The following is a 72,089-nucleotide window of genomic DNA, read 5'->3' as shown; positions in this document are numbered from 1 at the left end:
AAACATAAGATAAATAACTATTAAGATCATAAGACCAATCAAATTAATAAAGGTGGCTGCTCATTCATATACTCAGCCTCAGGTGCCTCCTCATAAACCTCATCCTCAATAAATGGCTCCCCGATAACTATAAAATCTGAAGGATGAATGGTAGGGTGAATAACGTGAGTTACCCGACAATAAATCTATCGTTCTAACAATTAATTACTACATACAACACATAATCATTCTGAAGTTTAAATCATGCGCATTTTTATATAATATAGCATTTGAATAAATACTAAGTAAAATAAGAATAATAAAATAGATATAATAAGTAACCATTTATCAACCAAATTATTTAATAAAGTAACCATTTCATCATATTTTCAAAGTAAAATTCCCATCCATCGACATACAATAAAGAAATACATAATACATACATAGTAATGTAATTAATAAGAGTGTTGAGAAACACGAGATATAACCACCTCAACTATGGCAAATCAATATTCTAATACTTAACCTCTAATGTGGAATCCCACCATTTTTATCTGATATTATGCTTGGTCTAACATACCACGGGTAGGTGACAATTTATCCAGCTTAGACTGGTTGTTGACAAAGACCAATACTGAATTTAACTAACGGTAAGGTCGACTGTTTAACAACTTCAAACTCTTAATAATCACTAACTAGCCTAAGATAAACTATTCGCATCTAAGTCTATCAAGAGATAATACATGTGAACTTCAGACTATTTTTACACTATACAAAAATTATTTTTGCAGACAAATGTTTTTTGGGAAAGAAGATGAGAAATTACTGGATTTCACGAGTTGTACCACTCTCTAAGGTATCTCATATTACATAAGAGGATAGAACATCAATTGTTATCATAAATTGACATGCCACTTTCAGAAGTCTAGCAACACGTCACTCTTTTTAAGTTTTTTACGATATTTTCTAGTAAACAAAAATAGTTTTATTTTTATATATTTATATATATAATTGCTTTATATCAAAAATACAAATAAAATATAGTAGTGCCCTCCAATGACATCCATCAATCATATCTCACATAGTCGTGGGAACATGAGATATCCATCCATCTATCACATCTCATGTGATCGCGAGAACGTGAGATATCCATCCATTTATCTATCTTTAATCCATCATATGACATAACTACTACATAAGTATAGAGGCACTGTCCCATCAATCAGTTGAGAATATAGGTCCTCTCTATCCATCTATCAATCCATTGATGAACATCTATTTTTCTACATATCTGTCAAAGTATATATTTTCTAGAAAGTGTTTATGATTTCAAAGCATCAATCAAGTTCATACGATGGTCTTAGTTGAGTAAAAAAATTCGAAAATACGATAAAAACATAAATAGTTAAAATTATGAAAATATGTGAAAATTTGGCTAAGTGTTAAAAAAATGATTTTTTAAGTTTTTTAAATGTAAAATTGGATTTTTAAAATGAAAGTCTTAAATAAATATATTGACATCATTTAATTTTTTTAGCTTAAATCAAAGTAATGTAAAAGATAACGAGATTTGAAAATATGACAAAAACGTCATAAACTACATTTTGATATATAGGTATTTGGATTTTTAAATCATTCCCATTGTTTCCAAATTTGAGGAGGGAGGGGTAAATTTCTTAATTTAATTAAAGAACTTAAAATACATGACATATACTTAAATATTTTTAATAAAAATAACGTGTTAGGAATAGTACATTCTGGTGTGAAAAATTTGTATTGAAATTAAGTTGAATTGAGCATTTCAACATAAAGTTGATCAATTGAACCCAAGAGTTGTTGGGATGATAGCTCGGGTGATCGAGGTCAGTCGACCAAACTTTTTTTGCGTCGACCAAACCCGAGAGGAATACATTCTACAATCCTTCATGAGAAGATGGGTGGGTCAATCGAGCATTGTTAGGTCGACTGAGCATAATAGTTTTTCATCTTCTTTTTCGATTTCTCTCAAAATTCGTCCACAATCATTTTTAAAATTTTCTCCATTGATAATGATCATAAAACTAAAATATCTATTATTTTTTAACTTTTAACACAATATTTACAATTTAAAAAAAATAAGATCAAGAATTGAAATTATCTAATCATGCATAGTTCTTTAAAAAATGTACCTCATAAATTGAAACCCAAATCAAATTCTTGGATTTAAAATAATTTTCTACTAAAACCTTATCTACTAAAGGGTAGAGGGAAGAGTTCCTATCTGTTTAGCGTCTTTTATGATGCAATGACTTTAAAATCAACTGTCAATATTCTTTTTTATTCACTTTCGTTTTTCTTCTCCAACAAAAACACGATCTCCTTGGATCCACACAAAGCCATTGATGAGAAGAAACATTTATTCTCTTCCATCGAGTATTGAATCTCGTTCTATTGCCTTCGAATCAATTCTTCTATCTTTAGGGAGGCTAGGGTTAGGATTTGTCTTTGAGGAAGAGAATGAAAATCTATAAATCTCTAATAAGTTTGGTATTTATAGAAACTTAAAGATGTAAAGGTCATTTTCGAATTTATTTTCATTTTTATTTAAAAGGCCTATGTATTAGCTTTCGATATTTGTAGATTTATAGTATATTTTGGATAATTTTTCTATACAAACCTAATGATACTCTTGGATTTTCAAAAATCATTATCTAAAAATAAATTATTTCTAAGTTCTCAAACTTAACCATCAATTAGAATCCCTCAAGATACGTAATGGATTTCTAAAACATTACAACCACCTTATGGTCATTCATAATAAAAAAGAAATTGAATTATTTTAAAGAGTGTTATACAAGAAGTTAGACCTACCACTTAAGCCACAATATAAGCTTTTTTGTTTGGGAATTAAATATCAGGTTGGATGATTAGAGTTTAATAAGCATATAAATAATTAAAAAAAGAGAATCATTACTTATGGTCACGTCAAACGATCAGTCTGAACTGCATAAATGGTCAATCAAGCGTGGTAAGTGCAACGATCGACCACAAAATCAGGAACTAAAAGTTAGAGAAGAATTGTAACATCATGTCCTGACTGTGAGCGATCTAGTCGTGAATCCTAACTCTCTAATTCCAATACTCCACCATAGTGTATTATGTATCTGTTGCTTTACTTTGACATATAAAATGAAATGTATGTTTAATGTTTCTATTTAGTTAATTAGATTTGTATATAAAGAAAATGTTATAGTGAGTACTGTTGATTGATGTAATGTCAGTTTAAAATGTTTAGTTGCTCATCCCTGGTAATCTGTACCAGTTAATTGTAGTTTCTTCTATAAAATTTTGTATATTTTAAAATGATTTAGTATGTTTATTCGTTCATTTTAGGATGAGATATTAGTAAAAATTGTTTGTTTCTTTACTGGGTAACCATTGATACTAACTTGTTTCTTCCTTTTTTTTTTAGCTTCAGAGCCTGCAGTTGGCGAGGCAGGCGTAGAACCAACGAGTGAGGACTATCTGGTGGGTCAGATAGATGACCAGAGTCTATTACTTGGTGAGTTCTAGGGTTATTACCCTTAATGGTGTCGATTCGTCCAATAGTAATATAGATTTTGATTTTGAGCGTTAAGAATTTTGTTAGAGTGAGGAATTTCTATATAATCGTGTATATAAATTTCTTCTTCCGTACTCTGATTTTCGTATGTTATTAGATGTATATAGACTTCTGTTAATATTATATTTTGTCTGTATGTATACAAAATTGTATGTCGTTTATCAGGTGCAGGTTGAACGCCTTAGAATGCTAACATAAACAGAGTAGACCATGCCGGAATTTCGAGGTACCACCTAGTACCTCGAGATCTGACATAGGGATTTGTGTTAGCATTTGGCTAGGAGCCACAGATGGTATCAGAGCATAGCATTAGATCCATATGGGATACAGATCTACTGTGTTTCATAGAAGTTGGCTAATATCACAGATATTAGAACGATAATCATATAGTGTCATTAGAAATCTTATATTCGAGCTCATTAGTTGTTCCGTATTGGAATTACAAGCTCTTTTGTGTCTAGAAGTCCTTAAAACCTAGTAAATATAGGATAAAGATTCTAGGTTCATTATATTAGTAATGAAAATAGTATTTATTATTAGGTTTCTTATTATACTAGTAGTTAATGCTTCCATTAGAATGATGTTGGCGTGGCTCTGAGAAGTGTCTTGCTTCTAATAAATTGAAGAGTACTGAACTTGCAAATTAGGAAATATGCAAGGAAATATAGGTGCAACTAGATTCGTGACAATGAGTTAAACTAGTAGGGAAGATCTACATGGATCTAGTAAACTCAATAAGATTGAACGATTGATAGAAGTAGTCTCTAAGTTATTTTAAAGTTAAGTGCGTATGGAAAGAAGACAATCGGAGATGTTTGAAGTACAAATGATCATGGTGGGTCAATTAACAAAAAAATTAGAAAGGATAAAAAAAGGCTCGACCACTATTTTAAGGATAAACCCCAAAAGGATTAAGGAGTAATTGGGGTGTAATAAGTAAAAGTTGAAGTAACAATAACATCTCTATTGATTAAATGGCCTATTTGGTTATAATAAAAATTATTTTACATATCCTGAATTTATTTTTCCTTGATTTTGTGATAGAAACATTTAGTCAAATTAACCTTAATATTGTTTGTCTGAGAAAACGGTCGGAAAAAAGTGGTCAGAAAAGGTCGAAGAAGATTAGAGGTTAGACGAAGAAGATCGAAAGTTTGTCGGAGAAAGTCGAAGGTTAGTCAAAGAAGGTCGGAGGTTAATCAGAGAAGGTGGTCAGAGAAAGTGTTTATTTTCAAATGCCTTCTCAAATGAAAGACCATGGGTTTTTATAGAAGTTTCAGAAGGGTGTAGAAGGGATAGGTGTTTGGTTGATGTTTGGGAAGGATCGAGAATGGACACGTATTCAGTTAGGATTTTGTCGACATTTTTTGAGGTGTGAAGACACGCGAAGTGTACACGTGGCAATTTATTATTTGACCGACAGTGCCACAATTGTGGTGGCACATGTAGCTACTACAGTGAGTGTTTACGATTTTAGCGATTTTTTACGGCTTAACGACTAAACACTATTTGATGAATAGTAAATTGTTCTGTTTGACTTTTGCTACGCGTTTTTAAATAATATTTTACTATTATTTTAGTCACGACTTTTTGACAAATCAAACTTTTGCATAATAAACTTATATAAACTCTTTTAGATTTATAGACTTATAGACTCTTTTACATATTTATACAGACTTATATTTACAGACCTTCATATAATTTTAGAATAAAAACTATTCTTCTTCGTCGTTATCTGAAATATTTTGAAGAATGTTTGATGAGATTGATTTTGCGGCGACAGACTTTTAAGTTGATGTTATATTTTTGAGACTTTTGAGTTCTTTGAATATCTTTTGTATTTGTTCAATGGTTAATACAAAGTATTGGACACAAATTTTTACAGGAGATGTTATAAGTGTAGCTGTTGTTGAAGCAACTGCTTGAGCATGAGATTTTGCTGAGACTTTTAATAATTTTGAAAAATTGTCAAGAGACAAAGTCTTTTGAGATATTTCAGGTGTCACTTTTGTGTGATCATATTTATCCCACCGTTTAACATAGGTATGTTTGAAAAAAATGGGAAAGCTATCTAATAATTCTTTTAAGTGATTCTACTTAAATATTTAAGGGTAACTTGAGTGGGAAAAAAACAACATATTTTGATAATTTAAATCATCAATTTTAAATTTATTGTTAACAAACTCCTTAAAAAGATAAATTTATTCACAAGGGAGAATTGGAGGGATAAAACTATAATTTTACCACCATTGGTTGAAGAACCAATAAGGAATTTGATTATTAAACATTTTGCATAATTGGATAAACCATGGATGAGACCCTTTTGTATTTTGAATTAAGATAACGTATTCCAATGCATTTTGATAGTCCCAATAAGTATATAAAATTTGTTGATCGGTTGGAGATGTGATATATTTTGAGGTCTAGAAAAACGAATCCCATTATTGACAAAGAATGATTATTTGGATTTTTAATTTGGAATATGCTATTTCTTTATTTTAATCAAGATTATGAGAAATAATTGTACTTTGAGATTGAGATATAATTTATTCATAATATTAAAAGGATACATTGAGTTGTTTGGGATTGAAAAGATTATTATTAGGGAATAATTACTTTTGAATTTGAAGAATCGTTAAAGATTCGAATTGCTTTAAGGATAACGAAAATAGGACCTGACTTATTTTATGGAGGTATTTAGATTTTGGGATTATTGGAGAAAAACGTGAAGGAGAAATTTAAATATTGACAAGAATTTTCTCATTTGCTTTTGACTTTTGCTGACTTTTGGATGAGTTCATTGTGACTTTTAAAGAATTTTTATAGTTAAAAAAATCAGGGAGACTATTTTGAGAACTAAGAATAAATTCAATATCTAACTCAAAAATAAAAAGTAAAACTTATCATCTAACAAAAATTTATTTTGATCAAAGATTTTTTACATCCTGTTCAAAATTTTTTTTTGTAGATTTGCAATCAATTTTTAATAAAAACTTTTGATTTAGAATATCACATTGAAATTTTAGAATTGTTGAAACAATTGCTAAAATTTCTTTTTTGATTGTTGAGTAATTTTGTTGATAGGGATTCTAAATTCCTGTTATATATCTTATTATTTATTCTTTATTTAATGATTTTTACAATAATATTTCTTCGTATCCTATTTTTAAGGCGTCTGTTTGGATTATTTTTAGAAGTTCTGAATTTTGAATATGTAGGCAAGGTAAGACTTTGACAGTTTGTATGATTTTTTGAATAGTTTGAGTATGATTTTAAGTTCATGTCTTTTTAGCTTCATTTTTCTTAGATTTTTTAAGGAAATCAAAAAGAATTTTTCGTTATTCTTTAAGATTTTTTTATAAAGTTGATAACATAATTAAAACATCCTAAGAATCTTTGTAATTAATTTTTATCTCTGATTTCGTCAGAAAATTTATCAGTAAATTGTATAACACGATTTATTGGTGTATATGTTTTATTTTCTAAAGAAAATCCTAAAATTTAGATTTTTATTTTAAATAATTTAATTTTTCTTTTAGACAAAACTAGTCCATTTTGTAATATTGCCTTTTTGAATATATACAAATATTTTCAATGGGAATCTATGTTTTGTGAGAATATTATTATATCTATCGTCTATATAAACTAAGATGAATTTTGAGTAATTTGAAAATATATCGTTCATCATACTTTGAAATTCACTTGGAGTATTTTTTAGTCTAAAAGACATTACATTCCCCTTGTAATGTCCAAATGGGACTAGGAATGCAGTTTTATATTGATCAGCTTTTTAAATTTAAATTTGTTAGAATCTTGATTTTAAATCTCAATTTGAAAATACATTTGTTCTTATAAGTCGATCAATAAGGTCTTGTTTGTTTGGAATAAGGTATCTTATGGATTATAAATCTTTATTAAGAAGTTTATAATTTATTACAAGTATAGGAGTTCCTCTTTCTAATTCTACTGCGTTTTTTACATAGAAAGCGGCACAACTCCAAGGTGATTTTGCTTTTCTAATTAATTTTTTATCGAGGAGATCATTAATTTCTTTTACACTAGAATATGAAATATAAGAAAAACAACTTGACGAGATTTTTTATGCTAAAAGGCATTAGGAACATCTGAACAACAATTTTTTACAAATGCTTCCTCGAATTTTTTTATTTTTGTTTGTAGTTTCGGGTTATTATTATCTTATTTTATTTTTTAAAATTATTTTTCTTGATTTACAAAATCAAGTTGTTTTTCTTTAGATTGAATCAGATTTATTAGTAATTCGACTTGTCCAAACGTGGGAGGTGATATGAAATTAAAGAGTATTTTAGTATCTCCTATTTTGTAGAAGATTCCTTCTAGAGTCATTATGAATGGTTGTATTTGATTTAGGAAATGATTTCTCAAGATTGCTTCTTGTTGAATATTAGGTACAACAAGGAAGGAAACATGAATACATATTTTTTGTTTACAAATAAAAATGTCTGTTAATTTGTATTTAATGTACATACTTTTTTCATTTGTTATCATTAGAGAAGTTTGAGTTGGGTCAGAACAAGATATAGGAATTAATCCTTCTTGTATACAATTTAGATTCGCGCCTGAATCTACTAAGGTTATAAATTGTTTAGAGATTTTTTTTTTTTTTTTTATAGTTATTGTAGTATACCACTTTTGATACTTATAATGAGTAATTGCATTAAAGAATTGATTAGTTTGTTTTTCCGTGTTATAAATTTTTTTTGATTTTTGTGGAAGATTTGAAGACATTTGTAACTCAGATATTTGTTCTTTTAATTCTTTAATTTCTTATTTTAATTGATTAATTTGTTATTATAAACTTGAAAGGATTATTGAGGAAGTAGATTCTTTTGAGAAAATCTTATTTACTCTTTAATAAACATCTTTTAAGGAATATAACTGAGTTGATGTTGACAAATTTTGAACTTTCTCTTTTTCAGATTTATGATTTTGGTCTTGATTCTTTATGTTTTGCTAAAAACTCAAAATGATAACAAACTTTCTATAAACATGATAAAACAAAAGATACAAACTTGGGAAACCTTAAAAAACGAAAAAATACAATCAATATTTCCTCCATTCAGGTCTATAAAGACTATGGGATCTGTTGCGACCCCCCTAAAATCGGAAGCTCAATTTCAAAAAGAAAATCAGAGTACTCAAAAAGACTTATCTCACATAATAAAACAAAATAATTATATAAATACCTATCTTAATCAATTGGGCCAATACTTCGAAAATATTAATAATAATAACGATAATAAAAAACTAAGACCAACACTTTTAGGACAAACATCAAAAATATTAAACAAAAACCCAGAAAAGTCTACAAAAATAAAAAATCCATTTCACCTGCAAGAGGGCTTAACACCAATTGACACTTCTGCCTCCTTTATTGATGAAATAACAAAAAGAATCCAAGGAAATTTAAAAATAAATGTTTTAACAGAAAATAAAAGCAATATTTCAGAAACTCCTTCACAAAATGATGATAATTCTTCAGAATCTGAGTCACCACAATTTAGCAACGAGAATGAAGAACCCATTCAAATAAATTAATTAAAGAGATACAAAAATCCCAGAACTTCCTATTCCAGACCAACTTATTATAATAAAAACAAAAATTACTATAGGAGGCCAACACCTGTTGATCTCCAATTTGAAGAAAAAATAAACTTTACAAAACATTATAATGGAAATGAAATATATGAATGGAACATAGATGGCCAAACAGATTATCAGATAATGAACACTATATCACAAATGATCGTTTTTGGAAATGCTTGCCACAGATACAACTTATCTGTGGAACATATGACTCTTGCTGTTGCAGGAGGTTTTACAGGCCAGCTGTATGGATGGTGACATAATATGTTAAGTCAATCTGAACGAGATGAAATAATAAAACATGTAAAACTCAATGAAAATGGAGAGCCAGAATTAGATGACAAAGGAAAACCACAACCTGATGGATTTTTAACCCTAATATCTACCATATTTTTACATTTTAATGGTAGAATAGACGAAATGGGCCAAAAGGATAGAGAAATATTAATGAGTCTAAAATGCCCAACCTTAACAGACTTTAGATGGTATAAAGATGTTTATTTATCTAAACTATATTCTCTAAATTCCGGTTGCGATGATGTATTCTGTAAAAGAAAAATTTATATCTAGATTACCCAAATTATTCGCAGAAAAAGTTCGAAAAAGTCTAAAAAACAATGATACAGACACCATAGACTATAAATTATATTCTTTTGGAATGTTGATTCAAAGAGTCAATATGGTTGGACTCAAGTTATGCTCAGAACTCAAACTCAAGAAACAAATAGAAAAACAAAAGTCTCGCAGAGAATTAAGAGATTTCTACTACCAATTTGGAAAAGAAATGTTTAGAGCCCCATCACAAAAAACTAGCAGAAAACCCCTGAAATCCACTCGATTTAAGAAAAGCTTAACAAAAGATACCCCAACCTTCTATAAAAAATTCTCAAAAAAGAGAGAAAAAACAGAGAAAAATGTTGACACCAAACCCATTATCTGTTATAAATGTGGAAAACCTGGTCACAAAGCTAATAAGTGTCATTTAAAAAATTTTAAGAAAAAAATTAGTGAAATAAAAATACCCACGTCTTCCTCAGAAGATGGAAAAAACTCATCATCCACAGAAGATGACTGTAAGTGTCCATGGCATTTAGATACGGTCTCTTCAAGTTCATCCTCTATAAACATGCTTCAACTTAATGTTTTAACAGAAAACGAAAAATTAATGTTAAAAATACTGGATGAAATTCCTAATCAAACACAAAGAACTCAACACTTGATTCAAATAATGGAAAATATAAAAAATCAAGACTCAAAAGAAAAAGGCGCAAAACAAAATAACCCTACCTCATTTCAAGCATACTCGTTAAAAGACATCTATTCTAGAGTAAATAAAATTGGACCAAAAGAATCTACTTCTAATATTACATTATCCGGCTTACAACATCAAATTAATCAACTAAAAGAAGAAATTAGCTTCTTAAAAGAACAAATATCTGAATTACAGGTATCTTCAAACATTCAGATAGAACCTGAAAAATTATCTGACACTGAAATATTAGACACAGAAATACAAACAAATGATTTCCTCAACACAATTACCCATTACAAATATCAAAAATGGTATACTACTATAACCATAAAAAATAAAAAAATTTCGAAAAAATTTATAGCTCTAATAGATTCAGGAGCAGACTTAAACTGCATACAAGAAGGAATAATCCCTATATCCTTCTACGAACCCACCAATACTTCCTTAATAACAGCTAATGGAAAACAAATGAATATTAAATACAAAATCACAGATTCCTATATTTGTAAAAACAAAACTTGTATCCCAGTCCCCTTTTTAATCGTTCCAAATCTACAACAAGAAGCTATACTAAGAAATCCTTTTCTAAATCAAATACAGCCATTTGTAATGACTCAAGAGGGAATCCTTTGCAAAATAGAAGATACAGAATTACTCTTTGACTTCATAACACCCCCTACATACGGCCAAGTTGACGTATTAATAAACCTGATCAAATCTAAAGAAAAACAGCTTAATTTAGTAAATCAAGAAAAGGAATTTCAAAAGATAAAACAAGATATCTCTAACAATAAATTACAAAACAAAATAAAACATTTTGAACAAACTCTAATAAAAAATTGTTGCTCTGAGATACCCAATGCCTTTTGGCACAGAAAAACCCATCAAGTAAAATTACCATATGTCTCGGATTTCAAAGAAAAAGATATTCCCACAAAAGCTAGACCTATTCAAATGAATCCTCGATTTTTAGAATTATGCAAAAAAGAAATACAAGATCTGCTTGACAAAAGGTTAATTAGACAATCTAAGTCACCGTGGAGCTGCGCTGCCTTTTATGTTGAAAACGCAGCAGAATTAGAAAGAGGAGCTCCTAGACTCGTAATAAACTATAAACCCCTTAACAAAGTATTGCAATCTATAAGATATCCGGTACCAAATAAACAAGATCTTATTGACCGCTTAATAGAAGCAAATATCTTTTCAAAATTTGACTTGAAATCAGGATTCTGGCAAATACAAATAAAAAATGAAGATAGATACAAAACGGCATTCACTGTTCCTTTTGGACATTATGAATGGAATGTCATGCCCTTTGGGTTAAAAAACGCTCCCAGCGAATTTCAAAATATGATGAACGATATATTTGCAAAATATTCAAAATTCATATTAGTCTATATAGATGATATATTAATATTTTCTCAAAATATAGACTCTCATTGGAAACATCTATATATATTTAAAAAGACAATCATACAAAATGGTTTAGTACTCTCTCAAAGAAAAATCAATCTTTTCCAAACAAAAATCCAATTCTTAGGATTTTCCTTAGAAAATAAAACCTATACTCCTGTAAATCGTGTCATTCAATTTGCTGACAAATTTCCTGACGAGATAACGGATAAAAAACAACTACAGAGGTTTCTAGGATGCCTCAATTATGTCCTTAGCTTCATTAAAAACCTAAAACCACAACGCAAAATTCTTTTTGACTTTCTAAAAAACCTAAAGAAAAATAATCCTAAAAAGACTTGGACTACAGATCATACTCGTGCAGTTCAAAAGATAAAACAAACTGTTAAGGTACTACCTTGCCTACACATTCATAATCCTAATCTACCAAAAATAATACAAACAGACGCATCCGAAGTAAGATATGGAGGAATATTGCTACAAAAAACAGAAAAAGAAGAACAAATAGTAAGGTATACTACTGGAATTTGGAATCCCTGTCAACAAAATTACTCTACAATAAAAAAGGAAATATTAGCCATTGTTCTAACTGTTTTGAAATTTCAAAGTGACATATTAAATCAAAAGTTTTTGTTAAAAATTGATTGTAAATCTGCTAAAGAAGTTTTAGAAAAAGATGTCAAAAATCTTGCTTCAAAACAAATTTTCGCCAGATGGCAAGCTTTACTTTCAATTTTTGAATTTGGTATTGAATTTATCCCTGGTTCTCAAAACTGCCTTCCTGATTTTTTAACCAGAGAATTCCTTCAAAAGCCACAACAATGAGCACTTCCAAAAGTCATCAAAAGACCAAAGGAAAAGACAAGATACCCATTGAAATCTCCCCTTCCAAATTCTCTCCAATATCCCCAAAGTCTGAATATCTCCATAAAATGAGTCAAGCTTTATTTTCTCTAGCTCAAAAGCAATATGAGTCTTTTTCAATATCTCAAATCTAAAAGCAATTGTTCCCTACCAACAATCTGTTTAATCCCAAATAATCCAACCTATCTTCAAAATTCTATGAAGCCATTCTTTCCCAAACACAAAGTGCGATTGTATCTCACAACCTCGATCAAGATGGCCAAATAGCTTATTCAAAAATAAAAATTCAAAAAATAATCTCTGAACAAGACTGAGGAAGTTCCTTTTGGACTTCCAAATACGTCAAATCCCCTTCCAACCAACAAATTCCTTTTACATACTGGGACTATCAAAACGCTTGGAAATACGTTCTACTCATTCAAAATACAAAAGAATCTCATTCCTGGTTCATCCAATTTTGCCAAAACTTCAATAAACAAATTCCTTATTGGTTCTTTACCCAGTGGTGGCAAATTTATGGCTCAACCTCCGAAATTCTTCCCTTTGAGCAAGTTACCCTCTTTGAAGAATTTATCAACAATAATAAATTCAATATCGAAGACTTAAATTATCAAAATATGCTGTTCTTTGCCCACACTAAATACCCATGGATTCTTAGGTGGAATCATTCAAAAGAAATCCTAGATAGTTTTCCCACATTTTTCAAGAATACCTACGTTAAATGGTGGGATAAATTTGATCAGACTAAAGTTGCTGAATCTCCTTCAGTGAGAAACTCACCGTTAAAGTTTTCCCCATCGAACTTTCCAAATTTACCAAAATCATCAAAAACTTATGTCAAAGTTGCTGCCTCATCTACTGCGACTCCTACGACATCCCCAGCAAAAGTCTCTGCTCAAAATTTCTTGACAGCCATTGAACAAATGCAAAAGATCTCCAAAGAACTCAAAAGCCTCAAAGATACAATGTCCAGCCGTGGATCTATTACTACCAAATCCTCTTCTTCAAATAGTCCCTTTGAAAACGACGATGACGAAGATGCTGAGCAGTTTTCATTTTAAATACGTACAAAAGTCAAAATGTATAATACAGGTACATTACGTGAAGAACAGGTACCTCCAGCAAAAGAAGAAGTCAACAAGTCAAAAGCAGAAGCAATAATTGTAACTACTATATTGCTCGTGTCAATATTCTCTAATTATGATATGTCGGTGCGCATGCTCTAAAAGTTCTTTGTCTGTATAGTGTTAAATTGCGCATGCACTTAAAGTCCTTTGTCTGTATATGGTCAGTGCTCTCTTTATCTTTAATTATGCTTTTTAATTTTGGGTCAGTGCGTCTGTCAATAATTTGGCTCAAATCTTATCCCTTGGGGAGGACTGTGAAAGGGTCTATATAAGGAGAACCTCTTCCTCTTCTTAAGACCAAGTTGGAAAAAATCTCAGACCATCATTTTCCGATCACATCTCCAACCATCATCTCCGAACAACCTCCGACTTCTCAGACCCATCATCAAATCTCCGACCATCATCATCTCCGACCAATCTCCGACCAACCTCCGACTTCTCAGACCCATCATCAAATCTCCGACCATCATCATCTCCGACCAATCTCCGACTTCTCAGACCCATCATCAAATCTCCGACCATCATCTCCGACCAATCTCCGACCAACCTCCGACTTCTCAGACCCATCATTTCCGATCATATCTCCGACCATTATTTCCGACCAACATATAATCCTCAAATAAATTTCTATCTTTCAGAATAAGATCCAAAAAGCCAAAGCCAAAGTGGTATCAGAGCCAAGTACTAAAGAGTCTATCAAAAGTATTTGTAATTTTCATTTTCAAACGAGGTATTATATTCTACTATCTTCTTTTTTATTCTTGTTTTATTTTAAGTTCAGAATTATTCCATATTTCCATCTATCTCAAATATTTTAAAGAAAATATTTTTAGGTTCGAGGCTTCCTGGTCAGGTAGTAAATCTCGTGATTTGTGTTTTGTTTTCGAGTAATAAATCCTTGACTAGCCACTAAAAATAGAGTATTTAAAATCTTTGACCATAGTTGATAATGGAAATAATTTTGAAACCTTTTAAGAAAAAACTACATATAGGCAGTACTTCCTCTCAATCTGAGAATATAAAATCTATGTCAATTAAACAAAATGATGAAATATCATATGAGAACATAGAACAGTCAATAAAAAATTGGACGATTCCAAAAGTTCCAACAAAAGAAATTTATAAAGATAAATCAAAAACAAAAAATGATTATATCATAAATACTATAGAACAATCATTACCAATATCTACAAAAGTTGAAAATATATCATTATTACCCTCTAATTTACTAGAAAAACTTCAAAACAAAAAGTATAATTATATTCATTTTGGCCTAATACAAGTTGCCATTGTTCCTTTAACTAGGACAGGTCTTAACACATCTACCTTAGCCCATGTTAGAGATAGAAGACATCTCAAATTTTCTGATCAACTAATAGGTATGATCCAAGCCCTTTTGAATGAGGGACCAGTTTTCTTCAACTGTTTCCCAAACTTTTCTGTCTCTCTAACAGACCCAACCATAACCAAATCATTAACCTTAGGAGTACAAACAAAAGGATTCAATATGCCAAACTCTGAAAATATTTCTATAATTTATAAAATCTATTATAAATCAATGATGTCATTAATACCAAATGTTGCCTATCAAAGCCAGACAAAAGGATTAACAACTCTGTTTCTAACAAATTTTAGAAACACAGTAATAACACCAAAACAAATAGAATGGGATAGTATAGATCTAAACAGCTCTTGGAAGATTGAAGAAGCACAAGAGCCAACCCCTAAAGAAGAAGATCAAATAGAAAGCATAACAGAACATCCTGATAGAACTATAGAAATAAACTTTGAAAATATCAGTAAAAAGAACTACATGATTTCTAGACCTTCTACCAGTTCTTCGCGCCAATCCTTTGATCAAGCTACCAATAAAACATATAACACTGTTCCTACTCATATATCATATCCAATATATACTAAACAAAAGGAACCAACAGAATCTGATTACAACCCAACAGAATCAGACTTTGGAAGTCCTCCAAGACAAATAAACATGATAACTATAAAAGATAACTTTATAATAAATAAAGAGTTATTAAAAGAACAAATAATGAAAAATCCTTTAAATAAATGGTTTTTTAAAAACTTTTCAAAAACAGAACAGAAAATTATTAAAGAAAAATCCTTTAAATTATTTTTTATTTTATTATAATAATTTAGTCTTGAATAATTTATTTTTGGATATTTAGATCTTTTACTTTTATTTATTTGATGATTTTTTTTATTTAAAAATTGAGATTCTATGTTTTCTATCGAACTATTTGAAGATATTTCAGAAAATTCTTCTTCTTTTTTCAACTCTTTCTTCTATGTTTTTCATATTTGAATTTTCCGTTAAGACATTTATTTTTAGATTTCCTTAGTCTTTTTGTTATTTCTTTTAAGAATGAAAATGTTGTTTCTACAGGTGGTAATCTGTTTTGTAAATGAAAATGATTATTTATTGTCATAATAAATATTTTTCATAATTTTAAAAGTAATAAACACCCTTAATAAAAATTGATTGATCTATATTTTAAAATATTAATGAATATATATATATATATATATATTAGGTTCTTGATTTTTGGAGAAACTTGTAGTGTTCTCAATCAATAGAAAAATCTTGAATACCTTGAGATCATGAGGTACACTTGCATTAGATAGGACATGGTGAGAACTGTCTTTTCACCTAGTAAAATAAAGAGTCTAACTAATTTAGTAAGATTTTAGATCTTTATAAGGATTGTGAGCTCACATCGTGACATTAAAAAATATGATCTAACACCAATAAATCGTAGATGAAGAAATTTGAATTAAAAAAAAAAATTTATTTTTACTATGAAATTTTATTTTTAAACTTAGAACCTTGGTAACCATCTCTTTTTCCTTTGATGATTGCTCAAAATGTTATTATTATTATCATTATTTTGAATATAAGTTTTTTATGATATCTTAAAGATTGTAGTGTTGCATTACCAATTTAATAAGCTATGTAGGGCAACATGCCCTAATAAGATTTGAAATATTATTAAGTTTGTTAGGGAAGTATTTTTCAAGAGTTAATGGTATAATGATAGACATGAGAGAGAAGAGGGATCTCTGAGTTTTCTTAACTATATAATTCATACTAAATTAATTAAATAATAATTATATGTGACAAACATACAATATTATTTGAAATATTTAATTATATGTGACAAACATACAATATTATTTGAAAACTAACCGACGTGTTAATAGGATCGTGGTTTTGCAATTTTCTTGATTGTTGACCAAAAATGGTGAGTCCAAATTTCGGTGTCGTCGCTTCCCTAATCTCAAGTTCGTAAAATCTGTATCTCAATTCTCAACGCTTATTCCTTATCTCGCCCAAGGCTTACCAACCAGACACTAACGATCTTCTCAGGCGTGAATCTGGTAAGTAACCTCTCTCTATCTCTGCGAAAAACCCTAGATCTCTTAATATCCATCATGATTTTTTTGGATTCTGATTCGGATATATATGAATTCGATCCGAAAGATACCTAGTTGACAGCTCTAGAACTCACAGACAATATAATAATGGTAAAAGAAGCACAAGAACGAGGAGAAATTTCTGGGGAGGGATCCGAGAGGGGAAGAAATGAAATTGAAATTGTAGAAGAAAACAGAGAATCTGGGGAAGATGAGATCGAGATCGAAATTAAAAAAAATGGGGACTTGCAAGGGCTGAGTTCTGTAAATTCGATTGCGGAGGGATCACAAGATGTAGATGTAGATGTAGAAGAGAAATTTGAGGCGGTATCTTTAACAGATCAAGAGAGAAATAACGTACTGGAATCTCTGGGCAATGTGGATTCAATCCCATCATCATCTACTTCGGATATCGTGACTCTCGAGGAGATCCCATCGGAATATTCTATTAGTAAAGCTGCGACAGAAATGGATAGTGTTGCTTTAGCTGACGATCCAGAGATGCTCGGTACAAGCCCTAGTTCTGAGAGACAATTGGGTTGGGATAATATCAAAGAGTCTCCTTCTTCGGGTAGTTTTGAATCTTTGTCGAGTTTCTACGGAGGAGATTACTCTTCTCCTCCTCCTTCTCAAATTTTCAGTTCACCATCCTCGAAACCCAAGCTCAAACCACCTACTATGCCCAATGTGTCTCCAGAGCTCTTACATTTGGTGGATTCTGCAATAATGGGCAAACTTGAAGGCTTGGAAAAGCTGAAACGTGTTGTATCTGGTGAGGAAACTTTTGGTAGAGAAGATGAAATAGATTCCACTCCTGTGTTGGTAGTTGATGCTCTTCTTGCCACAATGGGTGGTGTCGAATGCTTTGAAGAAGACGGAGAAGATAATAATCCACCTAGTGTGATGTTGAATTCTCGAGCTGCCATTGTCGCGGGTGAGCTCATCCCTTCGCTTCCTTGTCAAGGGGATGATTACGATCATGGTCACATCATGTCACCGAGGACACGGATGGTTAGAGGATTGCTTGCAATATTGAAGGCTTGCACAAGAAACCGATCAATGTGTTCCATAGCCGGTCTACTTGGAGTTCTTTTAGGGTCGGCCGAGAAGATTTTTGTTCAGGAAATACAAATAGGTTCAAATTCTCATTGGGATGGTGCACCTTTGTTTTATTGCATCCAATACTTGGCGGCACATTCACTTAGTGTAATTGATTTACATAGGTGGCTTCAAGTTATCACGAAAACACTTACAACAGTCTGGGCCAACCATTTGATGCTAGCATTAGAAAAGGCCATGAGTGGGAAGGAAACTAGGGGTCCGGCATGTACATTCGAGTTTGACGGTGAAAGCTCGGGTTTACTTGGTCCGGGTGAGAGTCGTTGGCCGTTCACTAATGGTTACGCATTCGCTACATGGATTTATATTGAATCATTTGCCGACACTCTAAATACGGCCACAGCCGCTGCAGCAATTGCCGCGGCTGCTGCAGCCAGGTCTGGAAAATCCTCGGCTATGTCGGCTGCAGCTGCGGCAAGTGCACTCGCGGGCGAAGGTACGGCACACATGCCGAGATTGTTCAGTTTCTTATCTGCTGATAATCAGGGAATAGAAGCTTATTTCCATGCACAGTTTTTGGTAGTTGAAAGTGGTAGTGGAAAGGGAAAGAAAGCGTCCTTGCATTTCACACATGCATTCAAGCCACAACATTGGTATTTTATCGGTCTCGAACATACTTGCAAGCAGGGTTTACTTGGTAAAGCAGAGAGTGAACTGAGATTGTTTATTGATGGTTCTTTATACGAAAGCCGTCCATTTGAGTTCCCACGAATCTCAAAGCCTTTAGCTTTTTGTTGTATCGGGACTAACCCTCCTCCAACGATGGCTGGATTGCAACGACGTCGGCGTCAATGTCCATTATTTGCTGAAATGGGTCCGATTTATATATTTAGGGAGACAATTGGGCCAGAGAGGATGGCTCGGTTAGCTTCTAGGGGAGGAGATGTGCTACCTTGTTTTGGTAGTGGAGCTGGCTTACCATGGCTAGCAACTAATGATCATGTGCAGAGTTTGGCTGAAGAAAGTTCACTCTTGGATGCAGAGATCGGAGGAAGCCTTCACCTTCTCTATCACCCTAAGTTGCTTAGTGGGCGCTTCTGTCCAGATGCTTCCCCTTCCGGTGCTGCAGGTTGGCCAGATTGTTTCTACTTTCATTTTTACTAATGCACTATTTGACTGTACTTTCTATTAAAAAAGGCATTTTAATTGAATTTGAATGGAGGAACGTATTTGTTAAGCTGACCCAAGTTTTTTGGTATAAAGCTTTGATTACAATGATGATGATATAACGAGTTGCACATGTTTAGGCCATGTGATTATACGAAAACTGAAATTGTCCCTTTTTGTGTGTACGTCACTTTTCATCTAAATCTAGATCCAAATATTCTCATTTGAAATATTTAACGCAATTGTTTATTGATATGTTTTTTTTTTTTTTTTGTTTTGATAAGTATATACAAGGCTGTTGAGATGTCCGACCTAAAAGAGAAGGAAAACAAAAACAAGAGAAGAGCTACCTGGAACACATAGCCAGACCTAAAAGTAAATTCTTCAAAAAATACACATTTGAACTCAACAAAAAGTTTGCACTGAAAAAAAGCAGCAACCTAAGAACTGACAATCTAATATCCTGAGAAGAGGCCTCCACTCCTTGAAAGCATCTCCTTTTCCATTCTAGCCACAATGCCCAGCACATTGCAAATGGAAGCAACTTCCACAAAATTTTCTGCAATGACATTCTTTCCCACACTAAATATGCATTTTGGCTTAAGCCTGTTTTTGACTTCTAAGAAATACCAATTTTATGATAAAAGAATTGGCAACCTAATTTCCTCAAAAGAGTAATCATAACTTATCAAAGAAAATAATCAGCCATTAAAGTTTACTACTGTCTCGGAATGTTATGGCCAAGAAATTTCATTTTCAGTCAAGACTGTAAGGAGGCATTTAACCTGAAACATGTTTTTTTTTGGTAGGTAAAGATGAATTATATTAAAAAGGGTGGTCGAGGTGACCAGACCAAGAGAGTACAAACAAGCAAAACAACCAAGAACAAAAACCCAACATTTAGCAACTACCTTTCCCCAAGATTACATACCCTGTCCCATCTTACAAGAAAATCTTCAAAAAAGATGCCTTTAAATTCTTCGTAAAGTTTACACCAAAAGAACAACAAAGCCAATGCAGACTATACGACCTCTTGAAACATTGAATTTTTCAGATTGTCTCGATCCAGATAGTCGGTTTTTCTCACATCCGAGGCATTGCATTGAGAAAACCTCGGGTAAGAGTTCCATTGATTTCATGAGGGAAGAGCATGGTTCAAATTTTGTATTGCCTTATGTCTTGGCCTAGATGACTTGTTCTTTGATGATGATCGGAACTGGCCTATGGAAGAGTATCTCTGGTTTGTCTTGGCATGTTTTGTAATGCATCATTTGAGACCAATCTTGTCCTCTGACCGATATAATGCCTCTAGACGAGATTTAAACCATGGTCATGACTATTGTTTTCCATGAGATTTTGCTTCCATTTTGAGCTTTCTTCTTATTGGTCATGTCCCAGATGCTCAAGGAACTACCTTGTAATTTGTTAATAATTTTTTATATACATCCTAAAACATAAAATCGCAAAATATATCTTTTTAAATCAAATACTATTATGCACGATAATTGATGTGAGTGAGTTAAGATAAAATTTGTAGCTTTTTTTAAAAGTTTTGGTCTGTTGCAAACCTCTCCTATGTCGTAAAGTTCTGTTAAATTACTAGCAAATTTCTAATATTCTCCCTTGTTGATATATTTAGCTATGATTCTTGGGGAATGTGTGTATTTTTTTATCATTATTGAAAATTTTGTCATTTATCAGGAACGCATCGAAGACCTGCTGAGGTTCTTGGGCAAGTTCACATTGCTAGTCGAATGCGCCCAGCTGAGGCTTTATGGGCCTTGGCCTATGGTGGACCCATGTCTTTGCTTCCACTGGCAGTAAGCAATGTGCAAAAAGATAGCTTGGAACCACTGCATGGGACTTCTCCATTATCTTTAGCCACAGCTTCCCTTTCCGCTTCAATATTCAGAATTATCTCCATGACCATACAACATCCTGGAAATAACGAAGAGTTGCGTCGCACAAGTGGTCCTGAGGTCTTGTCAAGAATATTAAACTACCTCCTTCAAACTTTGTCTTCACTTGATCTTGGAAAGCAAAATGGGCTTGGAGATGAAGAACTTGTTGCAGCTGTTGTGTCTCTATGCCAATCCCAGAAAAGCAATCATTCACTCAAAGTGCAACTTTTTAGTACTTTGTTGTTGGATCTGAAAATGTGGAGCTTATGCAACTATGGACTTCAGAAGAAGCTTCTATCTTCTCTTGCGGACATGGTTTTCACCGAGTCATTAGCAATGCGAGATGCTAATGCCGTTCAGATTCTTCTTGATAGCTGTCGGAGATGCTATTGGGTTATTCGTGAAAAGGACTCCTTGGACACTTTTTCACTCCTTGAGGCTCCACGACGAGTTGGTGAAGTAAATGCGTTGGTTGACGAGCTCTTAGTGGTTATTGAACTCCTAGTGGGAGGGGCAGCGCCTTCAATGGCTTTTGATGATGTCCGTTGTTTGATTGGGTTTGTAGTTGACTGCCCTCAACCTAATCAGGTAGGATATGTGATAAATTTACTGAGAGTGTTTTTTTTTTTGATAGGTTATAAATATATTTTTGGTAAACTTATGTGTTTTAGAATCTCCTTTCCTATCTGTTTTCATTATTCTTTGTTACACTTAAATATTATATGTTAGTCTCTCGTGTAATTGATGTTAAGTAAACCAAGGTATTTTAGAGTTTGATTTGAGTTCAATGGTTTAGTTGATAACTGCAAATATATATGACTCATGAAGAATGACTTGTGAGAAAACGCATGATCTTGATCGCATAAACATGAAATCCAATGGTCAAGATCTATGGTGTATCCCAATAACACACATCTTGGGAATACCCATCTCGAGGATAAATGTCAACCTTTGTGTTTTGTGTTTAAATGGTTTGGATCATGTGTTTTTGTCATGAGTTATTCTTCACGAGTCACTGGAATCTAACTTATATATATATATGTATGTATGTATGTAAGCAAAAACATGTGTATGTATGTATTTCTTGAATATGTCGCGTGTGCGTGAAGGTGCCAGTTCAGTAAGTTGGTATGGCTTTGTGGTTGATACCACGATCTGGGTTCAAACTCCCCGTCACTCACTAATTACTATATATAAACATACATATTGACCTTATATTCGATTTTGTCTGATAATCAGAGATGTTAAAAAATCCTCATTTTCTACAGTTTTCTGTTCTGGAATATATCTTCACAAAATTCCGTACTTGTTTAAGAAGTGATTCTTGCTTTTTTGCTTATACTCCTTCAAAATTTATTTATTTTTTAACCTTGATGTCATATCTCTTTTGTGCATGTGTTGTTTTGGGATCATCTAAATGCTGAATTCTCATGTTTGCAGTTCTGCTATTTCTGGAAATGTCTTCACAAATTAAAAATCTAGCATAAACTCTATGTCAATTCTTGTATGATCGTTTTATTTGGACTACACTTCTATTGATGTGCCTTTCGCAGGTTGCTAGAGTGTTGCACCTAATCTATAGGCTGGTGGTACAGCCAAATACATCTAGAGCGCAAAAATTTGCAGACTCATTTATGTCTTGTGGAGGAATAGAAACACTTCTCGTCCTACTACAACGTGAAGCAAAAGCTGGTGACCATATCACTTCAGAAAAATCTAGCATAAACGATGATGAAGATTTTTCAGCTCTGGAAGATACTAGTAGTGTTCATGAAAGAAGTCAGGATGAAGCTTTAGTATCTCATGAGGGAGAGGAATCTGTTTCCCTTGAAGAGGGTTATTCTAAATCACAGTCCTTTGGTAGTAGTGGTGGCAGTTCCATTGCTGTTTTCATGGGCACCAATATTGAAAGAATGACATCTGTCTCAGAGAATCTACTTGTAAAGAATTTGGGTGGTATTAGTTTTAAAATAAGTGCCGACAGTGCTAGGAATAATGTCTATAATATTGACAATGGTGATGGTATTGTTGTTCGGATCATCAGCTTGTTAGGTGCATTAGTGACATCAGGACATCTGAAATTTGCTACACATACTCCTCAAAATTTGTCAAGTAACATTTTGGGTAATGGGTTGCACGACGGAGGTGGCACTATGTTTGATGATAAAGTTTCTCTACTACTTTTTGCTTTACAAAAAGCTTTTCAAGCTGCACCACAGAGGCTTATGACTAGCAACGTTTACATGTCTTTGCTGGGAGCATCGGTATGACTAGTGTTGGTTCTATATTCTATTGGTCCTTTTGGCATCATTTTCATTGATATAAATATGCAGTACAGACTAAATATGCAAAGTTTTCTCTAATTGCTGTCATTTCAGTGAAATGTATCTGACTTCAAATTGAGACTTGCCACCAATCCAAAATAAAAGATAAAAAACTTGGAGAGCTTCTATTGCCACACCAACTTTTGCTTATGCCAACCCAAGATGTGTGCTAATTCTTTGGTGATTTACATATGAATTGGGGTGGCGTTAGCAAAAGTTGGTGTGGTAATAGAATCTCTCAAAACTTATTTTTTGAGCTGCTTCTAAATAAACTGTACTATGTGGTATTCGGAATAATTAACCAATATTTTTGTGTGTCAGTTAACCTAAAAATCATGTCCATGTGTCTCTCCACTGACCATCTTTTTTGGTTGTTCCATTTCACCTTTATTTGTTGGAGCATTCTTGGCCATGGATTGATGTCTTTTTCAGAAATTCATGGTTTATGCATGGTTCGTGTTGCTATTTGTTTGAATATGTGTTTCTGCATCACAATGATTTGATCTTTAGTTACGGGAGGATTGTTCTTCGTTGCCATTTCTCATGATATGAACACTACCAATAATAACATCCGCTATTATCCAATGAAGTAATATCTACCCATCCCAGAAATAGTTGCTTCTCAAGTTTTGATAATTACTATAATGGGTGATATAATATTAATTGATGAGATTTGAAAGGGAGTCAACATAGAACTATAATTATGGAGAGAGGTGTTGGGAGTGTAAGGGCTTTAGAATAAGTAGAACTAAGGTTGAGTATGAGGATTGTAAATTTAGTTTTGGCACCCATTAGGTGTGTCCAGTAAAAAATGAGCTCTAGACATACCCTGAAGCAACCATTTCTATTATCTTGGGTATAATATATATGGGGGTAAAGAGATAAATGAAGATATTGTAATGCGGAACGCAACCGATGATGAGAATTACCACAATTTTATTTTACCAGTGGCGAAATCTTTCAGTCGAGGTGAATGATGGGGACGTCAAATCTTGAAGTGTAGATTTTAGTTTTTATTTAGATTTATGTTTTAAGGTTTTAATTTTATGTTTTTTTGACCTTATTTTGATGTTTTATTGGCCCATGATCTCAGTATAATACTTAGGGGCAGTTTAGTAATTTTACTTTATTTTTTATTTAAGTTTATTAGGATTTGAAAATTAGGAGAGAGAAAGTTACGAAAATTAGCTTTATTTATTTGGTATTTTAGTTTGACTAGAATTCTTGATTTTTTTTTTTTTTATATAGATTGTATTAGGGTTTTTTTTTATTATTTTAATTAATGAACAATGGATGAAGTATATGATGACTAAAAAGAGAGCTTGAGCTTGATCTTCCCAACAATAGGTGTGGTGTGAGACTATTTTGGAGTGAGTTCAATATAACATTTTTTTCTTCTAATATTTTTATTATTTTGTTTTTCTTGATTTTCTTGAAATTTTGAATTCTTGAATCCATCAAGAATCATCTTTTCTTGGTTTTCTTTTAATCATTTGTTTTTGATTTTCTTGATTATTTAAACTTACAAACCACATTTTATTGTGCCCTTAATCCTTTCCCCATTTTCTTTAACCCTTATTTCATTTATCTCTTTTCCAAATCTTTAACCCTTTATCCTTTCTCTTAACCTTTAACCATTCTTTGACCCTTTTCATCCATCCTACTGAAATCGTTGTAAATATGAAAAAAAATATATTTTACTTTTGGGTTTATCCTATCTTAACCCAAATCGTAAACCCAATCTCAAATCCTTAATCCTTAACCAATCCTAAATGAGATTCCCTAAACCCCTCTATTTTCTTATCTCCCCTCATCGTCGTGCATCATATTGCCTATAAAATCGGAATTAGGTGGTTGAAAGTGGAGATGCGCTTCTAGAGTGTTATATGACAAACGTTTACCTATCAAATTAAAAGGCAAAGTTTGTTATTTTTTTCTTTGACACGTAAGAAGGGAAAATTTATTAGGTAGCAATAAGACCAGTTATGCTTTATGGAGTTGAATGTTGGATTGTCAAGAAGTATTATGTAATAAATTAAGTCGAATAGAGACAAGGATGTTTTGATAGATGAGTGGAAAGAGTGGGAAAGATAAAATTAGAAACAAAATCGTTTGGAAAATGTAAAAGTAGCTTCAATAGGCAATAAACTAGAGAAAGTTGACTGAGATGGTTTGGGCATGTTACAACTGCAGTTTTTCTACAAGATGATGTGTTTTGTCCTTCAGAAGATGAACTTGCAATCTTCATGAAGTATTGAGAAAGTGCTTGTTGAGTAAGGGAGGACTAGAGGGCCTCCACAGAGAGCAAGGTACGCAAACCAAGGAAACCAAAAAACAAACATAAACTACAAAGAGCAAAGCTTGACCCATCTACACACAAACTTCGTGAACAGCACCCCTTCGAGGTCCTTAATCAGCTTGCACCACAAGAAAATTAAGCCCAGAATCTCCAAGATCACTTCTTGAGACGCCTTCTCTATTCCCGGGAAGACCCTTATGTTCCTTTCCTTCCAAAGACACCAACAAATGGCATAGGGCAGGATGGTCCAAAGATACCTCTTCCGGCTAGAGAAAACACTGTGATTCCATTCAATGAAATGGGATAGAACAAACTTTGAAAAGACCTGGTTTATTATATTTACTTTATGCATATTACTTTTACATATACCATGGATGGTTTTTCTTTTCATTTTTTTGTTGTTGTGACATTAGATTTTTTTTAAGTTGCTACGTGGGCATGCTTCTATTTTATCGATGTTGGTTATGTCTTCTAGAGATTTCACAACTTTAACGTAGATCCATGATACTTGACTTGCTTTTCCTCCTTGATTTTACATGTCTTCATCTAAATATTTTGTTTCTCATGAGCCTTAGCCACTTGAGTATGAGAATCTTAAGCCACATACTTTTTCTTTTTCCAGATAAATGCTTCTTCAACAGATGATGGACTAAACCTTTATGATTATGGTCACCGGTTTGAGCATGTTCAGCTGTTGTTGGTTCTTCTTCGTTCACTTCCATATGCATCTAGGACATTCCAAGTTCGAGCCATACAGGTATCTCCACAGCATCTTCTTTGGGGTAATTCTGTGACAGTTGTTGAGTACTTTGTCTTGACTTGCATTTTATAAATGGACTTACTGTGATTAGTTGTTACTTGCATGATTATGGACATGTATCACTTTTGGAACCTATATGAGTTGGTTATGGGGGTTCCTTGGTCGATTTCAAACAACAAATCTTCATCGAATTTTGTTTATTTCTTTTTTGATTTATTTTAAAATTGCAAGAATATTATAGTAAAGTCTTAATTGCCAGGTTTAAAATCTCATCTTGGGGTTGTCTTGGTCAAGTGAAAACTGAGACAAACCCTGAGACTAAATGAAACATTCACAATATAGTGGGAAAAAGGTTGAGACAATCAGAAACATTCTTAGATAAACCCGAAACAATGCATTTGATGCGTAAATATGCTTAAAATAGATGTTTGAAGTGATTAACATCCCCTTAGAACCATTTGTAAATAGTACATTTTTCCACTATTATAACAATGGTATAGTGATATGTGGTTATACTAAGCTTAGATTGCTGTAAAAAATGTTTAATGCTTTGAAAAGCTATGGATAAGGCATCTTAACCAATCCCCAATTTTGAGATAAGGCTTCGATGATATAAACAAATTGTTTATATCAATTGTGTAACACTTATTGGGCTGTGGGATGAGTGTTGGACTACTCTTTCAATGGCCTTGTTTTTTTTCCTCTGGGCTGGAGGCCTTCAACAGTGCAGCTATTGCAGCTTTGATACTAGTAATATCCAATTCCATCAACCTAAGAATCTTTCATCCAAAACTTGAAACCATTTTCATGGAAGTATTAAAATACATACATACATACATACATATATATATATATATATATATATATATATATATGTTTCATTATAATTTTTTTTTTTTTTACATAAGGAAGGCTGTAAAACTCCTTTTTTTCATAGAAAAACTAGTAGGTGGCATGTGCAAACGCACCTGTATTACAAAAAAATGGATTATGTAAAATTAATTTTGTTTAACAATTAATTCGAATTATTATTTTAGAAAATTTAAATTGATAATGTAATTTTAAAAGGGTATATTTATAATTTCAACGAATTAATTTTGCAATCGGCCCTTGTCTCATTATAATGTTGAAGATTAAAAGGACAATCTTGTAATTTCAACAAATTTATTATGGGGGAATTTTTGGTGTCCACTCTCAACCAACCCTCTGCTCCGTCTACTCTCATTATAATAGTAAAGATTTAAATAATTATTGTAGAAGTTTCAAATAAATAATCTAATTTTACAAAAGTTTATTTTTGTAATTTCAACAAAATTAATTTTGCAGTAGACTTTATCTCATTTTGAAGATTTACAGGATTTTTGTGTAATTTCAACAAATTAACTAACATTGTTATGGGAGTTCTGCTTTTGCAGTTTTATTCCCTCTGAACAAAAAGACCCTAATAATTAGTAAGTTTAAATGTATTGTGGGGGCATTTTTGGTTGAAAATTTTGGTGTAACAACCTCTACTTTTTCTTCTTTCATTATACAATAGTTACAATCTATAGTGAAAGATAGTATGGAATAGAAGGGAATTGTACAAGATCCCAAACTTAAAATAAAATAAAATAAAAGCACTAGCAAGAGAGTGGCCTCATAAGTTCAATACAAAAAGAAGCATGCATTAACTTGAGTTAATGCCTTAAGTCAAATCCTCCAAATAATTTGCGACGTCCACGAAACACATACCAATAACCTTTTTCAAAATTTTAGCTCAATATGCGATCGTGGTTTATATCTTGACCAACATTTTCTGATAATATATGTCTTAGACTATGTAACAATGACTCAACATATCTAGGGTTTTTGGTTGTGTTGACATGTGTCTGACATAGAGATGTGTGTCAATAAGGCCATGCACAATTAAACCGATGGATCTGTCATTTTGAAGATATGCATTGTAGGTTGGTTGTTTGCCTTATTTTCAGAATTATGTAACTTATGGTTTTCTTCTCATCTCTTTGAGAATGCTATCCCAGTATCCAATGATTGGTTTCATCTTTTTGACTCACGCTTCTTCGGTTATATTTTTCTTTGACATGTAACAACTGCACGACATATCAAAGGATTTTGATCGCGACAACATTCATCTGACAAAGATGTGCATATCAATATGGCCATAAACATAATGAAAAACTTACGGCTCTATCATTCTGTAGATATTCATTGAAGGGATGGTTGTTTTGTTTCATTGTTGGAATCATGCAAAATCTTCTAGTTTTCTTCTCATGTTGAGCATGTCTCCTCTCTTTAGTGAAAATCCCTTTTTTCAACACATCCTAAAATCAGTCCTTGCAATTCTTTCTTGTTGTACTCCTTAATGCCCCTCCACAGGTTTGAAATGATATCATATCTTTCAAATGAATTGTGAGAACCATCGAATGCAACAACAACAACAAAGCCTTATCCCTATTATTTGGGGTCGGCTATTGAATCTTTTTCCTCCATTCCATTTTTTCTAGAGCCAAGTATTTTGTTATTGAAAGCGAGTACATATTTGCTTCACTATCTTCATCTACCTTCATTTTTTTTGGTCTTCTCGCTTTTGTTATGACCTACTTGAATAGTTCTTGTAATTGGGCTATAATTGGGTTTTGTTGAAAATACCCAAACCATTTTAGTGGACTTTCCTGAGTTTATCTACTATATTGGAATTACTACATTTTCTCAAATGCACTTGTTTCTATCTTTTATAGTCTTTCCACTCACCCATCTCAACATTTTCATCTTAGCTATTCGTTGTTTATTTTCATGATGCTTCTTAACTGCTCAACATTTTGTTCTATTTCCATAAAGCATAGCCAGTCTTAGTACCATCTTATAAAATTTTCTTTTAATTTGATTGGTATGTTTCTGATGGGGACATCAAAACTTAAAGAGTACATTTTAGTTTTTATTTAGATTTCTGTTTTAGAGCTTTAATTTTATGTTTTTTGAGCTTATTTTGATGTTTTATTGGCCCATGGTCTATAATACTTAGGGCTAGTTTAGTAACTTTAGTTTGTCTTTTATTTAAGTTTATTAGGGTTGGAAAATTAGGAGAGTGAAAGTTATGAAAATTAGATTATTTATCTGGTATTTTAGTTTGATTAGGATTTTGGATTTATTTTCTTTATATATAGATTGTATTAGGATTTTTTTTTAACGAAAAATGATGAATAAAAAGAAAGCTTGAGCTTGATCTTCCCAACAATGGGTGTGGTGTGAGGTCATTTTGGAGTGAGTTTAATATAACATTCTTTTCTTCTAATCTTTAATTTATTTATTTATTATTTTCTCTTAACTTCCTTAAATTCTTGATTCTTGAAACCCATAAACTTCAACCCTTGATCATTTTCCCTTTCCTTTAAGCTTTATCCAACTCCAACTAAAATATCGTAATTGTGAAATTTTGCATTTTTTTTTTTTGCCATTGGGATTGTGGTCATAATTGTAAAACATCAAAATTAAAACTTACGACCCAAATTCTTTTGGGTTTACCCTATCGTAGCCCAAATATTAACCCAATCTCGAACCAAATTCCCTAACCCCCCCTATTATCATCTTCTTCCCTCATCAGTTTCTGTCATATAACACTCTTGAAGCACACCTACGTTAACCATTTAGCTTTGATTTTGTCAGCAATATCTTCCTCAAATTCTGCATACCTATGTATAATATATCGGGAGATAACGAAAGCAGGAAGTTTACAAGGTCTTTTTAGACTATTGATTTTATTGGATATTTCACCTCATGGGTTTCAATACTAAGTTTATACTCTACATACTTGGTCTTGGTTCTACTTATTTTAAATTCCCTTGGAGTTCATGATCTCTATCCATAATTCTAATTTTGTGTTGACTCCCTCCCTTGTTTTATCAACTAATACTACATCTGCAAATGACCTGCACATGGATAGATGCTCTTGAATATGAGCAGTTACTTCATTTATGACTAGAGAACTCATAGTCGATCTCTAATGTACACCGATTGTAACTGGGAATGCGAGAACCATCAAATGGTCTAGAATTAAAAGGTCGACAACTCTATTAGCACAATTAAAAGTTGGTTTCCTATATCTTGTTATTCTTCCATTAGTTGGGTTATCACAAAATTTCATCACTTCTTGACCTACTTTCTACCTTAGGAAAGCACACACCCATTCTACGTCATAATTTTAGTTTGCATTAAAGCAACCAACAAAGTAATTTGTTCAAATACAATGGTCATATATTGATGTTTTACTATAGCTATGAAAACTTTGAGGTTTAAAGAAAAATCGATGAAGAAAAAAACGGAAGTGGGAAAGCAATTGAAATGAGGGAACTCTAACGTGCAATTGCGCTAATGATCAGAAGAAAAGAGTGCAACTAGTGGCCATCGTAGGAGTGGTGGTCCTAGGTTCATGTAAATAGCTGTAGTCATTTTATTCACTCAATTTAATTAATAAAAATATTTTAATATTCCTTAACAAAGAAATAAAAATAATTTTATTGTACAGACATATCTAATGGGATTTTGGAGTTTTGTGTGGCATGGTCTGACATCTTGAGTGTGTTGGACACATACACTCACGTTCCTTGCTACATAGGTCTTTGAAGATATGCTTGTTCCTTTCCTTCCAAACACATGAACCCATCAAATGCAATTATCCTCCAAACTATCTTCCTCTTAACATCCAAGTCATCCAAAAACCACCTTTGCATTTAGCAAGTAATAATGGAATATTCCTCTCTAAATGCTAGAGATAACTTACAATGAATGAAAAGGTGATTTGCTGATCCTCCAGAGGCCTTGTGTAAACATTTGCATAATTTCTTACATGCTTTTTGTTCATGGTGAGGGAGATTAGTAAAAATCCTTTCTCATTAACAACTTGGTTTAAACCTTTCTGATTTATTCGAACCATTCTCTCTCCACAAAACATTGCCTTATCTATAGTGTGAATTTGATGTTTGGACATTTTGCTGAATATGTCAAATTCAAGGACATTGTCTTCTCTAAATTTTTGGATATTTTACATGGATTATTCGGCTATAAATAACTTGATTCACAGCATGCCATTTATTTAAATAATTTCTTTCTTTCTTTCTTTTCCTCACGAAGAGCCTTGTTGAAATTCTGATTAGGCATTAATTTCTTAACTATTCTTTTCTATATGATTTCAGGATCTTCTGTTTTTGGCTTGCAGTCATCCAGAAAATAGAGGCAGCCTTACCAGCATGGCAGAATGGCCTGAGTGGATTTTGGAGGTTCTAATTTCTAATTATGAGGTATATGTGTGATATGGCCCTCAGATCTCAAATAATTTTTTTGATAAATTTCTTGCTATTCTTTTAATATGTATTTACTTCGCAGTCACTGCTGCTTGATCATGTTTACTTTTATAAAATCTCCCTCGTGAAACAATTTTTAATTATATTAGTGAAAAGCTGTTCTTTTCTGTTATAAGCGTGCAGTTAGCTCTAAACTTCAACTTCACCATAAAAGGCTGTTCTTTACAAGTTTCATCTTTTGATTTTTGTTTTCTTCTATTTTCTCTGCTCTATATACTCTCTTTCTGTGTTGGTCCATCGACCACCTGTTTTACTATTAAAATAAATTGTCTATTTATCTAAAAAAAATACTGGGGATAATATTGTTATGAATTACAAGATCAAGATATGCAACTAGGGAGAGATTTTGATTTCCAGATATGCAATTTGTTTTTGATTTGAGATCCATTAATGAATTGTTTCTCAGTTAACACCCCCCTCCTCCCCCAAACCCACGAAAAAGGCAAGCAAATGTTAAAAAAAATGTTGACAGAAACACTTTTAAACGCTTCTTGTTGTTTTAATGTTTTGTTCATGAATATTGAAACCCTTGAAAGATTACAGGAACTCCAATTTGCTATGTCATAAATCAACAATAGCTCAATTCGCCAAAACTTCAACCACTTTTTATACCATGATTTCTGTATCCGCACATTATATCCTTGTGCTATATTTTCTAATTGAATTATTTGGTCCTACAGAAAGCTTCACGTAAATATACAAATGGTGCGAGCCTTGCAGACATCGAAGATCTCATACATAACTTTTTGATTATCATGTTAGAGCATTCAATGCGACAAAAGGATGGATGGAAGGTTGGCTTTCTGTTTATTTAGGCCTTCACAGTTTTTTTTTTTTCCTTTTTTTTGGTCAACAATTCTACAAGTCTTAAAGTGCTTTCAAATTTTCCCCCTTCATATATTCTTGTTTGGATTTTAATACTTGCTACCTGGTATAACTTATGTTCTTGCATGTTCTATTTTCTTTCCGATCTTTTTTTTTCCCTGATTTTTTCCAATTTTACCAAAGTTTTTGAATTTTTCCCTTGCCAACTTATTTAAAATCCCAACTTGGTGACTATGTTCGGTACCTGCTTTTGCAAATCACTGGGTTAAGCTATCTTTTGCATTGTTTTGTTTGCATCGACTAGGTACACTAGTGAAAGAATTGGGGTCCTGTTGGCCTAAAGAAGATGCATTTTTTTTATGTTTGATTTCTTGGTAATCTTGGAACTACTGGTGAAAGTGATCCTCTTAAGAGAAGATGCATTCCTTTTCATTTTTGACTTGTTTGCATTCTTGAAACTTCTATAAAAGCCGTTCTCCCCTTCTCCATTCTATACTTAAAAATTATTTTTCATGTTTATTGAATACTGGTGTCTCCTGCAAATATTCTAGTTCTTATTTTCTATTTATCAATTTTATTCATACTGCTTTGCTTGGTCATTGCTTTTTTTTTGTTCGCAGGATATTGAAGCTACGATTCATTGTGCAGAATGGCTGTCTATGGTTGGTGGGTCTAGTACTGGAGATCAACGCATCAGGTACTTCTAAATGGAATTAGGATGTGCTGTAACTCATGAAAGTGTGGATTATATATGTGGCCATTTTCATAAAAAAGGGGTACTCATTAGGGTTTATAGTTACAACCATGTAACAGTAATCGGTCTCCAATACTGAACTGTAGGACACCGTGGCCCGTTGAACAACCAGACACACTCCTGCAGTTTATCTTATATGTTGAGAGAGATTTTTTTTTTTCTTTTCAAATACTTCATATTAAATCTACTATGTATAAGCACTGTTAATATACTTCATATTACCTTATTTTTGGCAATTCTATTTATAATTGAAGACGTGAAGAATCATTGCCCGTATTCAAGCGGAGGCTCTTGGGTGGCTTGCTGGACTTTGCTGCTAGAGAACTGCAGGTCCAGGTAGCTTCCATCTCTTTAAGCTCTAATGTTTGTTAGTTAGGCACAATTGCATATGGTTGGTCTGCTTTGGAATCGTGATTCACTACCATATCCTGATGTTAGTATTTGTAGATTCCTCTATTATTATTATTATTTTTTTTTATTTTTATTTTTAAACTTAATGTTAACTGACCGAAATTTCTTTAGTTATGTGGATTCTTATCTTGTCATCAGTATCTATGCCTTATCCCAAACATTAGGTTAGCCACATGTGCTCTAGTTTGCCATTGAACTCAATCTTAGGCCATATCTTCAGTCAAGGCATGTGTCTTCATATCTTTATTTACTACATCCTTCCATCTTATTTTCAGCCTTACTCTTACACCTGCTCTCTAAAATAATTCAAACAAAACTAGTTTGTTACAGTCGCTTACTCCTGGACCTGCTTTCGGTTCATGTACATGACTTAGCAAGCTGGCATATTCATATGGGACCCTTTCTTTTATGTTAGTGGGGATCTGAAAAAATAATAATAATAAAAAAGCTGAGATGGTGACAATTTCATTCTAAAACCTAGATGGAGCTTTTCACAATCAAAGGCATATATCATTAAATGGAATCGAGGTATGCTAAGCATTAATAGTCTCGATGGTGAAATGGAAGATTTCCTTGGATGTCGGACTTTGTTACACTGTTTCTTTGGTGTTGAATGGATGTCTATAGGTAGTTTACATTTATGAAATCCCCTGACAGTGTGTGGTGATGGCATAGTTGTTTGGATGATCACTTCATTCTCGCCATTCATTTAGTTTTGAAATTTGCAATATTAGTTGGGGATATTGTCTTTATGTTTCTTTATATAAATTTGTCTTTGCATACTTGACATTACGGGCTGCATTTTCTTCTTCTAGTTCTATATCAGTGCAAAGCAAATTTATCTGAAATGAGACTGTTGAGTTTAGGAAGGAAGTCACAATGGGACTTTATCATTGAAAATCATTGCACCCTGTGTAAATCTAATGGGGAATACGTGAATCACCTTCTTCTTCACTACGCCATCTCTTGTGAAATTTGAGTTCATTTTCTTACGATTTTCAACATTTTTTCATGTTTTCTACCCTCTATTTATGCTCTGTTTGAGGGGTGGCTTTATTTAGATTTCTCATTTTATGTCATCGAAAAGGATTCTGTGGGCCATTTTCCCCTTCGTTGTTTCCTGGGGGATTTGGACGGAGAGAAATGATCAGATTTTCGAGGGTCGAGAACACTCACTTTATTAGATTATTATCTCTAACCCGGTTTTTGAAGGTGTTTTCTTTGAAGATTTTATTTTTAGATGAGAGTCAATCTGTAACGTTAGGATTCGTTATAGGTGTGGGGTCTTTTGGTTCCCCCGCCACCCCCCCTTGTTTTTTTGAGACGAAGCTTTGATGATTATATTTTATTAGAGTGGTTATAGATCTCTGCTTTACTTTTCTTGTTTCTAGTCAACTAAAGGAACATTCAGTACCTTCTGTTATATGCACCCAAAAGAACTACAATAATGGCTAAATCCAGCTTTTCTTTCACAGCAGACTCAAGTCATTGCAGCAGCTGCTGCTGGTGTTGCTGCTGAGGGTTTGTCACCGAAAGATGCCAAGGCTGAAGCAGAGATTGCTGCTCAGCTTTCTGTGGCTTTGGCAGAAAATGCAATTGTAATCCTAATGCTTGTCGAAGATCATCTACGATTGCAAAGCCACCTATTTATTGCTTCACACTCGATTGATGGTCTTGGTTCTCCCAATTCATTTGATTCTCCCAGTGGTAGCCGCTTAAATTCGCTAAGTAGAAATGCTGGAGAATCTTTGGAAGCCGCAGGCACACACAAATCACTTTCAAGTGATTCTGGAGGACTCTCTCTTGATGTATGTGTAGCCTTTATCTGCATATATTTTACTGTGGCTTGCGTTTGGACATTTAGAGTTATTTTTACGTTTTATTCTGGTTTTTCCCTTCATATAGTTGCTAACTTGCTATAAATCTTAAATCCATTCATGGCTTATTATAATGCCTTTGTTCATAATATATTTGTTAACCAACCAACTACTCCAAAAGACCAATCTGTTGAGGGCTTAACTGGTGTCACAGGGCATAATATAATGCCTTTGTTCATAATATATTTGTCACAGGGCATAATTGGTGTGTAACACACCTGAGAGTGGAGCGAAATATACACGTAACACTCCCCCTCACCCATAAGGGTGGAAAGAATTGAATAACAATATGAACCTAGTGCTCTGATACCATGTTAACCAACCAACTACTCCAAAAGACCGATCTGTTGGAGAGTGGGGAGAACTATGTATATAAGAGGGTCATGGGGCTTACCTGGGGTATGATACTCTCGAGAGTTGACTTAGTAGAAGTATGTGAATCAATAGATTTAATTGAACGCTCAAAATTATTTTGAATCAATAGATTCAATTGATAAACAAGCAATAGCTTGAAAGAAAATAAAGCATAAAGTTAAAAAGTAATTAAGAGAGAAAATATAATTGAATTGATTGATTATTTCTTGTTAATTGATGGATTTGGAGCTCCTTATATAGATAACTCCATCATAACAATTTAGAATCCTACTAAAATACTAAAAATTAACATTCCTAACCTATGTATAACATAATACTAATTTTCTAATCCTATTAGAACTCAAATTAGACACTTCTAATTATGGCCTAAATAATAAAAATTAATTTGAAATAAATTAGAAACTAATAAGAATAGTACTACTAAAGTAACTAAAAAATAGAAATCCTAATAGAACTAGAAAATAGAAACAAATTCTAATAGAATTATGAAACTACTTAGAATTGTAGATGTCCTAGATCAAAAGTGGAGGAAGATATACACTCAACAATTTTATTTTTTATTTTTTTGCTAATATGAGTATTTTAGTGAATTTTGGTGTGACTCCCATACATGCTCATTTTCAGTATGTTTGTTCTATGGCTTATCTCAAAACAGTAGCTCAATTAATACCTTATCATCATCGTCACTATTATCAAAGCATTATCCAAAGTTATTTCCTTTTGAATAACTAATTTCCCCATCAGATTAAGAGCTCGTGAATTTTGAGCATTCGTTGCTTGCATTTTCACCTTCCCAATCATCTGCTTGTTTTGTGAAGTGCTCCTACACTTGTGGGGGGAAAGCATTTAGTTATTTTGTTGACATGAAAGGGCACGATGCAAAAATTGTTTTTCCACAAATCATATGCCATGATGTGTGCATGATCTTTTACTGCTTATGACTTGGTACACTGTTGAAGAGATTCGAAATAGCAATGTCATTGACATGATTCAGAGGGAACTATGGTTAAGATCAACAAATGCTTGTGTTGGTTTTCACGGGATACATTATTTGAGCAATAGAATCCTTATGTACTTGGATGTCTAGCTGTGCATAATTGATTTGCATTAAGCTATCTTGGTTATGTTAATGATGTAGCCAGCTTGAAGAATAGTAGGCCAAGTGAGAGAAAACTTTGATAACCGTTGACTGCAAGATTTCTTTTGAGGGAAATATTGGAAAAACCTCCTGTGGGCCCTAATCCAAACAATCTCTGAAGTTCACAAAGTAGTAAACAAAACTCTAAAGGCATATTCATTAAATAACCCAAGTCTCCTTTTACAATGTTCTCATAAATCTATTTATAAGAAAATAACCTTGAAAGCCTCACTTAAAGACTAAATAACAAATCTCAACCATTTGTCTAAGCTAAAATAATCATATTTTAACAAAATGGTAAACTATTTCTAAATCTAGTCACTCCAATTTTATTGCTCGGTTTTGATACCTAGAACATCAAAATTTTGAGGAAAGTCATGATGTAGTTATTGTGTATCTTGAAGTGAGCTTTCTAATGCCTATAATGACTTCTTTTATTGGATGCCTGAGCGGAAAGTTATGCTTCTCACAGAGTGTCTCTCTGGTGTGCTATGTGACTGATGCATACCAATTAAATTTAAAGGAGATTTTTATGTGATGATAGTGGGACTAGTTGTGCTTTATGGAGCTGGATGTTGGTTGGTCAAGAATCATCATGTTTAATATATTGAGCACATAAAAGATGCAAATGTTGAGTGGATAGACTAGGAAAGGTAAAATAAAAAATGAACGCATTTGACAAGATATAGGAATAGCTTCAATAGGCGATAAAATAAGAGAAAATTGATTTAGATGGTTGGGGTACATCCAACAAATATTGATTACAACCCTAATTATAGAAGAATTGAAGAATAATTGTCAATCTCATAATGAGAGCTTGCCAGATATATATATTAATAAAAGAGTGAATAGACGTAAACGCCCTTACATAGAAGTAATAGAAGATAAAAAACAGAAAAACATTGAACATAAACATTATTCCTAATACTCCCTTTCAAGCTAGGGCAAATATATCAACTAAGCCCTGCATGACAAAATGAGATTCAGTGACAAAAGGATCAACAGACTTCGTAAGCATTTCGGCAAACTGATCTGAAGAAGTTACAAAGACTGTCTGAAGAACACCCATTCGAACTTTCTCCCTGAGAAGGTGAATATCAACCACTATATATGCTTGGTCCTTTCATGAAGGACTAAGTTAGAGGCAAACATGATGGTAGATTTGTTATCACAAAATAAAATGGAAGAGCCAGAGATAGGAAACCCCAGTTCCGTCAGTAAAGATCTAAAGCCAAATAAGCTCACAATTGCCAAGGGCCATAGCCCTCGATACTCAACTTTAGTAGAAGAACGGAAAATTACACCCTGTTTCTTACTTTTCCATGAGATCAAGTAACTAACATGGAAAGTACAGAAATCAGAGGTAGATCTCCTATCTGTAAGAGAACTGACATAATCAACATTAGTGAAACATGATAATTGTGGCTAAGCACTAGATGAGTAGAAAATCCCAAGATCGGGACGAGACTTCAAGTAGTGAAGAATATGATAAATGACATCAAAATGAGAGGAGCACGAAGCATGCATGAATTAACTGACTACACTAACTGTAAAGGTCAAATTCGGTCTAGTATTGGCCAGATAAATCAGATGGCCTACGAGTCTCTGATAAGAAGAATGATCAGATAAAAAATCACCAGATTCGGCATGAAGACGATGATTTTAATCCATAGGGGAGGAGGAAGGACGACAACCAAGCATCCCAGTGTCCTGAAGAAGATCCAAAGTATATTTGTGTTGAGATAGAGAAATACCACGGTGTCAACAGGCCACTTCTATCCCCAAGAAGTACTTAAGGGGACCTAAGCCTTTAACCTTAATAGTACGACCCAATAATCTCTTTACTCTGTCAATTCATTGTGCATCATCTTTAGTCACAATAATATCATCCACATAAACCAAAACAATGGTGCAACGACCATCTACTACTCGGCTAATAAAGCAAGTATGATTTGAGTTACATCTGGATGGAAAACTCCATAGATAAAATAACTTTAGAGAAATGCTGAAACCAGGCTTAGGACTGTTTCATATCATACAAAGATTTGAAAAGATGACAGACCTTCCTTGAATACTCGCCCTGAAGATGAAAAAACCCAGGAGGGGGTTCATATAAATAACTTTAGTCAGATCGCCATTCAGAAATGCATTCTTTACATCGAGTTGGTGAAGGGGCCACGAGTGACATGCAATTAAAGAAATTAGAAGGCGAATAATGGAGAGTATGGCTACAGGAACAAATGTAGTACCAAAATCTTTGCCTAGAGTTTACGTAAATCCCTTAACAACGAGGCGTGTCTTTTCCCGATCAACAGTGCCATCCAAGATATATTTAACATTGAAAACCCATTTACAACCAATAGTTCGCTCCCTAGAAGGGAGGGGAACAAGTTCCTATGTGTGATTTTTCTGCAAAGCATCCATCTCAGCAGTCATGGCTGCAGTCTACTTAGGATCTCGCAACACTTCTGATACAGACAGAAGAAATCGAATAGAGTCAATGGTGATAAGGTAGGCTTGATAAGAGGGAGAGAGTCCTTGATAGGAAACAAACTGGGCAATCAGATGATCAATAACACACTCCCGCTTACCTTTGCGAAGCGCAATAGGCAAATGAGAGTCAGAAATAAAAAGAATATGAGTGAGAGTAGAAGAGGGTATACTTGAGTCCAAAGAGGAGGTTGGCAAGGTTGGAGACGGGGGAGGACGACGAGAGTAAACCTTAAGTGTCGGCGAAGATGAAGAGAAAATTGAAGATGGCAACACTATATGAAAGGGATCCTGTAAAGGAAAAGAATCCTGCAAAGAAGATGTAGTACAAAAGTAGGGAACATTTTAAAAAAATGTGACATCCAAAGAATGAATTACACAATGAGTAATAAGACCATAACAACGATACCCTTTTGACATAGACGAACAACCCAAGAAAACTTACTGAATGGCTTTGTCATCTAATTTGGTGCGATGAGGGGTCCTATCCTGAATAGAATAAGTGCACCCAAAGACTTCAAGAGTAATGGGGAAGAGAGGGAAGAGAGTGCTATCAGGTCGAAGAACAGGAAGAGGCACATGTTTCCCTAAGGTGCGACTTGGAACGCTGTTAAGGAGAAAATCCGTAGTGAGGAATGTCATATTCTATTATAACTTGGGAACATGCATCCTTCGAAGAAGACAACGGGCAATGTTTATTAGGTGGAATTCATGCGTTCTGCCACCTCATTATGTTTACGAGTATAGGGACAAGTCAACTGAAGAAGCATACCATGCTTATGAAGATGAGATCGAATCCCATCAGAAATAACAGTGACGTTGCATACCTTAGAGACTTAGCAGTGACGTTGTACTGAGTTTGAATTATTTTGAGAAAATTAACAAAAATAGGAAGCACCTCAGAACAAAAATGCATCAAATAAACCCAAGTACAACAAGAATAGTCGTCAATAAATGTAACATAATATCTATGACCATTAAAAGCAGTAACATGGGAAGGCCCCCACACATCAGAATGAAGTAAATCAAATATTGCATTAACTCGATGCATGTGAGGAATATACGTGCGTGTGTTTAGAAAGCTCACACACAGAGCACTGAAACTTGTGTTCACTATAAGAAGTTTTTAAAGCAGGAAATAAAGAACATAAGTGCTGAAAATTGGCATGTCCTAAGTGAGCATGCCATAAATCTAAAGTTTGCGTAGAAAAAATATGGCTCCCAGAGAGTGGAAGCACAGAAGTCGGAAAAACAGTTGGTTGAGATCCAAACTAATACAACCCATCCTTTTCATATATAGGAAATACTGTAGTTTTTTGTAGTAGTTTCTTTAGTAGTTGCTTATGTTAATTCTGTAAGGACATTTATGTCTATTCACTTTTTAGGTTACACATATATATATATATATATATATATATATAGATCAAGCTCTCAGTTTTGAGGACTTGAGAATTACTATTCTATAATTCTTCTTGGTATCAGAGCCAAGGAATCCGATTTATTTGTTTTTCACGTTTCCATCGAAGAACACAGAAGTTGCTGACGTCATCTGCTGACATCATCAGGGTTTGGACGAAAATTTCATGGTTTGAATCGCAATGATTTATAGTGTTTTTTGGTATTTTTTGCCAGAATTTTAGATGAGTTCTTGATCGAATTTGTGAAGGTTTTTTAGAAAAATTAAAAAAAAAATCAGATTCTCGAAGTTTTGTTCGTCTGATTTCGTGGGGGGTTTTCGCAAAGGTTTTCTTGATGGATCTGGTCCATATGAAAATTCTCTACACATTGGAAGTGGTTTCACTCGATTCCGTGATGATTTGAAAACTCGGTGAAGACAATAGCCCAATATTTTTGCCGCCCAGCCTAGTTGCTGCTGTGTAATTTTATAATAATTATTTTTTTTGCAGTTTTTTGCTGCGAATGCTGTTTGGGAAAATTTTGTCTTTGAAGACTACGTGCAGTTCCACGACAGTAGCAATCAGATTTGTGTTGCTGTCATTCTCTACTTTGTTACAACCCTATGATAGCACCTAGGATCATTCTTTGAGACTTGCGGCAGCAGTTAGGCTGATTTTTTTTGTGGTTCGTTTGACTTGCGACTGCAACACTTGTTGCTTGGTGATTTTTTTTTCTTTGATTGAGAATGGCATCGTATCAAAAGACCAAAGACTCCAACACTGTTCTTGGAGCAAATTTCTCAGCACAACGAATCTCCAATGCCTTATTAGATGGTCAAAATTTTCAATCATGGGCTTGATCTGTTCGGCTCTATTTGGGAAGTAGAGGGAAATCTGGATGGCTTTCAGGCATCATTAATAAATCACCCCTTATTGATCCCAAAATTGAGCAATGGGAGGTCGATAATTGTACCATTCTTGGATGGCTTTTTAACTCCATGGAGCAACGCATCTATACCATGTTCATGTATCATGAGACTGTCTCCTTTTTATGGACAACTCTCACTCAAACATACGCGCATGCTAGGAACGACTCGAGGATTTATGAACTTTATCGAGACATTGCCCAAGCTAACTAAGGGACTCAGAGCGTCGCTGATTATTTTGGATTCCTCCAGTCTCGTTGGGAGGAGCTTTCTCACTATGAGTCTATGGCCGAACTGTCTGCAGAGGCAACTAAGTATGTGGTTACAAGGATTGCTCGACATCAGACATATCAGTTTCTTATGGGTTTACGTCCTGAGTATGAGGCACTTCGGACCCAGATCATTAACACCACTCCTTTACCTTCATTATTTGAGATATTTGTGACCATTGATAGTGATGAGCGTCGTCACCGTGTCGTTCCCTCTCAGACTCCAACCCCTGGCATCTCTCTGCTCCAGTTACGTATCAGATGGCTTTAACAGTCAATTCGGGTTTCTTTGACTCTCGCACTTAGGGATCTAGGAGTCGAGGTCATGGAGGTGGTAAAGGGAATGGTATTACTTGCAGTCATTGTGGGAAGATTGGACATGAGAAGTCTCTTTGCTTTCAGCTCTATCCCCATCTGTTGCGATCCTCTACCACCCCTTCTTTGGGACAACCTTCTCCTCGTGCTGCTACTGTAAAGTTGTCATCAGTTCCTTCTACTGATATGCCTGCCTCCCTTGACACTAGTGACAACAACTTCAGACTCAAATTGCTGCTATTGTACGAGATCAGATTCATGCTCATACTCACTCATCCTCAATTGCACCATCAGTTACTATGCCCCCAGGTACATCTTCTGCATTCCATGTTACTCAGTCTGGCTTTACTCCTTTGACTTGGGTAATTGATTCTGGTGCCTTTGATCATATGACCGGTGAGTCTAACCATTTTACTTCTTCTATTTTTCCTGTTACCCATAAAGAGGTTCGCCTTGCTGATGGGTCACTTACTTCTATCCACAGTAAGTGTACCATCCCCTTATCTTCTGTGTTTTCTCTTAACTCTGTGTTTCACGTTACTAATCTATCTCTTGACCTTTTATCTGTGAGTAGTATTACCAAATCTCTAAACTGCTCCGTAACCTTTTTTCCTACTCATTGTATTTTTCAGGACCTGACTTCGAGGAAGATTTTTGGCAAGGGATATGAGAGAGATGGGCTATACTTGTTTGGATCTCAACCTACTGCGGCTTCGGCATCCGTGCTTCCACTCTCCGGGAATCATATTTTTTCTTCTCAGACTTTAGATTTATGGCATGTTCGCTTAGGACATGCTAATTTTCAGCATTTATGTTCTTTATTTTCTACTTTAAAAACATCTTGTAGTGGACATAAGTTTCAGGGCTCTGTGTGAGCTTTTTAAACATACACGCACCTCTTATATTCCTCGCATGCATCGATTTAATAAAATGTTTGATTTAGTTCATTCTGATGTGTGGGGACCTTCCCCAGTTACTGCTTTTAATGGTCATAGATATTATGTTACATTTATTGATGACTATTCTCGTTGTACTTGGGTTTATTTGATGCGTTCTCGTTCTGAAGTGTTTCACATTTTTGTTAATTTTCTTAAAATTATTCAGACCCAATACAACATCACAGTTAAATCTCTTAGGTCTGATAATGGTGGGGAAGACATTTTTGATGGGGTTCGATCTCACTTTCATGAGCATGGTATACTTCATCAGTTGACTTGTCCCTACACTCCTGAACAGAATGGGGTGGCAGAACGCAAGAATCGTCACCTCATGAACACTGTTCGTTGTCTTCTTCGAGGTATGCATGTTCCCAAGTTATATTGGAATATGGCAGTCCTCAGTGCGGCCTTTCTCCTTAACCACGTTCCGAGTCACACCTTAGGGGGACAAGTGCCTCTTCGTGTTCTTTGATCTGATAGCACTCTCTTCCCCATTACACCCAGAGTTTTTGGATGTACTTGTTTTGTTCAAGACAGGACTCCTCATCGTATTAAATTAGATGACAAAGCCATTCGTTGTGTTTTCTTGGGTTACTCATCTATGTCAAAGGGTTATCGCTGTTATGATCCTCTTTCTCATCGGTAATTTTCTCTTTAGATGTTACTTTTTTTTTAAATGTTCCTTTTTTTCGTACTACATCGTCTTTGCAGGATTCTTCTTCTGTAGTGCTACTCTCTCCAATTTTTTCTCCACCTTCATCTTCTTTGCAGGATTCATCTTTTTTTCCGCCTTTTCAGGTCTATTCTCGTCGTCCTCACCTTCTCCGGACTTGCCAACCTCCTCATTGGACTCAGGTATACCTTCTTCTACTTTTACACCTATTCCTTCTATTTCTGACTCTCACTTACCTATTGCACTTCGCAAAGGTAAGCGAGGGTGTGTTACTGATCATCCTATTGCCCAGTTTGTTTCCTATCAAGGACTTTCTTCTTCTTATCAAGCCTACATTGCTGCTACTGATTCTATTGGAGTTCCCCGATCTGTATCAGAGGCTTTACGTGATCCTAAGTGGACTGGAGCCATGACGGCTGAGATGGATACTTTGTAGAAAAATCACACCTGGGAACTTGTTCCTCTTCCTTCTGGGGAACGGGCTGTTGGCTGTAAATGGGTTTTCACTGTCAACTATCTCGCAGATGGCACTGTTGATCGATACAAGGCCCGCTTAGTTGCTAAGGGATTTACGTAGACTCCAGGAAAGGATTTTGGTGATACATTTGCTCCTGTAGCTAAACTCTCTATAGTCCGCCTCCTCATATCTTTAGCTGCTTGTCATTCCTGGCCTCTTCACCAGTTGGATGTGAAGAATGCCTTTCTGAATGGGGATCTGACTGAGGTTATCTATATGGATCCCCCTTCCGGGTTTCGTCTTCAGGGGGAGTATTCTGGGAAAGTTTGTCGCCTCCTCAAATCCCTTTATGGTCTCAACGTTTTTCTGAGGTCATTTTATCTATGGAGTTCTCTAGATGCCACTCAGATCATACCTGTTTTGTTCGTCAAGGAGTGGATGGCCGTTGTACTATTGTATTGGTCAATGTGGATGATATTATAGTAACTGGAGATGATGCACAATGGATTGATAGGGTTAAGATGTTATTAGGTCGTGTGTTTGAGGTTAAGGATTTAGGTTCCCTCAAATACTTCTTAGGGATATAAGTGGCCCGCTCTCGCCGTGGTATTTCGCTATCTCAGCGCAAATACACATTTGATCTCCTTCAGGACACTGGTATGCTTAGTTGTCGTCCTGCCTCTTCCCCTATGGATCAGAATCATCGTCTTCATGCCAAAGCTGGTAATTTATTATCTGATCCTTCTTCTTATCAAAGACTTGTAGGCCGCCTGATTTATTTGACTAACACAAGACCAGATTTGACCTTTGCGGTTAGTGTGGTCAGTCAGTTCATGCATGTCCCACGCACTTCTCATCTTGATGCAGTTTATCGTATTCTTCGCTACTTGAAGTTTCGTCCTGACCTTGGACTCTTCTACTCCTCCACTACTCAACCACATTTGTCTTGTTTCACTGATGCCGATTACGTTGGTTCTCTAACCGATAGGAGATCTACCTCTGGGTTATGTACTTTTCATGGTAGTAACTTGATCTCATGGAAAAGTAAGAAACAAGGTGTGGTTTTCCGCTCTTCTGCTGAAGCTGAGTATCGTGCTATGGCCCTTGGCACTTGCGAGCTTACTTGGATTAGATCTTTACTTATGGAGTTAGGTTTTCCGGTCTCTAGCCTTTCTACTTTGTTTTGCGATAACAAGTCTGCCATCATGCTTGCTTCTGACTCAGTCCTTCATGAGAGAACCAAGCATATAGATGTTGATGTTCACTTTCTTTGGGAGAAAGTTCGTTTTGGTGCTCTACAGACAGCCTTTGTATCTTCTTCAGAACAACTTGCTGATATGCTTACGAAGCCTGTTGGTCCTTCTGTCACTAACTCTCATCTTATCAAGCTGGGCTTAGTTAATATATTTGCATCAGCTTGAGGGGGAGTATTGGAAATACTATAATTTTTTTGTAGTAGTTTCTTTAGTAGTTGCTTATGTTAATTCTGTAAGGACATTTATGTTTATTCACTTTTTAGGTTACACAAATATATATATATATATATATATATATATATATATATATATATATATATATATATATATATATAGATCAAGTTCTCAGTTTTGAGACTTGAGAATTACTATTCTATAATTCTTCTTCATACCCTTTGTCAAAATCCTCTTCGAAGTTGGGTCTTGAAAAATATAGTGAGTAGGAAAAAATGTTACGGAGCAATTTAGAGATTTAATAATATTACTCATAGACAAAAGGTTAAGAAATAGGTTAGGAACATGAAGAATAGATTCAAGAGAAAAACTAGAGGATAAGGGGATGATACCCTTTTTGTGGATAGGGGTAATGGACCTATCAGCAAGGCGGACCACCTTATGAGTAGAAGGAAAATTAGAAGAAGTAAAATGACTAGACTCGTCGGTTATGTGATCAGATGCACCAAAATCAATTACCCAAGTCAGAGGAGCAAAGCCAGATTGTGTGACATGAAATGAAGAAGATGTATCTGGGGGCGTGGTAACTAAGGCCACAGTTTAAGATAAGTGAGTATGACCATGGATCTGATCCCGTACAATAGTGGCAATCTGAGTCTGAAATTGTTGCAAATCAATAATGCTCAGAGAAGACGGAAGATCAATTGGTGATGACTCCACAGTGGCAACATGAGGAGCAAAATGCTCCAAAGTAGGAGTGGCAGGAGATCACAGTAGATGGGGATAGAGCTGAAAACATCGGACCTTCTTATGGCCAGTCTTCCCACAATGATTGCAAGTAAGACCACTTCCTTTAACAAGTTCACGGCCTCGCCTCCACGTCCACGACTTCCAGATCCCTAGGCACGAGAGTTAGAGAAACCTGAATTAACTGCTAGAACCATTTGATTTGTAGTTGGAGCAGAAAGAATGCCAGAGGCCTGAGTCTGAGATAATACTACACGACGACGACGCTCATTACTATCAATCGTCGCAAATGCTTCAAATAAGGAAGGCAAATGAGGGGTTTAGGATTTGGGTCCGTAGTTCCTCAAACTCATATCATAGGCCCATGAGAAATTGGTATGCTTGATGCCAAGAAATCTTCTTAACTACATACCCGGCTGCCTCTGTAGACAATTCAGCCATAGACTCGTAATGAGAGAGCTCCTCTCAACGAGATTGAAGAAAACCAAAATAATCAACTACACTCTGAGTAGCCTGTGCAATGTCGTGATATAGCTCGTAAATCCTCGAATCATTCCGAGCATGCAGTTGTCGATCCCCTATTGTTCAAATTTGTGATCGGTGGTGAGTGGCTTAGTAATGGTGCCCAAATGCCATCCAGATTTACCTCGACTATCTAAATAGAGTCTCACTGACCGAGACCAAGACTGAAAATTCCCACCATCTAATAAGGTAGTGGTAATACGTTGGGTTAAGGAATTTGCCCCATGACTAGTATTAGATACCTCGATCTCTTGATTCGATGTCATATCGCACAAAGAACAAGAGGAGTCTGAAGAGCAAGGTTGTAATTTGGAAATTTTTGGCTTGAAGGGAGTTTTCTCGCAACCTCAAACCAATGTGCGAACGGCCCCAAAAAAAAAAAAACAGCAATAACAAAGGAAGATGGGGTGGTGAACCTCGATCACACACCAAAAATCAGCAATAACAGGAGAAGGTGGGGGTGGACCTCTATCATAGCCCAGCCAAAAAAAGGAAAACTATCGAAGGGCTTTAAACCTTATCGTAGGGCAGCAAAGAGGCACAAGAGTACATAAGAAACTTCATCGCCTGTGTAAATCTGCAGTGATGCACCCAGCAAATCAGGCAACATGTGCTGATCTACAGTGATACTCCCAGCAACCCCACAGAACAACCTCACACATCAACAGCCTCACAACAACATACCTTAATTGCAGAACAATCCAACCAACAACATGGATCAAATCAAACAAGGAACTGCACTAGTGCAGTCTATCGCATGGTGTGATTGGGGTAAAAGAGAAAGTGAAGAACCCCCTAAGGGGAGACCCTTCAACAAAGACTCCTTGCTTAGGTTTGGTCCTTACGAATCATATGGGTTGTTGGGAAGATAGTAGAAGAGAGGGAGGTGTCGACTGTGTAGCTCCAAGGGATCTAGGAGTCGAAGGAGAGACACAATCAATGGATTCCCTATAGGCTCTGATACCAAGAAGAATTGGAGAATAATTTTCAATCTCATAATGAGAGCTTGACACAATAATAGAAATAATAGAAGATAAAAAACAGAAAAACATTATTCCCAATAATTATAAGGAATATGCAAGTTGAAGGTACTAAAAATTGAGAGGAAGATCCCAAAATACGTTGATTGAGATTGTGAACACAAATATAACACACTTTGAATAACATATGACTTGGCTCTGGGTAAAATTAAATGGAGGGACAAGATTTGTTTAGCCGACTCAAATCTTTGGGACAAGGCTTTGGGAGTAATAAAAAGTATAGACCTCCTGGATAGAAGATATTCCAAAAAAGCCCACAAGAATGGATTAGTGTAATACGATTGAAATGTTGGTATGTTGTCTACCAATTAATTCATCTTTTCAACTTCTATCAATTGATCGAATATACCATCAAATCTGATTTCTTTTGATTATTTCATCGAGTCAGGAATTTAATCACCTGTTTTTTTTTTCCTGAGATGTCTATTTTGCTCGACCTGGAAATGGGAGTATTTTGACAAGTGTGGAAGTCAATACAATCTTCGAGGAAATGATCATCAACAACTTTCTGCTACACATTTTTAGCATTAGTATTTGAGAGTCCAACTGCTAAAGTAATTCTATTCTTCATGGGAATGTTGCCTTACTATGTAAAACACTTTCTTAAATGAGGAGACTATAAAGTATTTTTTTTATAAGTAAATTTTTCTTAAAATGAGAAAAATGGTGGTCGAGGAAACCAACCCTAAAACAAACAACAGAAAGAAAACCCTCTACGGCATTGAAATATTACGAACCCTCCCCCACCTCACTAAGGAAGCCTCTAAAAACACCCCTTCTAACTCCTTAACGAATTCTGGCCCCAAAAAATAAAATAATAAAAGAACCAATATTGAAATGATTATGCCTTTCACCGAGTGCTGCTTATTCTTGAAAATGTGGTTGTTTCTCTCCTTCTAGTAACACACAATGAACAAAGTAATTGATATGGGACACATCAGTAATACTTCAGAGAAACCTTTTTGTAGTCTTAAAGGAGAACCCACAATACAACCATGAATGGAGCAAGGAACTAATAGAGAAGGGAAAACACCCAACTACTCTGAATAAGGATAAAAAATGCGATCAAATGGAACTACTGGGCAATGAATACGAATGTGATCGGCAGATTCCTCGTTCTTTTTGCATAAGCTACAAAAAGATGGCATGGAATAGCCCCTTGTAATAATTTGATCCAAAATAACAATCTTGCTTAGCACCATTGACCAAATGAAGAATAGAACCTTAGATGGAACTTTTATGTCCCAAATAGTTGTTGTCGGAAAAAAAAATGGTAGGAGAAGAAACGAGTAGGCTATAGAAGGAAGCAACTGAGAAGACTCCATCCCACATCCCAGCCCAAGTCCTGCAGTTCCCCACCATCTCCCCAATTGGTTCCCCTCTCCATGAGGCTGATCAAGTTCCCAACATTGTCCATCTCCCAGTCATTGAAAGACCTCCTAAATCCAAAATCCCATGATACCGATGAACCCTCCCGAACCAAGAAAGAAGAAATAGGATACCCTTTTTTATGAGATAAATAAACCAAGATGGAAATTCCCTCAAAGGCAAGTCCACACACTAACAAACTTCCCAAAAATGTATCTTGTTATCTTTACCAACTTTGAAGTGCACTTTCTTTCAAAACAATACAAGGTCTTTAACCAATCCTTTTCAAACCCACAACCATAAGACCCTCGAGCTTTCCCACTTTCCCAACCCTTTCCGTTTACCCCAAAATTCTCAAGGTAGCACTTCCCCACATGCTAGTTTCCTCATACCTAGACCTCCAAAGCCACTTCACTAGAAGGCCCATATTCATCTTTCTCAATCTTTTAAATCTGAGGCCACCTTGCTTCCGTGAACAAATCCGGTTCCATCCAACCGGATGGAAGTTCTTACCCTCCTTATTATGCCAAAGAAAGTCTCGGAACAGCTCATCAAGCCTTACTTTCATACTACGAGGAATTGAAAACAGAGAAATGAAATATACCAGGATAATTGCCTAACTACTCTTAATTTAAGTCATTCTACGCCACTTAGAAAGGTACATAGCTTTCCACGTGCATAGCTTCCTTCCCACCCGTTCGATAACTGGGTCCCAAATAGCTCGATTATTGTATGCTTTCCACAATGACAGACCTAGGTAGGATGACGTGAAGGAGCCTATTAGACAACCAATTGAAGTAGTCAACAATTCCGCACTAGGAATATCACCAACTACATATACGTTGCTTTTATTTAGATTGACAGAAAGGCCAGACACTGCTTTGAAACAACCCAATACCCCACTCAAATATCTAAGTCGCTCTGAAGAAGAATCCAAAAACAGCAACATATAGTCCGCAAACTATAAATGTATTTCATTGGGTCGTTTTGCCCCACTGAGAAGCCGAAAAGAACACCATTCGCCACTGCCCTCGATAACAGTCCAGTCTGCCTAAAGCTTTAGCAACTATGATTGTGTCCCCGTTCCTTATGATATTGTAGTCGAGGCTTTAGGTAAAATGGATTTTGAACAGAATTGTAATTTGACTTGGTTTGTGGCCAATGTAGGAGGTCCAATGGTGTTCCACCTCGAGTTCATAGATGATAAGCTGGTTTCTTGAATGGCTATTAGATAGGATTCCTCATAGGAGGGTTTTTTTGTTTGTGGTTTAGCAACTAATCTCTCTAAGAGCAAGGCTTTTGGGGTTGGGCCATCTTCCAATCGTGATTTTCTTGGTTCTGCCTTGGGTTGTGAAGTCTGGTGTTTCTGGTTAGTTAGTGAAGCCTATTAGGAATGCTTATAGGAGTAAATCATTTGAGATCCAATAATTGAAAAGTGGGTAAGCACTTAGGTTTTTAGGATTTCACCCAAAGGTGGGAAAATGACCTTAATCAAAGTACCCTAACCAGCATCTCTCTTTACTTCTCTCCTTATTTATCATTTCTAGGAGCAAAATGCAATGGGGTACTTTGTTTCATGATTTCTTGTGGAACGGTAAGGATGGGTCTCATAATTCCACCTAGTTAATTCATTTGGGAAATTTTAATACCAGTTTTTGGTGTTTCTGTTCGGGATTTTTATTTGCAGTGCAATACTAAAAAGCCCTACTGACAGAATTAATTTATACTATTTTAGTAATGAAAAATAGCAGTTATTGGTAAATCCTTGTCTTTTACTTTGATGCTCTGAACATTTTCAGATAATTGTTGGTTGTCTTCATCTACTTCTAATCATCTTCATGTTGAGATATATCTTTGCTTTCAAGAGTATCATTGCTTTGGGTCATGAAATGGATTATTTAATTTTTTTTTTTGGTCCTAAATTCAAGTTAGATATTATTAAGCTAAGTTGTTTATTCTGATTTACCAGTTCCCCATTTATATTTGATCTTTTTCCTTATTGCACTTTCTACTATTTATCTTTCAATCAGGTTCTTGCTTCTATGGCCGATGCGAAGGGCCAAATTTCTGCAGCAGTGATGGAACGTCTTACCGCTGCAGCCGCAGCAGAGCCTTATGATTCTGTTCGGTGTGCTTTTGTTTCATATGGTAGCTGTGCTTTAGACTTAGCAGAGGGTTGGAAGTACAGGAGTCGGATGTGGTATGGAGTAGGCCTTTCGTCAAAAACTAGTGTCTTTGGTGGTGGCGGTAGAGGTTGGGAGTCTTGGAAGTCTTCCCTTGAAAAGGATACTACTGGAAATTGGATCGAACTTCCTTTGGTAAAAAAATCAGTTACTATGCTCCAGGCATTGTTGTTAGATGAGTGTGGACTTGGTGGTGGTCTTGGAATTGGAGGAGGTTCTGGTACTGGAATGGGAGGAATGGCGGCACTCTACCAATTATTAGATAGTGACCAACCTTTCTTATGTATGCTCCGTATGGTACTTGTTTCAATGAGGGAGGATGATAATGGTGAAGACAGTATGTTTACGAGGAGTGTAAGCGTCAAGGATGACATATCAGAAGAATTACATTGGCAAACAAGCAACACAGTGGCATTATATAGTGATACTCGATTGTCAACAAGGAAACCACGATCGGCATTGCTTTGGAGGTAAGAAATGAGGTAAACCAGAATTTATTTATTTATTTTTCTTTGGGAGGCTCTCCATTTCTTCTTATAGTGCCCTTTGGAAGTAAGATCGAGCAAGGTTTCCATCCAATGCCACCCAAGGTCCAAGTTATTTAAAGTACTGAAAATCAATAAAAATACCCCAAGAGTCTCCATATTGTAATTAATTGACATAAATACAAGGTGTCTTAGTAGCCTTCTGATCAGCACCATTTACCATATTCCAATTTTCATTTCCCAGTATACTTAAAATACCTGTCTGGGAATGAAAAAATTGTGATTTATTAATGTTGACTTTTGATATTAATCCTTGACTTCGGCTGGGCTTGCTCATTGATCTCGTCTGTCACTAACTCACTAATGCCTGAACAATAGTTTTTTTTTTTTTTGCTTCTTGTGGGTATCCCCACTCTTCGGGTAGACTAATCCCATGGTCACGTGCACCGCTCCCTCGGAAAGTCCTACGTGCAACTAGTCGAGTCGAGGGTCAACCCCCCAAGGAATTTATTGCTTCGTGGGGTTTTGAATGCTTGACCTTCCCTTCCCATCCCGAGGAGCTTATCTAGGCTCGATTTGCCACTAGGACACCCCTTGGGGTTAATGCCCGAACAATAGTTAAATTTAGTTTTTATCCCTTCAAAACGTGGATTCCATTAATTGGGAGTGAATTCAGGCAGATAAATAATATAGCTTCTAAAAGTGTTGCATGTGTCCTTCACTCTTAGCTAATAAAGTGCTTAAAATTGGAGGATCTTCTTGGGGGTGGAGAGTTCTATGCACGAGTTATTGTTGATGGTTTTAGGCTTTCTATATTTTTTCAATGTGAGTTGGATGTAGCTTTTAAAGGGGTTTTCTTTGAGGAGTTTGCATTTAAGTGTGACTCCTTGTGTTCCCTGTAAGTTTTTTTGGGTCTTTTGGCTCCCTTTGTAACTGTGGTTGGTCATCTCCACCTCTGTTTTTAGTAATATATTTCTTTTACCTATAAAAAAAAAAATACTTAATATTTTACCAAATATGACATTGCATTTGAAGCATTACATATTGTAGTGAAGCTTTACCTGCCGTTGGATGTAAACACTCTATAAACATTTAACCTCATTAGCCTATTTCCGCAGTTGTTATAGATAAAATCATTGCATGTATTTGTAAATAATTCTCAAATCCCTGATGAGGCTGCTTTTGTTAACTGTTCCAGGTCCACACTATGGTTAGTCATCAAGTTGGATACCCATTCGCCCATGGAATCCCTATTTCTGAGAGATTCTATTGCCACACCAAATTTTTCTAAGGACACCCCAATTCATGTGAAACCACCTAAGAATTATCACACATCTTGGGATGCTCTTAGCAAAAGTTGGTGTGGCAATAGAAGTTTTAATTTTTCTCTTCCTTTTCTAATTTTTCCATTTCAATGGACCAGAAATAGAGTTGCAAAATGCACCCCTGGAATTGTGTAGTAGTGTATTCGTGTTTAGAAGAATCTTAAGGGCTACTTAGCTACTGTTTTAGCATGGTTTCCATACTTCTTACTGTACCGTGCTATCACTTGTGACTCATGTAGCTTCATACTTCAATTTATATTGACGATTCGATCTAATTTAAGTGTATATTGATGATTTATCGTCGAACTAATTTTAGCATATATTGATGATTTGTACTGATTTAAGCTTTATGATATACAGTGTGCTTGCACCTGTTCTGAACATGCCACTTTCCGAGTCCAAGAGACAGAGGGTGCTGGTTGCATCCTGTGTTCTTTATTCTGAGGTCAGTTTAAAACAAACTGAACTTATTCCAATTTATTCACTTAAATTATTTACACCCTTGCCTAGTTGTTTACTAGGGTTATCTTTGTGTGGTCCCAAATATTTTTTGTCATAGCTGAATTTGCTTTACTTCTATATGTTCCATGCAAGATGGGTTTTATGATTGTTCTGCAATTGTCTTTTATTTAATTTGTGTAACCAACCAACTATTCTAAAAGACTGATCTGTTGGAGAGGGAGAACTATGAATATAGGAGGCTCACGGGCTTACCTGGGGTATGACTCACATGAGAGTGGAGGAAAATGTATACTCAACACTCCCCCTCGCCCATAAGGGTGGAAAGAATTGAATCTGTGACCTAAATGAACCTAGCGCTCTGATACCATGTTAACCAACAAACTATTTCAAAAGACTGATCTGTTGGAGAGGGAGAGAAGAACAATCACGGGGCTTAACTGGGGTATGACACACCCGAAAGTGGAGGAAAAGATACACTCAACAATTTGCTATGACTTGTTTGTGCAGGTGTGGCATGCAGTTGACCGGGAAGGAAAGCCTCTTCGTAAACAGTACCTAGAGGCCATTTTACCACCATTTGTAGCCATTCTTCGGCGATGGAGACCACTTTTAGCTGGTATTCATGAACTTACTTCATCAGATGGTGTCAACCCCCTCATTGTTGAAGATCGTGCTTTAGCAGCGGATGCACTTCCTCTAGAGGTGATTGAACTTTCAATCTCCCTTAATCAAATCTCATTGCAGGAAAAATTTGTGGTTGTATGTATTCATTTCTCCAGAATTTTTTTTTCATACTCGGAGGATTTCCTTTTCATTAGAAAATATCGGTGTTGTGATACCTTTTTAGGAATTCAACAGGACAGTGTTGTATTCATTTTTTTTTTAATCATATTAACTAGAGTGCAAAGAAGCTCTTTGCATCAAAAGATTGTGTGATAAAGGCACTGTTCCTTCCACATCTTTTCAGAGGTAGCAGAATATATTAAGTGCACCTCCGACAATGTAATTTTAGCTAGCGAAACACTCGTTGCTGCCCACCTGTCCAAAAATGCACCTCACTTAAAAAAAGATGCCCATGTTCCCCCCTTCCCCAAGCACTCCCCTTTCTTCTTCTTCATCACCTCCACCACCAGGGTTCATTGGTTTTAGGGTCTCTCTCCGAACATCAGCCCCTATATCCTGAACCCTGGCAGTGAAGGAGTTTTTATATATATGTATATATATGGAGGGACACATTTGTCATTTCTTTCTCTCTCTCTCTCTCTCTCTCTTATAGCTATTTGTTCAGTGTTTTGTTTAAATTGGTTTCTGCTTCATTAGCAAGCTATGTTGTTTCTTGTGTTCATTAACTATAGTGTCCTTTTCTTTATTGCATCATTTGATTCCTATTCTCATTTTCAGGCCGCTCTTGCGATGGTATCTCCAGGATGGGCTGCCGCTTTTGCATCTCCTCCTGCTGCAATGGCTCTTGCCATGATTGCTGCTGGTGCCGCCGGTGGTGAAACAGTAACACCTGTAACAACTGCTCCTCTAAGGCGTGACTCGTCAATGTTCGAGCGGAAACCAACTAGACTTACCACTTTCTCAAGCTTTCAAAAGCCTTTAGAGTCACCTAACAAATCACCTGCTGTTCCAAAGGACAAAGCTGCTGCAAGGGCTGCTGCCTTAGCTGCTGCACGTGATCTTGAACGTAATGCTAAGATCGGTTCGGGAAGAGGTCTCAGTGCCGTAGCAATGGCCACGTCTGCACAACGGAGAAGTGTAAGTGATATGGAACGTGTGCAAAGATGGAATGTCTCCGAAGCCATGGGAACTGCGTGGATGGAATGTTTGCAATCAGTTGATACAAAATCGGTCTCGGGGAAAGATTTTAACGTTCTATCCTATAAATATGTTGCAGTGCTAGTTGCCAGTTTTGCTTTAGCAAGAAACATGCAACGATTGGAGGTATGGTAATTTTGATTGCTTATAGTATTTTATGGCTTTAATTGTTGATATTTCCTATGATAATCATTACAACTTTTTTTGTAGATTGACAGACTCACACAAGTTGATATAATAGATCGACATCGCTTATGTATTGGAGCTCGTGCATGGCGCAAACTCATTCATTGTTTAATTGAGACGAAAGATCTTTTCGGACCGTTTGGAGAGCGTCTATGTAATCCTGAGCGAGTATGTCGTCAGATCACTTATAGACATAGTGACAAAAATCTGCGATTTTTTTATCACGATTTTAGTTTGTCGATTAAATCATGATTTTTTGAAAAAATTATGAAGTTTTGAAAAAGATATTGACTTTTCAAAAATCATGAATAATTGTGATTTAATCAATTATTTTTTTAAAATCACCAATATTTTTTTAGCACTTTTTAAGTATTAATTTTCATTTAATATATAATAGACATTTTTTTTTATTATTTTTTGTTTTTATACTTAAAACAATTTTTTTTTCTAACTTTTATTTATTTGATGTTTTCCCAACTTTACAGACTTTTTCCGAAGCTTTGGCTTGCTGAATCATTCTCGAATCCCGACTTTGTCACTATGCTTATAGATTATAGTTTTGAAATATATTAAATCTGTTGCTGCATTCAGTACACTTATATTTTAAAGTATCAAATATCTATCGTATTTTTATTTACTTGCTTATCATTTAGAATTTATGGACCGTATTTTCTCTTGAACTCTAATTATGCAGGTATTCTGGAAGTTAGACTTTATGGAAAGTTCTTCAAGAATGAGAAGATGTTTGAGAGTGAACTACAAAGGCTCTGATCATTTGGGTGCAGCTGCTAATTATGAAGATCAACTACAAATGAAACATGATCCAGAGAATATCATATGTCCTACTGCTTCTATTCATGTGGCAGAAGCAATCTCAGTGGAGGAAGTGAAGGAAGATGATGAGCAGACAGAGATTGATAATTTGGAGTGTGCACCATATGGTACTCGGCATAGTGGGGACAATCAGCAGAGACAGACAACAACTACTGAGGAACCTGGGAAGGTATCAGGGGACCCTATAGATGTTCAAGTTGTTAGCAACCAAGATTTAGTCCAAAATCCATCAGTAGTCGCGCCTGGTTATGTACCTAGTGAATATGATGAAAGAATTATTCTTGAACTTTCTTCATCGATGGTGCGACCAATGAGGATTACACGAGGAACCTTTCAGGTAAGTTCGAACTCTTAGTTTATCAATATCTGAGTCACATGACTGAAACTGGAACACTGGTTTTTTTTATTTATTGGTAAAAGGTTGAAGTGTATATTAGAGAGAGAGAGGATGGAAGCATAGGATGTAATAGACCGACCTTGCTACAAAGGAAAAAATTAAAGAAAGCAAAATCCTGCACTCCCTTGAGATTTGGCCCGAAGGTAAATGGAGACTCAAAACTTCAAAAGAATAACTTGGATATCATCCTTACCATCAAACACCTAACTACTTTCTCTTTCTAGAGTTTCCAACACAAAGAGAAAGAAAAAAAACTTAGGAGGATCCAGACCCTATAAGAGAAAGCAGAAATGGACCAGGTATCGAAGAGATCTAAAACTGAAAGAGTAACCTCAAATCAACCACACCAAAAGCCAAAGAAAAGAAGACATTCCACACTTCCTTGGCTAGAGCATAGTAAACTCTATCACCTTTAAAACAAATTCTTGTTGTAAAATCAAGGTAGTAATTCTGAATGCTTCTCCATATACTACAACCATGAAGATCTAACCTATCCAGTAACACGTTGGAACTTTCTAGTTCTATACTTTTTCAACTAGTCTTTCTCCAAAGGGCAGGGGGATCCACTCCAAATCTCCACAACCACTTACCCAAGAGAGCGCAATTCATTGCATGGATTTTCTAATGACACTACCCCTCTGATCCAACTAGTGATGCTTATCATGCCGATTGTTCCATAACTAATCTCTGGCCTATGCACTAGAGATTAGATTTTCTTTAAATCCACTCTATCCTACTATATTCCTTCTTGTTCCATATTTTGATTTTCTATTTTAGGGCTTTTAGCTTAAGAAAAACAAACTATTCAAACCCTCAAAACTATGCCATTCCACCATTCTCCAACTTTCTTAATGAATTGAGGATGGAGAGAGCACATATTTCCAAATCTAAAAGGGTAGAATGACCGGATATAACACTGATGTAAAGGATGACAAGCATATGGTTAGAACCCTGCCCCGGGATTATTGATTGAGACAGAGGGAAATGGTCTTCCTCTCAAGAAACAACCACTGTAAATCTATCCAACCTATATGAGATGGGTTGCCCTGATTATTTATTCAAATGTACATACCTAAAGAGATGAAGATTCGATAAAAAAATTATTATTAATGAATTCACCACAATTTGACATGCTACCTAGGAACCCTAGTACCAGTTTTCTTTTCAGGAGAAAATTGTATAACGTTGAAGTCTATCAATGCACCATGTAACATCCCACAACCCTACAATACCGTTAGGTTCTTCACTAAATTAGGATAGCTGCTTTTGTTTTTTGGGAGGGGGTGTTTCTTTTTTTGTTTTTGTTCGATCTTTGTAATCTTTGGGATGGTCTTCTCGGCCTCCCCTTTTTTCTCTCATTTTATTAAAATTATCTTTATCTATGAAAAAAATGGGGCCATGCCATGATTATCATTGGAACCATAAATCTAGCAAAATCCCAAAACAACTGATCTTTCCACTCCTACATAAGGTAGGCAGAAAAATCCCCCAGCAAAACGCCCTCCTCTATGATCTCTCATGGTTCCCAAACACCTGTGATCCCCCATTAAGGAAGATCCCACCAACCAAAATCTCTGTATGTAAAACTTTGTCCATTCTATCCAATTTAATTTCTGACTATTTGAATTAACACCCCAACTCTTGATAGTACTCTTAAAGACCACCCTTCCATCTCTGTTACCCAAGCCCCCCTAACATTCAATGACAGTTTTCATCTTCATTTGTTAACAAGATTGTATCTTCCTCTCCTACAACTACCCTCATTTGCATCGAGGTTTGATTCACTAAGTCCTGCAGCTCCCTACTAAGTCTATAAGACTCTACCTAATTTTTTTTTATAATGTGTCGGCATCATTTCAATAGCATATTTAGAAGAAAATAAAATTTTATATATTAGGAATAATTTTATTTAACGAGCAATAATTTTTTAGCATACATATTATCTATTTGATGGTAGCCTGTTAAAATCCCTTGGTGACTATCCTGGGCATGATAATGTAATTGAACTTGTGAATTACGGTCCTCTTTCAGATAACAACAAAGAGAATAAATTTCATTGTTGATGATCACATTGATGACAATTCCGTGGTGGATGGGTTGGAGTCCAGTTCTGAAAGTAAAGACCAAGAAAGGGATCGAAGCTGGTTGATGTCGTCCCTTCATCAAATGTTTAGCAGAAGGTATGATGATAAGTGTTTTTCTCCTTTTTGTTTGCTAGTGTTGTATCATTGCATGTCTGCATCATTTTCTTCTTGCCAATACTTGCAATTTCAGTAAGTTTTGTTATTTATTTGTAGCACTAGACCTGATTTTGAAGAATGAAAGTGCTGTAATGCCCTTGGATCCATTTTTTGTTCAAGCTTATTTAAGCCTTACCCAGATGCATATAGCTTGGAAAGTCTTTCCTGTGATTGACCCCCTATTAATTTAAAAATATAGCCAATGTGGTTATGAAAGGTTGTTGAAATATATCATATGTACTGGTTCAATGCAACTCTGCCCGTGTGCTATTATCTTGGCTCATTGATAAAAAGAGAGAGATGCTATTGGCACAACTTTTACTTTTAACACCCCAAGTAAAAAAATAAAGAAAAGAAGTGAATGTTGAGAATAAGTAAGAGTTGGGGTGCCAATAGAATCTTTCTTGTTTTTTTGCTAGATTTCTATTTTTTAGGTTTCAGATTTTATATGAGCCTAATCATAATTGTAAACAACTACTGAAATTGTTTTCATGAATGTTATAATGTTTTATAATATTGAGATTATAATTTGAGCTAAATCTCTGTAAAATGTTTAAAGAGTGTGTTCTAATCTTTAGTTGGGGGGTGATAAATAATTTGAGAAATCAGTGTGCAATAATTAAAAGTTGGGGTGCCAATAGCAGTTCTTAAAAATATTTAATCTTGGCTCAAGGAAATCATTACTCATTTCTATGGACACAAATGGAAATTACTTTTACTTCTCTTAAACCTGTACTCTGGAAATGTCTCTTTTCTTGTGGTATACTGGATTTTTTTTTTTCTATTTCTGTCCTAGTTAGGGTGTTAATGGTTGGGGTTCAGGCCAGGCTGAACTATGCTCGATCCAGGCTCAGGAAATATGCAAAGCCCAAGAGAGCCCATTATGGGCCCCAACATTTCATGCCCAAGTCCAGTCCAATAATTAGTTTAACATGTCGCGCCTTATATTTGGTCCTTGTTATCTTCAGTAAAATTGAAGGCCAAGCCTTACCCATTCATCTGAATAAGCTTTAAACTTTAAAACTGAGCCCAGCCCTATCGGACTGATAAATAGTGCCTAGGACCATATGGGTCGGACCAAGAATCTCATCCGACTAGCCAAATTTACCTCTGGCCATGGCAGGTTGCTATTTAACATGCATTTATTATACTTCATAGACTTTGTTACTAACAGTGCTACCATATCACAGATATCTTTTGAGAAGAAGTGCACTGGAGTTGTTTATGGTTGACCGGTCAAACTTCTTCTTTGATTTTGGGGTATAATTTGTATGAAATATGCATTTTGAATTTTCTTTGTATGTATTAATTGGAACAAGCTAAAAAGCTTCTTACCTCTGGATTTTTTTTCAAACATTATAGATTTATCTTTTGGATTTTGTTCCAGAGTATTGAAGGGCGAAAGAATGCATATCGTGCTATTGTTCAAGTACGGCCTCCTTACTTGAACAATATTTATCTTGCAACACAGGTATGTACGTTGAATGTCTGAGACTTATATAGTTTAGACCCTAGGTATTATATACTTATCTGTTGCATTCTTGGTTGTAGAGACCTGAACAGCTTCTTTACCGAACTCAGCTTATGGAGCGTTGGGCTAGGTGGGAGGTATGGAACTGAAGAATAACTTTCAAATATAATCTCAGTCATCATTTTTCTTTTTATTATTGATTAAAAAAAAAACTGGTCTAACCTAAACATTTCTGCAGATTAGCAATTTTGAATATTTAATGCAGCTCAATACATTGGCTGGGCGTAGTTTTAATGATATCACTCAGGTGGGTATGTTTGGATAATTGCTTGATTTCTGAGTGTCATTATCATCATTATTATTATTTTTAATTAAATTTTTAATTTTTATTTTTTTGCAGTATCCGGTTTTTCCATGGATTCTTGCAGATTACAATTCAGAGACTTTGGATCTTGGGGATCCTTCTTCATACCGAGATCTTTCAAAGGTGGCATGGGTTTGAATTTGCTTCGGTTTGTTTTTTTTTTTTAACTCCAGAATAGTACTCTTTTTAAACGGCTTGCTTAAATGGATTTCTTGTATTTTTTGCAGCCTATGGGAGCATTAAATGATGATCGGCTAAAAAAATTTCAAGAGAGATATACTAGCTTTGATGATCCAGTCATCCCCAAATTCCATTATGGTTCACATTATTCAAGTGCTGGAACAGTAGGTTTCTTTCAGTAGTTGATCCTTTATGTGTTTTGTGATTGTAGTTGTACAATCTAACTGCTTTTCAAGAAATCACCAAAATGTTTTTACTTTTTATCTTGAACTCTTGAAGCTTGTTGCAATCTCCAGTGTTTTTTCCATTGATACGTTTTCATCAAATGACATTACTAACAGCTTCTTATTAGGTACAATAGTGTATATCTATCATCATTAATTTTTTTTTTTTTGTTTTTTTTGACAATATTTATGCACTAATTTTTAGTATTTCAAAAAAACATTACAGTTTGATGAAGATTCCAGGACATGTCATTATTAGTATTTATTGTTCTCATAAATTCTCTAATGATATTGTTTGATACTTTGATCTTCTTTCCAAGGGTTTCTGTAGCTATCAAATATCACTCTATGTTTTTGGAGATCTTCTATTGCCACACCAACTTTTACTAACGACGCACCAAGATGTGTGCCAATTCTTTGGTGATTTACATACGAATTGGGGTGGCATTAGCAAAAGTTGGTGTGACAATAGAATCCCTCTATTTTTGTGAACTATACATCCTATGTTTAGTGTAAGTTGTCATGCATTTATGATGAAGTCTATATTTATATGTAGGTACCTTGTGTATGCCTACATAATTCGTAAATAGAATGTATAGAGAGGGCTTGCGAGTGCCATACTTGTTAATCATTCTTCATTAGCATTTTTAGACTTTCAGTGAGTTTCTTAGGATTTCAGTTTCCCAGATGATTTTACAATTCAAATTATCTTGATGGATTTTTCTCTCCTAATTTTTCCAGTTCATTTGTCATTGACACCTAAACACTTGAATCTGTTGTTTTTCCCATTATGTTGACTTTGTTTAAGTAGTAAAATACACGTTTTGTCATATATGCTCTCAAACTGAGCTACGAACCTCATTTTGGCTTTTCTCAACATAAGTAATTCTAGTATTGCATTTTCCATCTGACTACTAATACTTCTTTTACAGGTGCTGTATTATTTGGTCAGGGTGGAGCCATTTACTACTTTCTCAATACAACTCCAAGGTGGCAAATTTGATCATGCAGATAGGATGTTTTCAGATATAGGTTCTACATGGAATGGTGTTCTTGAAGACATGAGTGATGTTAAAGAGTTGGTAAGAATCTACTGGACCATCACATTAGAGCTCAGCATTTGATCATCTAGGGCTTTCTCTTTTTCCATCTTCATTTTCTCTGTGACATTTGCGGAATGTGGTGAGTGATAGTTCCTTCTTCGATGCATCTTAGGTTCCGGAGCTATTTTACCTCCCAGAGGCTCTTACCAACGTAAACTCAATTGATTTTGGTCTGACACAACTAGGTGGAAAGCTTGGTAAGTATTTTTAAGTATTAAGAACCATTGGATTTTAATTGTACCCCAAAACTTAAATTTGACATGTTTGGACCCTTTTCATGCACATTTACCTTTGCAGATTCAGTCAGACTTCCTCCTTGGGCTGAGAACCCTGTTGACTTCATTCATAAGCATCGGATGGCTCTTGAGAGTGAACACGTCTCTGCTCATCTGCATGAATGGATTGATCTCATATTCGGGTATCTGCTTGTTCTTGAGAAAATATTTTGGATTCCAACCTTGATTTTGTGTTCATCTACAATGCTATTACTTTCTTGTGAAATGAAACAATGCCCACCCTAGATGTGCTCTAATTCTTTGGTGTTTACATATGAATTGGGGGGGGGGGGGGGGCAGGGGGGCATTAGCAGAAGTTGGTGTGGCAATAGAATCTCTCTAAAATATTTATTTCTGATGAACTTTGAATTGTTCCTTAACCTGATACTTTTATGATTGAATTGAGACTTTCAGATATAAGCAGCGTGGGAAAGAAGCTATATTGGCCAATAATGTGTTTTTTTACATAACCTATGAAGGGACAGTCAATATTGATAAAATTTCAGACCCGGTAAGCCCTACTTACCTTTTTTATGATGTTTCTTGCACTTTGGATGCTAATTACTTACTGTTTTTACCTGAAATATTGCAATAGGTACAACAACGTGCTACACAAGACCAGATCGCGTACTTTGGACAAACCCCATCCCAGCTTCTAACTGTCCCTCACTTGAAGAAGAAACCATTGGCAGATGTTCTTCACTTGCAGGTACGCCTTGATATCAATATGAGTTGAACCTGCTTATCCTGATCATTTATGTAATAGTTCCCCATCTGTGCCCCATAATTATTCTCATGAAAATAATATGCCCTAAAATATGAACTAAAATAGAATTTTATATGTTGAAAACCCCTCTATGAACTCATTCTGGAGTATCTTGACCTAATGTTTAGTTTATATTTTATGTTCAAAGTACAAGCACTAGATTTACCATATTCTCTGCAATGTTTATTCTTCCACTGTGCTCTGAGACATGCAAAATCAGCTTGTTGTGAAGAAATTGGCATATACGCACGCTAATGTGGTGAAAATATACTTGTGTTTTTAATTAGTTTAAATTTCTCTGTTCAAGAAAATTGTTAGTTACCGATTATAATTTATGGGAACTTTCCTAATGAATATTCTCCACCTTCATTAGAATAGATGTAAACTTTAATCTCTGAACTAAAATGTTAATCGAACGAGTCTACTGCTGAAGCAGAATTCTTAGCTTTTAAATTTGATGATGATCATGCGCAGGTGTTTATTTAAGTAACACATTGTAGACTTGGTTTTTTAAGAGAGCTTCTATTGCCACACCAATTTTTACTAACTGCACCTCAACCGTGTGCTAATTCTTTGGTGATTTACATAAGAGTTGGGGTGGTGTTAGCAAAAGTTGATGTGGCCATATAATCTCTCTTTTAATAACTTCAGAATTCCCATGGGTTAGGTTGATTTCAATGTAATTTGTGCGACAAAATTATGATCTAAATAACTTCCTTAAATTGTTGCATTTCAGACGATCTTTAGGAACCCAAATGAGATCAGACCGTATGTGGTTCCAAATCCTGAGCGCTGTAATGTACCCGCTGCTGCTATACATGCATCATCAGATTCTGTCATAGTTGTTGATGTAAATGCACCAGCTGCTCATGTTGCACTGCATAAGTGGCAACCCAACACACCCGATGGACAAGGCACGCCATTTTTATTTCAACATGGTAAAGTCATTACAAGCTCGACTGGAGGAGCTTTCATGCGCATGTTCAAAGGGCCAGCCAGTTCTGGTTCTGAAGAATGGCACTTTCCCCAAGCACTAGCATTCGCGGCATCTGGAATCAGAAGCTCGTCTGTGGTTGCTGTTACATGTGACAAAGAAATCATTACAGGTAGACATTTAATATGCATGTTCTTAAACTGTGTCCTTTTGTTTTTAAGGCACATTTAGGGCTTAAAATGGCTTGGGTTTGGGCCAGACCTGAGTATATCCATATTCAGATCCAATTTTTTATTCGGATCCGTATCTGATTTTGGATCCTATTAGCTAAAACCGTATCCGAATCAGTGTGCTTTTGCAAAATCCGAATCCAGATCCAAGCCCACCAAATTACTTGATTCAGGTCGATCAGGTCGGAAAATTCGGATTGTTCAACATTTTTTTTTTGCTATATTTCATTTCTAATTGCTATACTATTCTATTTTCTTATTATTATTATTTTATTTTATAAGAATTCATGTTATATTAAAGTAGTAGAAAAAAGATATTTTGAAAAACATAAAAATATAATTTTCAAAGCAATATATTATTCAGATCTAGGCAGATATAGGGATGGATCCTTATCCATCAACCTATATTTGACTCATGTTTTATTCGGGTGTACTCCAAGGGTCCAAACCCACTAAATTTTGATCACTCAAATTTCGAATAAAATTTGACCCATTTTATGCCTCAGGTACATTCTTCAACTTTCAGAATTTAAAGCATACTATTGATATTATAGTATTTTTGTTTTTTTTGGTTGTTTGGGATATTATTTTATTAATATAGGACGATGAGGGAAGAAGATGAAAATAAGGGGAGGTTAGGGAATTTGGTTTGGGGATTTGGAATTGGGTTAGGATAGACTCAAAAGGTAAAATGCATTTTTTTGCAATTATTGTAGGATAAAGGAAAGGGTTAAGGTTAAGATTTGTAGGATAAAGATTAAATGTTAAGAATATATGAAAATGACTAAGGGTTGATGTTTGTAGATTTCAAGAATCAAGAATTCAAGATTTCTTAAAAAGTCAAGAAAACGGAGTTTATGGAATGGTTTTTTTTAAGGATTAAAGGTTCTTGATGGTTACTTGATCTCATAAATAAACAAAAAAATTGTAGAAAAGTTGGATTGAAGTAGATGATAGAAGATAAGAAACAAATTCTAGAAAAAAAATCGATATTTCCCTTGGAATCACCCCAATGATTTCCATGGCATCTACTATGTTGAATGCACTAACATCCAAAGAATAACTGTAATTTTGTTTATTCCATTTATTCTCTTCCTTCGTTAAAAAAATCCTAATACAATCTAAAAGTAAAGAAAATAATTGAAGAATTCTAATCAAATTAAAATTCCAAATAAATAACTTAATTTCATAAATTTCTCTCTCTTAATTTTCAACCCTAATAAACTTAAATAAAAGACAATCTAAAGTTGCTAAACCCCCCTTAAACACTATACTAAGGCCATGTGCTAATAAAACATGAAAATAAACCCAAAAAACATGAAAGAGAATGTCGCTGATTTTAGACCCTTTGGACAATCCTTCAAATCATCGTAGTTGCAGAAACTGGTGCACACATGTTATTCTACACCAAGCTGGAATTCTGGGTTTGGAATGTTTTAGGCTCAGAGAACTGCCATAAGAGAAAACATAAAAAAAAAAAAAAAGAGAATGGAAGAAATGTAATTTGTAGAAAGATAATGATTAGTGAGTTTGTTTATGTGCAAATATCATTAGTGTAAGCTAAACTATGCGGTGGTGGTGATGTTGATGATAATTCAGATCCTTGATTTGTGCAATAGATGAAGGCTGTTTTTGAATTGTTCTACCTAGGGTAGCTCTCCTCTTCCAACTTCCTAAAATAATTCAATTAGAACTGTTTTACAACCACCAATTCTCCATTCCTCATCGATTCCATCTGGCACCCACTTGTGCTTCATTCAACTAACATTTTATTTGATATATTTTAGGCTCAGAATGGTGATGAATATAAACCGCCGAGAGAAAAAAGGATAGGTTACAATCTTTTTGTTTGTCGGATGTGGAAAAATTAAAATAAGGGCCTACGAAACATTCAATGTGATAAGGTTTCAGCGTTCTTGTTTTGCTGGTTTCCTAGGAAAATGTGTCTTTTTGGTCTTCTTTGGAGTTTTAAATTCTCCCATTTGATTTTTTTTCGTTTTCTTCTTTGTATGTCAGGTAGAGGTTTCTTTTGGTCTCCTTTTAGTGTTATTTATAATATATCTTTTATTCAGTAGAAGAAAAAGACATAATCGTGTAAACTGGATCATCTCATGAAAAGAGAGCTTCTATTGCCACACCAACTTTTGCTAACACCACCCCAATATGTGTGCTAATTCTTTGGTGATTTACCTATGAATTAGGGTGGCATTAGCAAAAGTTTTTGTGGCAATAGAATCTTTCTATAAAAAAAGGAGTGGGCTATGAAGTTCCCTTTCTTTAAAAAATGTGTTTTTATTGACAGATGGATTTAGACAAAAAATAATAATATAAAATATAGCTTTATAGGACCTTGTAGACTTCTAATTGTTAAAGTAAGCTTTCCATCTGTTGTTAAACTAATTCTGGGTCTGTGTGTGTGCGTGTGTATTTTGTCATGCCATGTATTTAACTAGGTTGACATTCGGAAAACAGTGTTACACTGATACCATCTGATGGGATCATATATCTTCTGTGAATGTAACTCAGGTGGGCATGTGGACAACAGTGTTAAGTTAATATCATCCGATGGTGCAAAAACCATTGAAATGGCAGAAGGACATTGTGCACCAGTGACTTGCCTTTCTCTCTCGCCCGATAGCACTTATCTCGTAACAGGGTCTCAAGATACAACTCTGATACTCTGGAGGATTCATCGAACATCAGTATCACATGCGAGCAGCATCTCAGATCCGTCTACCAACCCTAGCACACCCACTTCTAGTAGCGGTGGTACCTTAGCAAACAACATAGCTGACAGAAACAGGAGACGACGTATTGAAGGACCCATCCACGTTTTGAGAGGTCATCTTAGGGAAATAAGTTGTTGTTGCGTCAACTCCGATCTTGGTATCGTTGTATCGTGCTCCTTTTCTTCTGATGTGTTGCTTCATTCCATAAGGAGGGGTCGATTAATTCGAAGGTTGGTTGGTGTTGAGGCGCATGACATCTGTCTTTCGTCTGGAGGAATCATAATGACTTGGAACAAATTAGAGCACAAAGTCTGCACCTTTACCATTAATGGGGTTCCCATTGCAACCGCAAACCTGTCTTATATTTCTGGTAGCATTAGTTGCATGGAGGTTTCTATTGACGGGGAGAGTGCTTTAATTGGGACAAATTCTTCTCCAATGAATGATGGGACCTTTAACATAAGCGGAGAGGTTGAAGATCTTCATCTGGGAATGAATGAGAAGAATGTTGACAACAGATTGGTCCTTCCCACGCCTTCAATTTGTTTCCTCGATTTGCATACTTTGAAGGTATGGATTCATCTTTTTTTGTTCATTTTCTTAATTCTACACCATGCCAAGGATCTTCTCTTAGCAAGCAAAGAATCCTTGTATCAGGTATTTCATACCTTAAAGCTGGGAGAAGGGCAAGATATTACGGCTCTTGCTCTGAACAAGGACAACACAAATCTTTTGGTATCAACAGCTGATAAGCAATTGATAGTCTTCACAGATCCAGCTGTAAGTTAAATTATTTACCTTTTTTGTGGTAAATTACACTTTCACCCACTGTAGTTTTGCATAATTCTATGTCGACCCCTAACGTTTTTACAATTGCACTTGCCTCCCCTTTAGTTATCTAACAGACTCACTTACCCCCCTTCGGTTTATTTGCTGTCGACCAAACAGTTAAAAACATGATTTTTTTACTTTTTATAAAGATCGTTTTAATGTTATTCTTTTTTATAAACAAAAATATCCTTGTGGAAAAATGAGTTTCCTTGTGAATGCTTAGACAGATAATTTATACAGTTTCAAAATTTAATTTTTTTTTTGTATTGAAAAAGATGAAATGAGATGGTTAAATAATAAAATAGCATCTGAACTTTAACACCGTGTGTGAAAGGGGAGGTAAGTGCAATTGTCAAAATATTAGGGGGGTTAACATGGAATCATGCCAAACCCCAAGGGGTCAAATTATAATTTACCTTCTTTTTCAAATGAATTGTCAGCCGGACAACTGAAACTGTGAATTTGCTGCTTGTAGTTGAGCTTGAAGGTTGTGGATCAGATGCTTAAGCTTGGTTGGGAAGGTGACGGCCTCAGCCCTCTAATAAAATGAAGTGTTGATCCCAATGGATATAAATTTATTTGGAGAAGGAATGTAAAGCTGTCGCTGAAAATTTATTACCTCTTTGTGGGATCCCTGAAGGGAGGCCAGAAGCCACATTCAGAATTGTAGCCAAAAAAACACAGGATTTGACTGTTGAGTGTGTAAAATATGTATCGTTCCGGGGGAGCAACTCTAATTTTTTTTCATATATATATGTATACCACAATTATCAACTGATAGAACAGGGTTGTCCCGCCCTTTTTGCGTGAGTTGTAATTTTGCTACATTTAAGATGAGATAAAGTTGTAGGCTTTTTGGTGTTCACGGGATCAATCAATGTCATCATCCAATACAGGTTTTTAATGAAAATTTTATGCTCTTGTTTTTTTATTATAGAGGAATCAAAGTTTCCATTGTGATAGGCCCTCTTCAATGGTGTTCTAAAAAGTGAGAGGAAGTCTAAAAGAAAGTGGATGGAGGTAAAATAATAATGGAAGACATGGTGTTTGAAAAAAGTGGATTATTTTTGCACTCATGTTTTAATTCGTAAGACACTTACAGACAAGCTAGGTCTTAAACCTTGGGAATGTAAGTTTTTAGGGTATGTTCAAAATGGAACTAGTCATCGATTCTTCTGTAAAGACAAAAGATTAATAGAAAGCAGAGATGTTATTTTCTTAGAAACTCCTGATCTTATTACTCCACTAAGATCAAATAAAATTCTTGAGTGAACAAGAGTCAGTCCCAAATGATCAAGAAATGATTGATGATCTAGATATTTTTTATTCTTAGACTGAGATTAATGGGAGAATCGGTGAAATCTTAGATTTACAGTCTAATAATCTAAAAAATAATGGGAGTACTTCTTTAGATCACAGTGGGAGAAATAAAAGACCAAGGAAATCATCTATGATATTTAAAGATATTTAGGTCTTTCAAGTTGATGAAAACGTATTTGGATTAGATAATAATCCAAGAAATTTCAAGAGGCAATGAATCTAAAAGATTCAAATCAATGGCTTGAAGCAATGCAAGATGCATTGGCTTCAATAGAAACTAACAAAGTTTGGAAACTTGTAGATCTACCTTTTAATAGGAAGGCCATTGGTTGTAAATGCATCTTCAAAAATAAAATAAAAACTGATGGTGTCACGCACCCGATTTAGGATTTAAATTTTTCTAAATCTCGAGGGCGTAGCGAAAGAAAAAAAAAAAAAAAAAAAAAATCAAAATCAAGATCTTCAAAGCTTAAATACAATATAAAATCTCCTTCAAATAATTTCGATTGAGTTTCCTCTAAAAAATTGAATTTATGAAATTTTCACCTATAGAGATATACATGAATAATCAAAATTTATATATCAAATTACATTCCAACTACCATATCATAACGAATATATATCAGTCAAAAAACAAAATATATAACTATAATTACAACTCAAAAATGTACATAGATAAACTATAAATCTCATGTTGATCGATAGTTATCTACATCGTAAATATTAAACTCTCACTCTCTATACATATACACACAAATAGACACAATATACATGATTCTAATATATATAAAAAATGGTCAAAAACTATACAAAATAGTTCCACTAAACTCCAATCTCAGCTCACATATAATAGAAATAGTACTCATCATCCTAATCCTACGATCCTTCTATATAATGTTCTCCATCAAGAATCGGCATTTCGATAATTGAAATATTTGTAATGTTTTATTGGTAAGGTGAGTAACAGGGAAGTTTACTCAATAGTAAACGCACATTTCAAATTAATAATCCTAATATGAATGGATAAACAAGTTAATTTATTACAAATAATATATGTTTTTAAATAAGTAAACAAAAACGAATAACATTGGAACAGACTAATATTTAATAAAATAGTAACGAAATATTTTTATCTCATAATCAAACAAAAGGAATATAAACATGTCATAAGAATATTAATCTTGGTGGTATATTTAATAAGAATGACGAGGTATACGAACGATACAAAAGTACCAATTTATATATCGATGTTCCAATACTTAACTAATGTTGAACTCACCGTTAATTCTTGATTTTATGATCGGTCTGACAATTTATCATAATTGATTAGTTGTGTTTTTTTGCTCAGGTTGGCCGTTGATCTTTAACAGAGATCAATTGTTTGACTACTATAGACTGTAAATGATCATTTGACAAGCCAACTTCACGTACCTCTGTGGTATGCATGTGTCCTCGATTAATCTAGTCATCTAGAAATCATCTTTACAATACAATTTGTTATTTTTCAATTAAGATAAGATAAGAATTTTTCGAATAGTAGGTATAATGGTATTCTCAAGTGGTATCCCATACTATCGGAAAGAATATCAAAGCCAAATTATTCTAAACTAATTG

General features: G+C 34.8%; 1 protein-coding gene across 4 annotated transcripts; it reads left to right on the top strand.

The window, feature by feature from the left end:
- Positions 1-17,054: 17,054 nt before the first annotated feature.
- LOC147380502 (WD-40 repeat family protein / beige-like protein) lies at positions 17,055-70,086 on the top strand. Of its 4 annotated transcripts, XM_086431623.1 has the most exons (32): positions 17,055-17,260; positions 17,364-19,484; positions 21,224-22,011; positions 22,977-23,687; positions 26,669-26,803; positions 31,996-32,100; positions 32,844-32,957; positions 33,609-33,685; positions 33,997-34,078; positions 35,629-35,961; positions 52,146-52,768; positions 54,469-54,553; positions 55,078-55,272; positions 55,972-56,517; positions 56,602-56,745; positions 57,272-57,748; positions 59,840-59,988; positions 61,239-61,308; positions 61,436-61,519; positions 61,600-61,656; positions 61,758-61,826; positions 61,920-62,006; positions 62,111-62,227; positions 63,220-63,369; positions 63,503-63,587; positions 63,688-63,808; positions 64,080-64,176; positions 64,261-64,374; positions 65,168-65,537; positions 68,122-68,894; positions 68,982-69,104; positions 69,631-70,086. In XM_086431623.1, the coding sequence occupies exons 2-32, from the start codon at positions 17,405-17,407 to the stop codon at positions 69,703-69,705; spliced, it is 9,036 nt and encodes a 3,011-aa protein (XP_086287749.1). In that variant the 5' UTR covers positions 17,055-17,260; positions 17,364-17,404; the 3' UTR covers positions 69,706-70,086. The 4 variants fall into 4 exon arrangements, with proteins under 4 accessions (XP_086287749.1, XP_086287752.1, XP_086287751.1 ...); XM_086431626.1 differs by having other exon boundaries at positions 17,055-19,484; positions 33,997-34,072; positions 35,632-35,961; XM_086431625.1 differs by having other exon boundaries at positions 17,055-19,484; positions 33,997-34,072.
- The last annotated feature ends 2,003 nt before the right edge of the window (positions 70,087-72,089 follow it).

Source organism: Akebia trifoliata, unplaced genomic scaffold (genome assembly GCF_017979445.1).
Source record: "Akebia trifoliata isolate Shusen 1 unplaced genomic scaffold, ASM1797944v1 Contig01351_ERROPOS1984962, whole genome shotgun sequence".
Taxonomy (NCBI): domain Eukaryota; kingdom Viridiplantae; phylum Streptophyta; class Magnoliopsida; order Ranunculales; family Lardizabalaceae; genus Akebia; species Akebia trifoliata.
This window is presented reverse-complemented; position numbering and strand designations above follow the sequence as displayed.

Excerpts from the sequence above, each read along its gene's own strand:
- LOC147380502 (XM_086431623.1), top strand. The coding sequence starts at position 17,405 with ATGGTAAAAGAAGCACAAGAACGAGGAGAAATTTCTGGGGAGGGATCC. Across the intron at positions 22,012-22,976 it reads ACTGCCCTCAACCTAATCAG|GTTGCTAGAGTGTTGCACCT; the intron begins GTAGGATATGTG and ends TGCCTTTCGCAG. Across the intron at positions 55,273-55,971 it reads CGGATGCACTTCCTCTAGAG|GCCGCTCTTGCGATGGTATC; the intron begins GTGATTGAACTT and ends TCTCATTTTCAG.